Raw genomic sequence first — 72,089 nt, forward strand, 5'->3', positions numbered from 1 at the left:
CTTGCTGTCACACTCCCAAGTTTACTTAAGTACTGTGATTTGCTGAGTAGGTGCTAGTCATGTAAGGGAAAACCCAGCGGGACACGTTTTATATACCTGTTTCTTTCCTTAACGTCACATATTTTGTTAACTTTTTTTGTCCGTATTTTCTCTCCTTCATCAAAGAAAAGTCTCCACAAGACTTACGGCAAATACAGAAAAATGATGGCAGATAATGTGAACAATATGAAATTTAACACTGTGATTTTGTTTTAGTGAGAAGAAAAACACAAGTTTATGGCTACCCTAAAATTTTTAGCTGAACCTTAGTGTCATGCACAGCAATTAAAAAACAAAATCTATTTAGTATTTCTTATTTCTTGAGTTAAGCTGTTTCTTTCTCCAGTTAATAATAGGTTGTGGGATTAAATCTTAGCTTTTGATATTTACTGAGAAACGTAGTGTAGCGATTTATGAGTCAAAATGTACTTTGAATAAATTATCATTGCAAATTACAGTTTATGAAAGTTGTGACTATAACTATAATTATACCACCAGCTGTGCACAATTTGAGATCTTGCCTGCTGAATAAATTTATTTTCTTTCATATTGCATTCCCAACATTTTTAGAAAAGAGTAAATTGAGCCTAACTGACCAAATTTCCTACAGAGGAAAAGGTCACCTTTATTTGCTAAACTTACCTAAAATATAAACATTTATTGAATTAATGAGATGCTATTTTAGTTTGTTATGTGAGTTTCATATTCAAGTTTATTAACTGTAGACTCATTGAATCTTTTGCCTTATGCCATGACTTTAGTTATATGTCCTAAAATTGTTGAAGTTAAAATTAATTGTTTGGATATTCTGGAAGCTGTCTGGAAAAAGACAGTCGACAGCCAAGTTGTTAGGTTTATTATTGTAAATTGGTGATGGTGGCGGGGAGCTTAAAGCTTTGTCTGGCAACAGAAGGGTTAAGGACTTTTTTGCTATACCCGTTTCAAATTACAATGAGAAGCCTCTTCTTTCCCAGCAGGGTTGTGCTTACATTAGTCTTTAGATCTCTCTTGAAGAGAGCTGTTATATTTGTGCCTGCTAGAGTTGGAAATAACAGTTAAGGAGCTGCAAAAGGGTTGAATGGATTTACAGAAGGTTTTTTATTTTTTCAAGTTAATTCATGGCAACACATTAATTTGATTAGTACATGCTTTAGAATTACTTTACACTAAAGGGATTCAAAAGATGTTAAAGTTATCACCAGGCTGCTGGACAAATTTATGTTGCACCACCAAGGTACAGATCAAGACAAATCTGTGACTCAGGATTTTATCTTGGAAAGAGCGCAAGGTGTACGAAGAACTCAGAATAACAAGGGAAGATAACTCTGGGAACTACAATGTGTCAGAAGAACAGCTCTTGCTAATACTGCTCCCCACCAAAGACCTGGTTATCTAAGGTTGATATAGGAATGTCTAGGTCAGCTGACAAAATACTGGTCTTCTGCTGCATAAATGCAGAAAAAACGATAACAACAGTGGAAAATTGGAAGTCTGAATTTCAGCTTTCTTAGAAATAACTGCAACCTGACACATTCCATAATATTTTAACAGGGTGGGGGGAAGCGAAATCACCAAAGATGTTATGTTTAGAGATGACATTGACATGAAGAATAGGTAAATTTTGTTTTTCAGCCACTGGGAAAGCAGACCTCATAGGAACTCAGAACAAGTAGGAGAACGATTTTTTGTTGTTGTTGTTGTTGTTGCTCTTTTTCCTTCTCAGAGATGAACCTAACTGCGCTCAAAGCTTTCGTGGGCTTGCTGTGGAATTGCTGGGCTCTGGCGGGTCACGCACAGGGAGGGTTAGGAGACAATCATGTCCATTCGAGTTTTATTTACAGGAGGCTGCGGAACCATGAGCGAAGGGAGATTCAGAGAGAGATTCTCTCTATCCTGGGTCTACCTCACAGACCCAGACCATTTTCACCAGGAAAGCAGGCTTCTTCTGCACCCCTCTTCATGCTGGACCTGTATAATGCCATGACAAATGAAGAGGAGACTGAGGAGCTGGAGTATTCACTAAAGGGATCAATGGCAGGGGAGAGCAGAGGGATACGGAAAGGATACCCTGCCTCTCCGAATGGATATTCGCGGAGAATACAGTTGTCTCGCATGACCCCCCTGAGCACGCAGAATCCTCCCTTAGCCAGCCTGCACGACACCAACTTTCTGAATGATGCTGACATGGTCATGAGCTTTGTCAATTTAGGTATGTCTAAACTTTTTCGTTTCTGCTCTGTCTGACAAACTGTTAGCCTGATCTTGAAGTCCTTACAGAGGCAAATCTCTCAGCTGGAGCCCAGCCTGCTCCAAGCCAGCAGGATTGGGCCCTGGTAGCTGTGCCACTGCTAAAAGAAACGTTGTACTAATAGAAAAGTAGCTACGTTGTAGGTGGCCAAGGAAAAAGATTTTTCTCACTGTTTATATAAAGTCAGTTTCTATAACTCCCCTCTGCTGGCTTCTGTTTTCTTTCTTTCATTGATGTAATGAAAGTTCTAGCCTTAGGCCAACTAACTCCTTATTTTTTTAAATCTCAAAAAATCAAACATTTATGCCTATTGCTAGGTTAATTCATGCACTGTTCCGTTTAAAGCCTAGACATGAACAAATATCACTTGTTAATATTTTAAAGACTAGAATGTTATGAAAAGGGAAAAGTTAAGCCATTTCTGAAAAAAGAGGATTTCTTAGGTCATTTAGTCTTTTTCTTTTCCTCTTGGTAAGTCAAATTTTTATTATCTTTTCAGCTGAATGGCTGGATTTTAAATAATCTGTTGCTGTTTCTTTGTTATTTCTATTTAATAACCACAGACTGCTTTATTAAATTGCCGGGGTGCCTAGAGTCTGTGTTGATTCTAATTTTCTATGTCATAAATAAATTAAATAACAAATAGAATATTAAACATCAGAAACATGCAGGCAAAGAATGCTTTTGAAAATGATATCAATTCAGATACGAAAAGCTGATAAAACTACATTATATTAGCTTCTGAGTGTTAACATGCTTACCAGTTAGATTGTGGTTGAAAAAGCAGTTATTGATTTCTTTAATGAAAGGTAACTTATGTCTCATTAAGAACGTTGCAAATATTTCATTAAATGTATTTATGATTTTTATAAGTATTTCAAATGCTGAAAAGCTCAAAGGATTATCTAAAAAATGTCTTTTCTTCATCTGTATAGCAAGAGTTTGAGTTGAAAATGTGAAGTTTCTCAGTAAGCTTGTACAAAATGTGATAAAGTCTTGCTTTCCGGGATAATACGTTCTGTATAAACTTTTTAAACAATGGCACATGTTCTGAAATGCCTTCAGATTATCATACGCATTTTATGCCTTTAAAGTCTACCAGGTCTGTAATCCCTGCAGCAGGATTAAAAATGTTTCCAATCACTAAACTCCTCAGCAAATAGAATTTGTAGGAAAATGACACTCTAGAGTTTAGCTGTCATAATAATAAAATTACCTTGCATTAATTATTTGGCAGATTAAAAGGTGTTCAATTCTGAAGTCTTTTTCTGTAGGAGTAACATCTGTCCATGACTCTAAATGCATTTGTTTATTGCTCTTACTCCTGAAACAGAAGAGTTGAAGAAAATGAAATCCCTATTTTTTAAAAATGTGTTCCTCATCCTTAAAAAAAAATGTTAGGTATTACCTGTGTGTTACTTTAAAGTTATCAGCTGCATGGCTCGTTTCACCCAGAGTATCTGGAGTCAGCTGAACTTAAAATGGCAATGTTATAAAGGAAACTAGGAAATGCTCTGATCCTGAGCATTAGCCAAGGCCCCGATCCCACAAAGATTTTCCCCATGTATCCCCAGGCAAACCCTCAGTACATATGTTGCAGACCAGTTCATCAGTGGCACTGACGACTCTGTGCGTGGGACCTCGCCTTTAATTTCTAGAAATGTCTTTGATTTCAAGAGACCTTTTTACAGTGCTTGTGTATAAGTCCTTGAAGGATCAGTGTCACATATGTGCTAGCCTGATCCTGCTGCGCTTTCCCAGGCAAAACTCCTCTCGGGAAGAAAGCAAGTTCCGACTGAGTGTCTTACCTTGACCAGGAAGTATTAAATATTTGTCTCATTTTGTTGGGAAGTCTATATTCCTTTAACAAAGTATTTTTAGGAAGTCAGAGCGCATCTTTCACCTTACATTTCTAAATGTAAACTGAGGATCAGATATTTTATTTTTCTAGTGATTACAATTTAATAGAAATAATTAACTTACAAAAAATATCACGTAAATATCAGGTTTTGTTTATCCTCTATAAATTTAAAATGCGTCTTAGCACTAAGTGAGACTAAACTCTAAATCACTTTAAATCCTCCTCCATACATATTGGTTATTGTGGTTTCTCACACATTCTGCCATGTAACGTTTATAACAAATATTGATGACTAATATAGATTAGCTTCAACATTTTTATTAAACAATCCTATGTTTCAGTATAATTAACATCATTATGAAATAAATCATGGAAACAGGTAACCCTTTTATATGATTTATACAATATAAGATCATGACAGATGAGGGCAAGCTCTTTTAATATGCAAGGGGGAAAAATATGCTGTGATAAGTGAATGCTAACACCATACCCTAAAATCAATAAATGCTGATGCAGCACAGTAATAACTCAACTCGTTTTAGAACTGAAGCATCCGTCAACTTGCATCAAATTAATCTGCTCTGAAAATAGTATTCACCATGTTCAAACTTGCACACCATTAGTTACATAAGGTGCAATTATAAAGCTTTATTAATCATCATGATATTTTAAATTGAATCTTCTGTATATAGTTGTAGCCAGTTATAATAATTTAAGACTTATATATTAAAACAAGATGTGTATCATCCGAGATATTTGACAAGAATTATTAAGCATGACCCTCAGAAAATAAAACTGAATAAACTGAAAATTATAGTAAAAAATAAGCAAGGACAAATATTTTTTATTAAATAATGAAAATTGAAACTTATATGTTAATTTCAATAGAAATCAGGCTCTCAGTGTTGAAAATACCTCGCTTTCAAAAACAAATTTAACAAATGCCATCAAGGGAATTGTAATTATAAGTCTGTCAAGCAACCAGGGAGAAAAACAAGACTGCATTTATTTCTCATGAAGTTAAAATTGTAAACACCTGCTCTTTATACTGGAACTTATGCCACAATTTCCAGCTCTTTCTTTCTTGAATGATACAACAAGACAGAGGCTATGCCGTGTCCTCTATTTTGTATGAGACTCTGCGCATTGGCCGCTCTCCATAAACACTGATGATTGTAACAGAAGAGTTAACTGGGGTTGGTCCAGCAGTCAAAGAATAAATCCTCCATTAAATACACTGGGGTTTTCAAAGATTTGATTATATCACCTACAAGTTCAGGACTCTGTTTTCTTCACCGGGTGTTTTTTTCTCCTGTTGTTGTATTTAAACCAATATAAACCCTGTTCCTCAGAGAGCAGACACATAGCACTCATGCAGTCCTATTCACTTTCTTGCTCACTCGGAAGATAGCTGGGGAAGGACTTTGTGGACATAAATGTTAGCATTTCCACTCTTCACCTCTCACCAGAAGAGTGGGATTTAATAAAAAAAAAATATATGACCAAAACTCAGAGGAACAGTGAGACTTTGCATTTAAACATTTCTAGGAATGAATTTTCCATGTACCATCAAAGCGATCATTAGCTTACTGTATTTAAGAATTCCTTCACATGCAGTTCAAATGTTCGGTACTTTCATTTGTTTACAACACATATGTAATTTTTTCTCTAAATAGATTCCTGCATTTTCTAAGTGACAGTTTTCTTTTTCCTTATTTTCCTATGAATTGACCTGACCTCTTCATATGATAGAGGTGAAAAAATATGAAAGTTTTGTGTTCTTCTTTCTTAACATATAAACTTAATTTTAAAAACATCAGAGTTGCTGTAAAATTTATGTCTTTGACCTGCACATGCTAATTTGAAGAAGGATATGTTATTATGAAGATTTTTTAAATGCACCATGAAAAGTCACCTTTTGTTATTTAGGGCTTTTTGGGATAGTTTCTGCAACGTTAATTGAAATAATTATCAAACCACACCCACTCTGATCTGTTATTAAGACCTTGAAATCAAAGGAAATTTTGCCTGTTTGAGGAAGACAGTTCATATTTCTCCAGCTTCTCCAGCCCAAGTTTGTACACTGTCTTGAAGACTGTTTTTCTTTAAAACACAAGTCACTAACAAAGTATGCAACTGTATAATGTTTACAGCCCACTGCCTTCATCTGAGAATGCTCATGTGGTAGAGAACAACTTTTGCAGAACTCTTTCAAGCTACCTATTGTGTGTCAATCCATACACAAATATATGCACAAATAGATTTTTATTGCATAAGAAAGATAAAGGATTCCTAACTACCTTTAGGTCCTGAGCATATATGGTAGCTAGTTTCTTAAACTAAACTAATTCAGTTTCTACTGCCTTCCTCTCACAGCCAACGTATCACCAGCAAGGGATATGGAGTGCTAAGCTATAAAATGTCAGGAATTGTGCAAGTGGAGCTGGTTTTGAAGTATACAGGCAAAAAGGCCTCAGAATCATTAACTTCTCCATTCTTTTAAAACTTTGAAATGACAACACTTTTTTTCTCTCTTTTTTTCTTTCTTTATTTTCCACTCAGTTTTAGATGTTGATGTCTTAATTTTAACCTTAAATAAGTGAATTTCTTTGGCTATGGTGAAGTTTTAGCCCATAAAAGGCTGACTTCTAATGAAAATATTGACACAGTCTTAATTGAAGTGGTGGAAATAGTGCTATTATCTTGTGTTAGACAGAGGGATTCTATTAGAGAGATAAAACTTGTTAAATAACAAATAGATTGCATGTCTTTATTTGTGGAGTTAGATCAATACTGAGAAAAAATGAAAAAAAACACTATGAAGATTTGGCAACTCAAAGTCAATACAATGGTATTTCTTACTCTTTTGTTTAATGTTTAAAATAAGTTAGATCAAGTGTACCTTCATCCATTGTACACCTTAGTGGCATCTTAAGATGCTAAGATTTTTTTCGCTTTATAATATTTTAATTACTTAGTCAGTGAGCAGAAACATTTTGTTGTGACTTAGGTACGCTAGGTACTCAATCAGGTATTAGAAATACCTAGTAATAATGAAATCATTTTCTATGAGCAAATTAAATGGTAAGACAGCTTTTTGCAAAATAGGTTATTTATTTCCAGAACAGAAGAGCTTGACTCATGGGCTAATGTTTCCAAAAAGTCCTCACCTAATCTTAATAATTCATTAGACATTTTTAACCATTCTTGTGCAATGACAGAGCAGGTTGTTAGGAACTGTTTTTGATTTCAAGTATGAAATTTTCTGCATATTCCTTTTTGGAATTACATTACATTTCTTGTTTCATAGCAAAAGATTTTATGTTTCCTTTGAAATCTCTCATATTACATGAATTTTATGAACTATATAGCCCTACCTCTAAATAGATTTGTGTGTGTTCCATAAATATCATCTAACAAAATAATGTTTTTATAACTGTCATTTTTTTTGCCAAAGTTAACACTTTACTTCCAAGTAAATTATTGTATCAACTCAGCCAAAAAAATGTCAAGCTCTCCATTAACTAGGATATAAAACTGTCTGACTTTCTTTGCCGATAGATTTGAAAGCAACTGTAGATAGCTAAAGAAAAACTGATTTAGCAGATGGTTGGATGTGCATGGTGAAAAGCTATATATATGTGTGTGTGTGTGTGTGTGTGTGTGTGTATGTATATATATATAAAAATATGTATTATTATTATTATTTTTCCCATTGGGAAGAATAACTGACCCAGTTCCGCTTCTTTTTAGCATGTGTTGCTTTCCAGACTAAACACAGACTTTGGGTGGGGTTGTGGGGATTGTATGTATTGTACAGTACATATTTTCCCAGGAAAACACAATCTCACAGTGACTCTGGCTAGCTATGAAAGGGAAAGAGAAGGGTTTGTGCAGCCTCACTCTGTGCGGAGGATATTAGGGAGGAATAAGCCCAGCATAGACCACATGGAGATTCGACCAGTTCTGCTCCTAAGCCACAGTTTATTTTTTTCAGATAACAGGACAACTTTGGCACGTATGGGATCACCCACATTTATTGCTTCTATTATTATTTTTTCTGAATGCTAAATTATGTAAAGAATTTTGCCATGGCTACCTGCCTACTGGCTGCTTGAGTCATGGAGGTAATTGCGGCGTGGGCAGGTCCTTTTTCTTCCCCTTTCAGCCATGGCAGATCCTTTGAGCTTGCTCTCCCGGGCCCACAGGCCAGCAGCGTTTCGCAGAAAATTGATTGATTATAGTCCGATCATTCCAGGTGTCGTCTGGTGTTTCCACGTAGCTGAGGATGAACAGTTTATGAAGTGGCAATTGCAGCCTCCAGCTAAAGAAAGGCTCCCCGGGGCTTCGGGAGCGCTCTGGCTGCTACCAGACTTTGTAATTATTTCCCACACTTTTCTCCATCCTCTCCCGCTCGTCCTTCCCCTTGTCTCCAGCCCCCTCAGCCCAGGCAGGGTCACTGAACTTTAATTTTGTGTCCGTGTCAGTTGGCTGCAGACGGGATTAGAGGAAGAAAAGCGGCGAGGACAGGAACGAACGCAGGAGACGGCCAGAGAGGGAATTAGAAAAGGGGCGAGAGGAAAGCGGCAGAGCGCGGGGTGCCCCGTCTCCGCGGGCCCGGCGAGAGCGGGGCCGGGCCGGCACGGAGGCGCGCCGGCGCGGGGCTCGGCCTGCTCCTCTGGGCCCGACGCGGAGCGCGGTGTTGCAGCCCAGAGAGCGTTTCGCAGCTCGACAAAGTCACAAAAGCGAGGGGAGCGCAAGAGCGAGCTCAGGATGGCAGCGGGGAGAAGGTGTATGCAGGCAGAAAGAGGGAGCGCGAGACAAAGTGGGAGAGAACAAGATAAAGTTGAAAGAGAAGTGTGGAACGAGCCGGGGTTTGGGGTCCGTTCCCTCGTAAGCCGTGCGGGTGAAGGGAGCAGTTCTCCCCACAGCCTCTCATGGCAGAGCAACTGCTTCGGCCTCCCTAACCACTCGGCTCCCTGGGCAAACCTTCTCACCGCTGCAAAACGAAACGGAGCCCCCCGCCACCCACTGAACGTGCGTGCCGGGTGCACGCAGGCCGGCTGCTGACGCTCACGGCCATAAATAACGCAGAAGTTAGCTTTTAAAAACCACAGGTTAAAGGATGAGGGCTGCCATGACGCACACGGAGGGGCTGAGATCAGAGGAGCAGCTAAGAGGGGTTGGAAGAAACAATGAATCCCCTTGTTCGGAGTCGTATTTATGAGTGCTCCGTTGCACCTAAAGTTCATGTTTTACTGGCTAGGCCATGGGGTTTCCCCATTTGCTCATCTCTTAAAATAACACCCCTGGTTAAAATTTCCTATAAAACATAGAAGCATGGCAGCAGGCAGAAGCTGTCAGCCCTGACAACTAGATTATTTAAGTTTGCGGGTGGGGTCCGCAGGAGCTGGTTTGTGTTTTGTACTGAATTATAGATTTGTTTCTACACAAAAAAAAGACTATAAACCCAGCAGAAAAAGAGACGTGTTACAGTTCAGTTCTCTACTCAAAAACTTCCTAGGGGCCACTACTACTGAGAGATCCTCCAAAAGGTGAATCTACGTCTAGTTTTCAGCTCTTCTTGGGCAGCTCTCCCAGTGCAACAGATTGAGAACTTGACTTTATCAGCCACTATTGCAATTCGGTGGCATGTGCGGTGCCTTACCAGAGCGTGGCAATTATCAATGGGTCAGAGCCGAGAAAGCCAGCCGGGAGAGCTGGCGACAGTAAATGCCGTATATCCATAGCGGACAACCAGCGGCTTTGCACAAGGAAAATTCCACCCGACCACTCTTTTCGGAGGCTGAGGAAGGCCTTAGGAGAAAGACTGATAGGAATTCGATGTGGTGAAATTTCTAATAAGTAGGTTTATCTTCTAAACATTTAGTAATATTATCCATTTAAACACCATGAGAACATGGTCTCTAAAATTCCTGTGTAAATTGCATCTATCAAATGAAATTTTTGTTGTCCTAATTCTCATATATTTAACTGTACTCATACTAATGAAGTTGTATTCATATTGTCTGGAAAAGCTGTAACCACGATCTAGTACAGTTATTAGAAACTGATAATAATTTTTCTGTGTGTGTTAATTTAAAATATCCTCTTTTTAAAAAGTAATGAGGGAAAATAGATGGGACATTCAATTACAAGGTACTGCCAAATGATTGCAGAAAGACATTGTGTTGGACTTTGATGAAACTGAAGAGTGATTTATTACTAGCATCAATTTTGGAAGTAAATGTACTAATTTTTGTGCTAATAAAAGGAGATGAATGAGCAGAGACACTAAATGATTTATGAATTTGGTTTTGGAGCACCAAAGTAGGTGCCTGAGTAGAAGGCACCTAATTGCACCTGCTGCCTAGAGCCATGGCATGTTCCTGGTATATTTTGCAAAAAAAAAGCTGGCTAAGAGAATAAAAAAGTGAATGAATAGTGGGGTGAATGATAAAACCACAAATGCACCACGACAGTTGTAGCCTTTTTGGCAATTATGAAAGTCAAAATACAGCAGGAAGGTTATGCTGCTGTCCTATCCTGTTCTTTGGGAACATTGTCCCCAAGGTTACTTCTGCCGGGGTATCTGTCAATGATTACTATCTAGTAATCCCAAAATTTAATCTGCTGCTTCGAAGCAAGTAACTTTGCTGTACTGTGCGTGAAATGCTGTGCAAAGGTCTTGCAGTGCGTCTGTCACAGCTCCAGCGTAGCTATACCTGAAAGTCAGTGAATGAAATGTCTGAGGTACTAAAAAGGAAAAACCTAAAGAGACTTGGATAAAAGTGAAACCAATGTGCCTCAGCTTCTCAGTCCATAAAACGAGGAAGGGCGAATACCTGTGTGTTCATTTCACCTCCTGTGCTCTCCTTCTTTAGGGAGGTGTCTTTTTAGTTTGTACTTGCAGAGTACTAGAATGACTTTCTTCCCTTGAGGCCTCTTCTTCTTCTGTCAGTGTGCTGTAAAAGATCTAGCTCCTGAGAACCTTGTAGGACCTTGCATTTCCTCCTGGTGATCTCAAGTATTATTTTAAAAAGGCTTCTATAAACTCTTGGCAATAAGTTTATTTGTTGTTCTTGAGACAGACAGTTGTGCATATTTAAAAAGAAAAAGAAGTACTGGAATTCAAGCACCAAAATTCAAATTTGAGTCTTATTGCAATGAAGAGATACTATGTGATTGGTTTAGCCCGTGTTCTTAAAATACAGAACTGTGTGTCTCTGGAGCGTGTGTGCAAGCATATCAGCATGTGAGCATGTCTTTGTCTATGTAATATAGAAAGCATGTAAATCTCTTCAGTTTTAGTCATTTGGATTTTTTCCCTCTTAAATCATGATATTCTTTCCCATCAATACTATGTGGCTTGAGCAGCCTCGACCTTTCCAAGCTGCCTGTTTGGACCAGTGTTTATCAGATGACCGTTTGACCTCCTTGTTAATTGTACTTAATTGCATCCTGTTGTAACATTTTGAAATAAGGAGGAGAGTTTATGGATCTGTTCCAACGAGCTGAACACTAAGAGAGCAACAGAATTCAGCGGTATGAGGTGCTGAGTAATCTCCTAGTTAGCTCAAAGAGTTGTTCTTTGCTTAGTTAACTGCAGAATTAGTTCTTTAAACTCCTCCTCTTCCATTCATGTTCCTTGGTATTTCTGAAAATAAAACCATACCATTTTCTTTGTTCTGTCAAGGGCATCTTCTCTCTAAAAAAAAGCACGGAGCTTTCTCTAAAGACATCAAGGAAGGAGTGAGAGGCCTATCAACAGCACTGCAAGGGCTGAAGTTCGCATATGATGACATAAGAGATGAGCCTCTGTCACCACAAGTGATCTCTCTGTGGTTTTCTGAAACTTCAGAGTTCCTTATGTTTCTTCCCTAAAATTGCTGGTTCCCATGAGCTTACTGAGAGTTGCATAATATTTGTTATGAGATTTTCTAGGAATTGATGATTTATGGGAACATCTGAGCTTTCATTAAAGAGCAGCGGTTATCCCCTGCAGTTGCAGCAAAATAAAAATGAAAACAAATCAATATCCACAAACAAATGTAGTTCTTCAAAACAGGCATCCTAAATGCTCAGAAAGCAACTTCAAACACTTCATATTTTATAATATTTTTCATGTAGTTGGCGGCTATGTTGAAGGACATCGGATTGCCCATATTGCTTCTCTTCTTGCTGAAGATTACATATATGCTTCCTCTGTTATTGTTGTTCCACAGCTCACTTGGCAATAAGTTTGCAATAAGTTCAATTAAACTTGATTTCCTAACATGAAAGAACAAAAAAGAAGGAATAGAAGCAATAAATTAAAAAGGGAGTGGGTTATATAGCATCACTTCCCTTTTTATTTTGTATATAAACATATATATATATATATATATATATATAAAATTTCCTTTTCTTACGTAAATAATGCAGCTCTACTGATGTCAGTAGAGCAGTGCTGATGAATACCAGGTGACGATCTAGTCCCAGGACTGGAATTGCAGGACAAATGAAAACATCTTTAATTTCATTTTGTCAAAACACAGATAATGAGGCTTATTGGAGAATGAAGTGAAATGGGAATTAAATAGGTCTGTGATAGTAAAACACCCATAGCTATGAAGGTACTGTAAAAGGTTTGTCATCCAGTTTTAGTCATATTCTAGATAGAAAGGAAAAAGTGCTGGCAAACTCGAGTCTGATATGGTACTGCTCATGAATGGCACTGTGAAGTGAACAGTATTATTGCAAAAGTTTGAAATTTGTACTGAGTCTTTGAGGTAGCAAAGGCCAAACCTATGGTTTAGTGACATACAATTGCATTTACATATTGATTTAGGTTATAAGCAATATATTTCCACTATTTTCGTTTCCCCATAATTGTGTTCCACTATGGCATGCATGCATTTGAAATGGGTGACTATAAAGGCTATGCTCACTTGGATGTGCTTGGAGGTGATGTGTACAGGGGGGACCTAAGATAAAAGAGGTCCATCAGCTGAATCAAAGGAACAAAACGGACACATGCATGGCCTGAAAACTTGGCTCCATGACATAGAATAAGTTACGAGAAAAAGTCCAGGCCTGTTCATCCTGCGTGTAGACTGCCATCTGCTGCAATACAAGATGGAAGCTTCTTCTATTTACACTTTAATAACGCATCACTTTGGGGCAGTAGATGTGCCGTGACCTCCATTAAACCTTGCTGCTCCAGCTTGCCTGTAGGCTTGCCTGAAGTGTGCCCTGGAGCGTGCTCTGGTCAAAATAGGAATGAAAGAAAGTCCCTAAAAGAAGAGACTGTGATGCTTTCTGTTTTGGGAATGGGCAACACGTGGTTCTAAGTTACTTTGTAAAGAAAACCAGGCCTGTCACCCAAGAACAGGGCAATAGTCACTTCTAGCCCTAGTAGAAACAAAGGTTTAGTGCAAACAGCTGCAAAGGCTGATGCAAAATAAATGACAAATATTCTTAATAATATTGTATTTTAATAGTTGCATGTGAACTAAAAGCACAGTGTTAGTGGCCACTGTCCCACTCCCTGCTCGTCTTTACCCCCTGCTCAAAAAGACTTTCAAATTTTGTCTGAGGTGCTTCAGCTCAGTTATTAGTAGTGGAGCATCAGGAAGTCATCTTCACTGTTTCAGAGATTTGTTATATTGATAGATAGATGCATGGATATTATGTGGGTAGGTAATTTATCCAGGAACTAAAGTGTTATTCCTATGAAATATTATATCTATGTGCCCATGAGAAATGCAGTTCCCAGTGGAACAACAGTGCAAACACAGGACTGGTGCAAGCATCACAGAGAAGGGAGCTTTCACTCTTGCCATAGTCAAGATGTACATTTCTGTGCCAAGTATCATGTTTCTTCTTTCTCCTTTGGAAATTATTTTCATCCTCTTTAAGTCATTTTAACATTCCTGTGCCTCTCTCCCCCAGCCTGTCCAAAGTAACAGGAATTTGCCTATTGTGAGGGGTCACCACGCATTTTTGTGTTACTGAGAGCTAATCTGAGATCTTCCATGGCACAAATATTTTTTTGAGGAGACTGCTTTGTTTTTCCTCGGGTGGCGGATGGATAATGCTGAGTGGCCAACACAGAGGACTTTTAACTTGCTATCAGTTAGTGAGTTTCTGCGCTGAAAGATGGTTCAAGCATTCTTTAAACTGAGTAAGCTTTAATTTAAGTTCCTTTCAGGGGAAAAAAAAAAAAAAAAAAAAAAAAAAAGCTAGGTGTTTGTTGCTTCCCAGTGAGGAGAGTCATTCCGTATGGGATACTATATGGGTGAAATATCTTCTCCTTGTGATGAATAAATTGTGATCAGAGTCCAGACTACCAGAGCTGCAGAGGAGAAGGTTCGACTTGACTCAGTATAACAAGCTGTTAAAATCACAGCCAACTCCCAGACTGACTGTTAAAACCTGCCTTCTGGAAGTGCCCCTCCTCACCACGACTGCCCGCTGCCCTGGGCCCCCTTCCTCGTGCTCCCATTTGCACCCAGACCCGAGGTCCGGGAGAGCCCAGCGCTCCTGCCCCTCTCCCGCCTCTGCCCCCAACTCTGCTCCCCTTCCCCACTGATCAAGGTCATCCAAGCAGGTGGTATGTTGTTGGCCAACAGCAAGTATGCATAGCACACACCTTTAAAATAAGGGCTAAAAATAAGAGAGGATTAAATTCCAATTTCTCTATATTTTTAATTTTTAAAGTGTTGATTTGGTTAGTATAATGATTAGCCCAGTGTACACTTGTGCACGCAAAGTATACATTTGAGAAACTCCTAATTAAGGGGAACCATACTGCCATATCAGCAAAGAATATGGCCTTAGAACAGTTGTTTTTGAAAATGTGCTTATTTAATATCCTATATAAAATATAGTGCATCAAAATAACTTTTAAATTATTGTATATCATAAGAATTTTTCTGTTCTCTGAATGAGATGTTCTTGAGGGTTTTCTTCTACATCGTTGTTACAGCTTGACTGATTTTGCTGAATGTTTGGTCGGAGTTAAACGTTTAGAAAAGAAAATGTAGCAGGGTAGTGGTAACTGCCTACTCAGTCTCAGGTCTCTGAAAGATATGTTGTTGCATATATTTTGGAACAGCTTCCATACTTCAGTCAAATACAGTTTATTGTAATGTGTCATACGCTTGTAAATCTGAAGTGAGTGTAGTACGGGTAATGCTAAAATACTCCAATATGAGTACATGTTGAATAGAAAATAGTGCATACCCAGCCATATCCGGTTAGGTGAGTAGAAACAACTTCTATGGAAGCTTTTAAGATAAATTGCACTGTGGGAAACGGATGGAGATTATTAGACAATGTGTGCAAATGGTAAATGGTAGAGTAACTTGCCACCATTTGGTGGGAGTGAGTAGAGGGTTAACATGAGAATGAGCTAAGAAGATGTGGGAAGACAGAATGTGCCTTAATGTTTAGCTTTTACTCCCCTGTCAGTTGCCCTATGATGATATATACCCTTTCACCCTTCTCAGAAGTTATGTTCCATCTGTATACTTTTACAGTGTCAAAACAGTTATAACTTACACCTATTTTCTGACCGTTGGGTCCCAGAGGTATAAGTTTTGTTCCTATTCAGTTGCAGCTGAACCCAAGAGGGATTTTTTTTTCTGTCATTTGTTAACCTTGAGGTTGTGTTGATCTGACATCCTGACTTTCACACACAGTCAGAAACCTGGAAATAATTGTTAGTTTTCTTTGTGACAATTTGTGATTAGAGAAAAACAAAATGAAATATCAGAAAAAATGGAAGACTATTGACAGACAGCATCAAAACGTACTGGCTGTGTCAAAGCTACAGCAAAGCAAATATCAGTAAAAATGCAAATTAATAGCTTCAGTCATGAGGTGAAAAGATTGGCTCATTTATCTATTCATTAGCCCAGAACTACCTAATATAGTAATCTTTGTTCTAATCTAGTCTATTTATTCAAGTAAAGATATATTTTTTATTGATGAAACTGAATATGACCAAAACTCTAGTGGACAGGCATTTTCAACAAAGGTATTTGTGATTGTGCCTCTGCAACACAATGTAACTTAAAACAATGAAGAAATCACAGAGTCCTGACTTGTTTCTTTCAAAATAATAAACTCCAAGCAATCTCTTCATCATGGGCCTCCACAACGTTGGTTATGATACTTCCTTCCTATGGCACATATTATGACGCTCACAGCACAAATTAAGTGTGAAGTTCCTTTGTTACTGCTAGAAGCAGTGGTTAGCTGATTTTTAAACTGTTTTAATTTAAGGAAGAGGATTCAACTGAGATTCATCCTGCTACTCTAAGTAGAATTCAAAAATACCATATATGCAGTATATCTTTTGTTGTGCTTTGTGCTACAGCTGTATATCTGAAGTGAAAGTCTTGCATTCGAGAGGTTGAAGCTCATTATACCGTACAAGCTGGAAAAAAAATTAGACTTTGAGGAAAGACTTTGTCAACCGCCTTTGATATTAGGACTGTGGTAATACTCAGACACACAATCACATAGTTCATTTCCAAAACCCTACTACAGCAGGAATCAGCCAATCATTTTATTCTGGCTACTCATTCCCACTGTTGCACTGGCCGGGATCAAACTAACATAAGAAAGACCGGGTGCTGCTTTTCCATTCCTTCAGTCCCACCGACCGAAGCTTTCCAGCATTTAATTATTATTGGAGCAGCTGCAGTATAGCACTTGTTTTGACTTGTCGAGCAATTGCATTTGACTTGGAAGACACAGAGAGGAGTAATTTGAATGAATAATAAGTTTACCAATGAACTTTTCAATAAAACCATTCACATATGAATCATGTGACCAGCAATTTCATTAAAACACACATGATACTTTAAACAGTGTAAGGTAACAGGAAGGCATGATAAGTAGTCTCATTAAGAGCAGAACATCTGGCAGGTTATGCCTGAGAAGGCAGTGCTCAGTCAAGCCGCTTTGGTCTCGACATTTCCTTAGGTCTGTGCTTATAAAAGCTGTTGGTAGACACAATCATACTGTTCCTCCTAAGGGTGTCTGATGAACAATTTTAACTACTAACTGAGCTTTGATTCTTAAAATAAATCAAGGGGAAGGGAAATTTATCCCTTTATACATTTTTTCTTCTATTTTACCATGTCTTTGTAATTTCTACCATTATTTGCGTGGTTGGTCCCTACCGTTTACTAAAGTTGAATGTATTGTGTGAATGTTTTGAGGAGATATGAAAGTAGAAATCATACCATTTCAAAACCCACCTGATGGATAATTTAATGTTTCAAACTAATTATAGTTTTCAAATGTATATTTTGTTAACTGGTAAGAATCTAGCAAATCTTATTAACAACAACAAAAATATTAAAAACTTACAATTTTAATAATAGAGCAGTACTTTCCTTATCATTCCCAAACAATGTAATAATAAAGTGCTTAGGTAAGATCCTTGATTATTCTAACTTAATTTTGTTATAAAGAATGGGATATTGAAGTACCTTTCCTCTATGGAAGATAAAGAATGAAAATTCATGCGTATTCAAAAAAAGTCCAGATGGTATGTTTTTATTTTTTAAAATTTGCAGTTTTCCTTTTCATTCTTGCTCTAGAACCTGTTCAGTCACTGAATTTTTTTCATTGACTTTGTCTTGCCTCAAACAACTTTGCAATACAAACATTTCAGTAATTCTATGTAGTTATGGAGGGGATATTCTATTAAATTGGTATTCAGTAAATAAGAGATGATTTTTCATGTAATGAAACTGACAGTAACTACAGAGTATTTCACCAATTTTAAAGCTATCCCTAACTTAGCTGAACAAAATAGCTGAATATTGCTTGTGATGTCAGTAACCGACTGAAAATAAAGACTTTAGTGAAATAATTCTACACTTGACAGCAGTGACTTGTTTCAAAATGTGAGCCACAAAGTTTTCTGCTTTGTGATTTCATAAAAAAAAAAGTAAAAGCTATTTACATCGCTCTTTCAGAACTACATTGTAAATCTATAATTAAATATAACCATTCTAATATTAGTAAGTACAGAGTAACTCAAATATACAGTACTGTAATACTGCAGTTTTTAAGAAACAGAAGTGTTGCAATGATAAAAGTAAAGTTTCTAGAAACTCCCCCTCCTTAATCAAGCTCTCATTGATTTCAGAAATAGTTTTGCCTCTGTTGAAGGGAGTCAGAATTTGGAGTAAGATTCTGACAATGATTTTGATGTTTGAGATGAGACAATCTTGTTGAATGGGACAAAATTTGTTAAGACAGATTATTGTGAGGCCAGCAATTTCAACCATTGACAACTTTTTTGACCTAACGGCTCCTAATATGCCTGAACTTGAGTCTTGAATATGTGCTGATCCATTTTGATCAGAGATAAGTTCCCAAAAGACCTCGGTTCAGAAGGTAAATTCTGAATATACCTAAGACATCACAGAGTCCTACACAACATATTTTCCTGTAGAAACCAGGTGGTAATGATGCCATCTCCATGAACACCTTTCATGATCTAATTCCTCACTGACAAAGGGGGGGATGTGACTTCTCAGCCCAGGGAGGGAGGAGGGAAGGTAAAGGAGAGGGGTATGAAGTCTGTATCATCCACTTTCCCTTACAACTGGCTACAGAATATTGGGGGTGGGGGGTGGGAAGGGAGTCCACCAGCCCTCCCCACTCTGCTGTTGAAAATTGGCCTCAGTGCTGAAAGATATGCAAAAGGATTGGTACCAGAAGGAGAATGGGGCTGGCATATGACTCTGAAGCTTTTTAGTGTAGAATGGACACTCAGCTGAATAATGATTATTCAATAGATGCTTATTCTCAGATGAATAAAAAGTAGATGTGGGAACAGAAACTTGTTTTATCCTCATTTTGACCCCCAGCTCTTCATTGCTTCTGTGGAGTGGCCCAGGTTGTCCCCCTACCAGGCTACTCACTATCCTGGCGCTTGGTATATGATCATAGAAATTAGGTGATACAGACTGAAATGCCCTTTGGCTGAGAGAAGTCTGTCTCCTATTTCTGGCATCTGGAACACCAGCAGACTAAAGAGGAAAAGCAGATATATTCTTCTGTTCTGACTCGAGACAGTCGACCCTTAGCAAACAGAAGTGTCTCTCTATTGACTGTATCAGGCAGATGTCTCTGGTGTCCAAATCATTCCTCTGAGGACAGGTGACTATTGTTATGAATTTCCATGTCCAACTTGAAATAGATTTTCAGAGTCCCAATCAGGGCTCTTTCAATTCCATAAAACAAATTAAATCTTGTAATAGTAAAACTCTTACGCCAGTGTTTACATTCTATGATAATTTTTTGTAATAATTGCTTTTACAAAATATTTTTTACAATAGTTGTACTTAAAAAAGTCCTTTCAACTTACTTAAAACCTCTTTTAGAAGAACTGTAGTCCCTATTCAAATGCCATCAGCTGAAAGAAAACATTGTCATTTATTTCAATGGTCATTTAATCAGATCTTGTAGTTTTTAGGGCTTCTAAAGTACAGAAATGAAAGATGCACTTGTTGGACTAAGCTTAATTTAAATTTCTAAAGTTAAAACAGGTTCGTTTTCTGCTGTGTAAAAGCCTTTACAAAATTACAAAGCTTTAAAACTACATTTTTTGAAATCTGTTATGTGGTCTCCCTAAATTTTCACTCTGCAGAATGGGAATGACGTTCAGCCTTATGTGCTTCTTAAGGTCCCTCAGATGCATTTCATTAAGATATTTATATCTAGTAAAATTTTTTTAAGCTGTCACTCAGCTTTAGGATCACATCTACCTTACCTACTCAGCATGTTGCTGTATGTTGTTCAGTGTGTCACCCCTTTAAACGGTGTACTCAGGGAGGAGAGAATGGGTTTCTAGAATTTGAATTTTGGAGAGGAGAGCAAGAGTAAATAGCTATTTGATGTCTGTCTTTTCACAGTAGCACAACAGCTAATTCCTAGGGCCTCTGACCTTTTAGTGTCCTGTAAGAGAGTACTTGCATTAATCTGTTGCTTATCTGTCACCTACCACATTTGATATTTCCAGCCTCTGCTTTCAATTATCAGTCATTAGAGGCAGCACTGAGTAATTTCAGGAGAAAACGCCTGGAACCTTTGACCTGTTTTTGTCAGATAACCACAAGTGTTCACTGTAGATAAACTATCATTTCATTATATTCAAGATGTAAACGAGTGTCGTTTGTAGTGTATCAGCTTACTGTAGCCTTTATCACCTTCAAGTGATTAAAATTGCCTGGTTTACTTAGTGCTTATGCAAAGAATTTAGAGTCAAACAGTGAAATTCAGTGAGATTAGCGTAAATGGCCCCTGACAGTCACAGGGTCTGTAAGACTCTTAGTTTTGCCTTGGCATGTATATTTAGTAGTTAAACAGTGACATTAGGCTGGTCAGTGAAGCTTCACTATGTGTGCGTCCAGCCGGGATCTCAGGATCTCACGCTGCAGAAGCGACTTATTGCAACACAGCTTTGATGTGATCCTCAGCTTGATAAAGCAGCTTTCCCTTTCCAGCCGGGTCACAACGCACCAGCCTCTTCGGGAAAGGCAGAGCACTTGGCAGCAGGAAAGCAGTCGCCACCGAAAGAGCATGCACAGTAGTCCCTCTATGCATGAAGTTGTCGCTAGCACTTCTTGCATTGTACTTTTTAAGCTCTATCGACGGTTAGACATTTAAAGCTGAATCTGTAATATGCTGATTGTTTACTACACTGAGCATTTGTGTGGATGCTTTCTATTTTTTCCAGAAGACCATACTTTTTGTTAATGAAAATTTGTGCAGTTCTCAGATCCATTTATACAAATATTTTCTCTTGATATCAGTGATGACCCTTTTTCTAAAGTGTCTCTATGGTGCAAATTTGTCTTCTCTCTTCTTGTAGATGTGCTTTGTGTAAATGTATGAATATTTCATCAGTGAGCAACATGGATGTAAAAATTACTCTTTGTCATCTTGCACAAGCAAGTATTTGTGATGTTACCTTAAGCTATGATTTGCCTGATGTAACCATAGTGCTGAATTTATTAGCTTTGGGTGGTATTTTTAAGTTGATGCTTGGAATCCTGGTTAATGAGAGCAAATGAACTTTCATGTAATCATCACTGATACTCTATTGGCTCTGATATTCTAACTATTTTTTTAATTAGAAAAATTATATTCCTCCAATAGTTAAAATAGTACTTGCTCATTTTCTAGTCAACTATTTTATAGATTCTGTGGTCAAACCCAGAAATAGATGCACTTTGGTAGATGAAACGGGTAATGTTGGGATGACATGAGAATAATATGGAAAAATTAAAAAATATATTAAATTAAAAATTACTGTAATTAAAAGTCTTAATCTGTATTTTACAGGCTATCACTATTGCAAAGCTCTTGCATGTGAAATAAAGATATTTGAGACATAGCACCCACAAAAATTTTTGCCATTTCAGCAGAACAAAGGACCTGAGACATAACCTGACTAAACAGGCAGTGTCTCCCCTGACAAGGCTGTTATTCGTCCCTGGCTAATGTAGAAGTGATCTAGACTTGTTTATTATCCTCAGTATTAAAATACTTAATTTCATTAAATAATGTTTCTCTTTGAATTCATGACTTAAACCTGTCATTCCAGTCATTAGACAATATTACGACATCACAGCAATTGCTTTTTTTGCAGACTGCTATGTAATGCAAAACTTGTCTAGACTTTCTGGCTTCATTGTGGTCAGTGGGACTGCCTTAGACTCAGGGTTTTTCACAGTTTGGACTGATTGTTTTATTCCACTTTTCATTTGTATAGTCTGTCATTACTCTGAAATCATAATTTACCTGCAAACTCTGTCCTGGCAAGTCTAGGCCTAAGGAAATTTTGAAACAGTGGATGATTGCTTCCTTTTCAGATGGCAGTGCTGGGTTTACATGGGAACATAGATAAGTAATATCTGTATTAGCTGTATTAATTAATTTTGCACTCAACAGGAAATTGCTATCAGTATTCTTTCAGTAGTTGTGAGTGGTCCTGAGAGAATACTATCAATGTTATCATAGCGTCTTGCAGATTTTTGTGTCCAAACTGTAACATATATGGAGAGAACTGTTGTTTCCAAACTGGTGTTGTTGATTTGAATGTTCTTGTAAGAAACTAGGCTAAAAAAACCCTCAAACCCAAATAATAACAGAACAACACAGGAGCACTGGCATTTAAAACCTTCGTTTAGAGTGTAATTCTCTAAGTTTACTCATACTGTGTAGTGTTTAATTACCCCTAAATGATGGTAAGTAGTTGCTGAATAAATATTAATCAAAGAGTATCAGAAATGATTGATGCTTTAATTCTTTTAATATATTTTACATTTGAAGATTATTGTTGTAGCCTTTCCACTATAGTTTAGAAATTCTGTTGTAATATTAGAAACTTGCAGTTAGACCTTTATTCTGCAAAAATCCTCATCAATTCACTGCATTTGCATATGCTAATCCTTGCCAGGTTCTCTCAGAAATGAAAGGCTTTACATGTTCTTTTAAAAACAAAACAAATAAACCCCAAACCTCAAGTCTGATCTCTGTATATATCTCCCAATTTAAAACCTAGCAATGGAGCTGCTAAATAGATGGTATCCTGTTTCTCTTCAGTAGCAGCCCATTTGTCTTCAGATACAGAACAGCCAATTTACATGCTTTTGCCTCTTTTCTTCTTTAATTTTTCTACACAGTGTAAGATGGCAAACCCATGTAAGCTAGATATGCATCTTAGCCAAGTAAACCTCACAGTTAGCAGACAATTTTCCTTTTTGTCAACCAAAAGAACGTTCATTTTCACTGAAGTAAAGACAATGTTATATAGTGTATATATTTTATTTTCTGTTGTTCTTACAGAGAAACAGATTTGTACATTTTAAAGAATTATGCTAATGAAAACAATGATGGTTTGTATTTTTGAAAGCATGAAAAGGAAGTGTACTCTAGAGGACTAGATATAAGGCCACTGGTGTCTTAAATATATCTCCGAAAATAATGTAAATACTTCTGCATCAATAGCTCTCACTTGCATATGTCCCTAACCATCCCTTTGATGGTCCTCCCAAAACACAGTTGTTTCTTTTAACATATTCCTATTTCTAAATCCTACATACATAATAATGCACACACACATGCATGATACACAAATATTTTATATCTGTTTAAAATACATGTGATAAACATATATGCATGTGCATATAAGTATAAATATATGTGCATTGTAATAATATTTTTTTATTCATGGAATTCATCTACGTAACATTTTGTAATCTAGACGTGTGCTTTTTCACTACTAACGCTGTTCCTCTCCTAGATCTGAGGAATATCAGTACTAAAGCTGAGTAAATGAGTGGGGCTTATTTGGGGGAGTGTTTGGTGGAGCTGGGTGCAGCCGTAAGTGTTCAGCTACTTTTCTCAACTGAATCCCAGGTATGAATGTTTTAGGCTTTGCCCATCCTCAGTGAACCAAAACACCTGTATCACGAGGAAGATGGAAGAGCTTCTGAACTGCCGCAGGGCACAGACTCTACCTTGTTCAGAGGTCAAAAATATGTTGTGCTCTGTGGGAATAAAAACTGCAGATCATTTTCCTTTCTATATCTGTAAAATCTGAAATATTAATCCCAGAAGTTGGTCATCAGTCCGTATCATGGCATGTGGGTTTACTTGCCACATTAAAACACTCACTCTGTTAAGAAGGTCATTAAGAAAGTGGATTCGAACTGCAGCTGATAGCTGAATTATCCCCAAAGCAGCTGTAAATTCAAATCAACTAAAAGTCCGTCTCCTCCTCTTTAAAATCCTGTGCAACCCTGAATAAGCAAGGAGGTCACTGGCTTTTCTTTTGGAAACCGTGGCGGTGTCAGAAACGCTGGAAGCTGCTGCTGCAGCCCCGCCGCGTCTCCGGGCGGGCTGAGGAGCGCTGCGTCCTCCGCAGCCCTCCGTCACCCTTCGCTTCCTCTCGCTGCTGGCGGGACGACCCTTGTGCCAGTACACCGCAACGTGCTAATTTATAGGCGGTAACTGCTTCTTAAATGTGTAGTAGCTGTACCGCACTCTAGCACTACTTCAGAATTTATTACGTTAAGTGTAAGTGATCAGCTTTCCTCCCGTCTGCCCGGCTATTACCTGCAGCAGTGTTTTCCAAAGTTGTCTGTGTCTCTGACATTATTGCTGCTGCATTTATGATTAAACTCAGGTCCTAAATCCTTTCACAGGTTTTAGTTTGCCCATATTTCTAGCTACTTTAACAACATACCCTCTTTCAGCTTTTTTTGATATTCTTTCCACTCTGGCTTCTGGAATTCGTATAAAAGCCACAGAGGGTTTTTCCTTTTGAACTGAAGACACTCGGCTTGTGGAATTTCCTTTAACTGGAAGTATGTCTGGGCTTGTGGTTTTATGATTTGCACAATTTTCTATTCTGTTTGTTTACTTCTAAGCACAGGGAATGCTCCAATAATCATAGGAAATGTGTATTCATTCCACCTCAAAACCTGTCTTCTAAATTCAACCTTTTCCTAACAGTTGAAAGGGACAAGGACTTTTCCCATCAGCGAAGGCACTATAAGGAATTTCGTTTTGACCTTACTCAAATCCCACATGGAGAAGCAGTGACAGCAGCTGAATTCCGGATTTATAAAGATCGAAGCAACAGCCGATTTGGGAATGAAACAATTCAGATTAGCATATATCAGATCATCAAAGAATATCCAAACAGGTACCTTGTTTGCGTGCATGTGTTATGTTTGGAGTAATGTCTTACGTTTCTATCTTAATTGGAGAGACGATAACTTATCATAAATGTACCCTCTGCAAGGTATTATTGCTGTAGCTTGTGTGGTACTAATTCTCAGGCAACAACAAATAGTGAGAATAAAACTTATCTTCAGTGTAATTTATTCTGGTGTTATGGAGAGTTATGTATCAAATCTCACCAAATAATCTGCCCATACAGCTCTCTGCTGCTGGGTGCAAAGAGGGGTGAGGATTAGCTTCTCAAAGCGTAAATGGTGGAATCACATGCACAGTATATATCTGGATTGAGAAAGACACCATTTGCTGACACAGAAGTAGTGCCAACCAAGATTTGTTTAGCTCCTTAAAGGCAGATAAACTAGTCAACTTTGTTTACTTTTGAAGGCACATTGCTTTTGTGCCTATGTTTTAATATTCTACAGAATTTATTTAAACAGATCAAGTCATGCACTAACTGTAAGATGATATGTGTGCACTTAACATATGCTGCTTACCAAAACTGAATATTAAAATAAGTATGACATTACAGATGAACAAATCTCTGATTTGTTTGCAGAACAATCTGTGTGTCTTATTTCCAAGATTGTGCAAAACCTAAGTGACCAGATTAGACCAGACAAAGTAGCTCAATACCTGAAATTCCCACTAAAAAACTGTTAACAGTTCCAAGGCCCTTCTGAAAAAAGCTATATACTTTCAAAATTTTTGGTTTTGTGGCTGGATTGTTGAGCATTTTGAAACAAAAATTTTGGATGTCTTTTCCCAGCAAAGGTAAAAAAAATAGTTTTATTTTGAGACGAATGAAAACTCTCCCTCATCCTGGAACAGATAACATATTTCCATTCTGGGCATGTTTAACCAAACCAAAGAAAATAGTAGCCTAAATTTGCAGAGCATTCTGGAGGCCCCATCACTGAGGCTAACATTTGAGTTAGCTCAAAGTCCAGGCCAGAGTTTGAATCCCGTTTTTGCTCACATAGTCTTGAGCTTTTGCCTTCCAGATGAGAACCTTGAGCATATAAACATATAAAATTGTCATGTTTTTTTTCTTTTTGACCCAGCAAGCACTGGGGTATTTTATATCAAGTGGAGCAGAACCAGCAAGAGAGAATGAACTCATCCTTCCAGAATACCCTCTGCTTTCTTAGGTTCACAGTGCAGAAATTGCTTTCCTCTGTGTTTGGCTTACAAAAGTTACTGCTGACAGAGTCTTAAAAGAAACTTCTTGGAAGAACGAAGAAAATAGGAAGGAAGAGAATGTCTCTATTTAAAGGGCACAAGTCAAGGTTAGGGTGATGTAAATTCTGTAAACTCAAAAGCTTTTTTTAGGAATTAGTGGGTAAGGTTAGTTTTCTAGTCTGGTTTGTGCTTCTTTTTGTTTTTATTTTTTTTCCCAGTAAGTAGTTTCTGCCTTTTTTTTTTTTTTTTTTTTTTTTAAGGAAGACAAAAGGATCAAAATTTAGTAGTATCTAGCTTGTTAAAATGACAATTTTCTCTACACAATCTGTGATAGTGAACCAACGAAGAATTCTACTGATTTCTTTCAGTGTCCATCTGCAAATTTCTAGGATAGTAAACAGCACTAATTTCTAACAACCTACAAGCCCCGTGTCCTGTAACTGAACCATGATGATGGAAAGTGGCATATCCAAGTATTGCTTTTTGCCATTAGGTCTAAGGAAACTTCAGACTTAGACTAATGGTCATGCATTTACTTGCTATTGGTGATCTTGCCAGTCTCTCCTTACATGCGGAGTATGTAGAGACAAATGCCTCAGAGGGGTGAGATGAGAGAGGACTGCAAGCTCTGTACAGTTCATATTTAAAACAAGGAACGTTTTGCTGGTTTCCCAGCTGTTTCTTGATGCCTCCAAACAGATGAGTTCCCAAGAATATTTTATCATTGGTGTTTGCAATAATATTACAGCTTTTGCTCTGGGGCTCAGGCCTCATTAGCGTTGTTCTTGACTTGTTGCCTCAGGTTTGTCCTACATATAAATATAGCAGATTTTAGGTGAAATTTCTCAGAAGCTGCTGGCGTGGTACCACAGCAAAACCACTCGGCTCACCCCTGCTGTCAGATCCTAGACAGATGCTAGAGTTCTGCAATCTGGAATGCACTTCTGGTACACTTTTAGACCAGTAGTGATCAGGGCTGATGAATTTTGAGTTGCAGACTAAAGATGATTTTGTAATCTCAGACATTTTTCTGTCTCTATGACAGTATGGCCACTTAAGTGTATACATTGAATTTGCTTGGAGTTTGCTGAAATGGCAGTGTTTCAGATTTAAGTTTTCTATTTATCCTATGGAAGTATGTAAAGCACAGCCAATAGCAAGGCGAATCTTCTCACATAGCCCTGCCAATGTACTCCTACCCTGATCTTTTCTCATGACGAAAGTAATGTACTCCAACTGGCCAAACCCTAGTTCAAGATCTGGTGGCAGCTAGCCACTAATTTGTCTAAACCCCAAGGATTCTTTCTGCATTAGGGAATCCTCAAGTGGTATTAAGATGCTAAAGCAGCTTTCTGGAATGAGGCAAGAGGTGAAGCAGCACTATGGGGATGGCCTATTACATAGTAATCACAATTTGATGTGTTCTAAAACTTTGCTAGGTTTCAAGGAAAGTATACGTGGTTTATTCCATCTTTACTTTCTTAAATGACCCAGGAGATCTGGGGCTTCTTAGACATTCTGCTGATAGTGTCTTTGCTGAAATTTTTGACTGTGGTAGCATTTCTGTGGTAGACAACTGACCCTTTGGGACCAGCCTGAGATCAGTAAGCTAAAAAAGCCTCCATAAAGGTAAAGCCAATCAGCTGTATTCTGCCTGAATATGTTAACTGTTGTATTTCAGGCTATTTACGACATAATGCTTTTCTTTTTATTATGTGTTGTGGGCTATTTTTGAAATAGAAATATTTTTAAAAATTAGAGCCAAAAAGTGCAGCTGTTTTTCATTTTAAGTGTGATAGTTTCTGCTTTTCACAAAATAAAGGAGAATTTTGAAATTAAAAATGTCACAAAATACATTGACAAATTTCAGTGAATAACACTGGCTAATGGTGGAATACTGATCCCACAGCAATCACTTACTTGTGAGACGTCAAGTTTCCATTCTATGTTTATAATGAATTGTGAAAAAAAATAGCTTTTTTGACAGATATTTTCAATTTATATAGTATATTACATGGGCTAAATAATTTCATTCATCTAGATAATTCATTTTGTGTTCCTCCGCCTGTTCTTGAGAATTAGTTCCAGTTTTCTGTTTATTAATTAATATTCGTGAGACCAATCTACCTGTTTGAGTCTACTAATGTGGAAAAGATGACTGATATATCAATGTCAAAAATAGTTTGGTGCATTCTGCTGCAGTACAGAATAATAAAGTCACACGGAGGAAAGATTCTGAGGAGAAATGCATGCTTTATAAGGATTTCAGGAATGTACTCATTAGCAGTGCCCTATTCTAGTTTGGCATAACAGGCATAGTTCTTTTGGGAGTATTTTATTCACTCAAAGCTAAGTGTAGAGCTGAATGAATCTGTATAGGAAAATAATGTATTCTCACAGAAAAGACAAATGTGAAGTTATAGCATTGTAATATTGTAAAAATTTATGTTCCAAACAATTTTATAGTTTTCTATTAAAGTTCCTGAACGATACAAGAAATATTTACAGAGAGTCATCTTAAAAAATGTCCCATTCAGAATGAAACCCTTCAGTTTTAAAGTTCTGATAAAACTGCTTATTGGAGAAAAAAACGGCATTTAAGACTCCAGAGAGTACCATTTATGAGCTTGTGGTACGTTGTTAATTTGTTCAGTGCTAGCATAGCGGGTCAGGCTTGTTAGAATTGTAGGACTGTTTTCATGTTGGCTCCAGAGGGAGAAGGTATGTTTTCTCCTTGTGTGGTCATTAACCCAGGTCTGCTAGAATAGCAGTGATAAGATCCCAGCTGAAGATTATAGTTCAACAAAAGAAAAAAAAAGAAAATTGAAATAACTTTTGTTAAAAAACTTTTGTTTTTCATAGAAAAATGAAAAAAAATCCATAAAATACAATCTCTTCATCATTGCTGTGCTCTTTAACCTGAAGCTTCAGATACTTCTCGCATATAAGATACATGTATGCTTCTGTCAGTTCTTTTGGTCTTATTTTTTGAGTGTTAAACAATCAGTTTCAAGAGGTACATGAGTTTTTTTTCAGTTTTTTAGGTGCATTTAAAATAGTAAGTAATTACCTGTTACCTCATTGCAACAAAGCAGCATTGGACTGCAATGATAAGATCACCATAAAAACTTCATTTGTTATACAGAAAGCCTATTATCTCTGTCTGTCTTACCTCCTTAAGTATATATTCATGGTGTCTGTAAGGTAACAGAGCCATTCCAAAGTTTGGATAAGCCAAGACTATCTTTATCTTGGACAATCAAAATGTAGAATAAATTATTTCTTCTGGTTAACAAGTGCTTTGGTTACAACAGAAAAGAAACAAGCTTCTGTAGCTATAGATTTCAGTTAAAAGGCTAAATGGTGAAAACAATTTTTAATAATGCATGCTGCTTTGTAGGAAGAGGGTAAAATGATGATGAGAGTTAAATATCTTGGTTCTAGTATGATTATTCAAGGACATTATTTGCCATATAAATATGGTTCTGAAACTAATTGTGTCAGAAGATACATGAAAACAGATCAAAGAAATGATCCATGCAAACATTTAGTAACACAGTTATGCTAACTCCCCTAAATAGACCTTCTGAATTACTGGACAGTTACATGGGAACAAATTTCAGAATATAACAGAAAACTAAGGGTTAAAATGTAAGTACATTACTGAACAGGTATATACTTTGCTATATGGACTTATTTTCTAAACATACATACTAATATGAAACTAAACTGTCATATATTCATGTTTTGTCATATGATACAGCTGCTGCCGTGTGTTATTAATAACAGATTTTTTAGTGATGCTTTGCCTTTCAATTTCAGTTGAAATTGGAATGTGATTTTGACTTTTTTGTCTTTTTCACTGTACAGTTTATAAAAGTTAATCATCCTGAGACATTCTAGTGCAGAAAGATGAGTCTTTTATGAGCAATTTTGCTTATTCATATTGTGTATGCATGTCAGGAAACTAGAATTTTCAGATTTCTCAGAACTGCAGTTTTCATGTGCTGAGACCCATTTCAGAAAGTCCTGTGAGGAGGAATACCTGTATTATACTTAACAGTTATGTTAGGTACAGCATATGCTGTATTGTGTCATGAGGAGGATACGTCCAAAAATTATTCATTTGGACTTGAGGAAGTTAGTGTCAGCAAGAAAGTTAGGGACAAAAAATTGATAATATTTGAATGCCCTAACTCTCTATTTTCCTTAACTCAGGGACGCAGACTTGTTCCTGTTGGACACAAGAAAGGCTCAGGCTTCTGATGTGGGCTGGTTTGTATTTGACATTACTGTGACCAGCAATCACTGGGTGATTAATCCGCAGAACAATCTGGGCTTGCAACTCTGCGCTGAAACTGAGGACGGTAAGATAACCATAGATCATAATCCTGCATATGCTCCTGTGGTCTGTTTCTGTGAATGTTTTCTGGACAGAGTGTTTTTTTTAACTCTGATGGGTGACAATTCACTGAGAGTTTAGAAGAGAAGAACAAAGTCTTATCCTGCTGCAGCTGTGCTTTTTAATGTTCTCAGTTCTGTAGAATATGGCAATTATAAAACTCAATTGAATCAAGTTAAATTAAATGAAGTTTGGGGTAAAAGCTCTTTTATAAAAAATAAAGTTTCATATTAAGGCTCTTCCAGCGATGATTAAATGCATACATCCAGGAAACTCAAGTAGATTTGTGGAATTTTCGTTTTATAAAGTTTCTAAAGATGTTTCTGGGCTGGACCATGGAGAAAAGCATAAAGAAACCTCATGACTGTTCGGAATTTATCTTGTAATCACTGGTACGGATGTTGGAGAAAGGTTAATGTGGAAATTGTTTTCTATCTTTTGAAAAAAAATAATTTCAAAGCTTTTTTATCTTGCAGTGTGTCAAAAATTTGAAATCTTGAAAATTTTCATTAGCTGAAAATTGGAAAGAATACTATCAAATTAATCAGATTCATAGTTGTTTTTTTAGTTTAAAATGACTAGAGTGTTACAGTATTCACCATTGTCCTGTTCATTAAAAAGCAAAAATACCTCTTGATGCAAAATAATATTTTTAGAAGAATTGTCCGTAACGTAGATTTCTTTAGAAACTAATAAAAAGAGAATTACAGACTGTTTTTTCTGGGAAGGTTCACTTAATCCATGCTACTTTACAAGCAAACTTTTAAATTTATCTTTTTCTTGTCAAAAAGCTTTTTATGTCAAAGGCCAGGGGATCTATGATGCCCGTTAATCTAAACCTTAGCTGACATCATGATAATGAGTAGCAGGAGCAATGCTGATGTAAGGATTAATATATATATTTTTTCTTCTTGCTTTGTACTGGCTATGTTATCTCATTGTTTCCGATCTGAACTCCCCTTGGGCTCCAGGGGGCTGTGAACAAAGCTGCTCATACTTTTTCGGCAAGTGCTGGGGAGTTATGCAAAAAGTGCCGTGGCCTCCGTGGCCTCTGAGCAGCATCGTGCTGAGAAGAGGACAACTTCAGCCGGGGGGGGGGCAATTTCACCTCGTATTGCCCACGCAGGCCCAGTAGAGTCAGTGCAAAGGGAAGACGCCGGCGTGGTGTAGACCACCTTCTTGCTCTATCCGGATGGTCATCAGAGGCCCCTGTGCTGAGCACAGGCCGCAGAGGAAGCGGCTCCATTCGGTGGACCGCTGCGTTGGGCGCTCTTCAAGCCTCCCGATTCTGGGGAGGTGACACCTCCGTCAGGCATCCAAATTAGGTGGGCTGGCATTCATCCAGGTTTCTGGCTCCAGCATAAACTCCATCCCTGCCTTTTTTTCCAGGAGGTTCAAATACAAGAATTCTCAAAAATTAAATAGCCATGAAAGGCATTCATTAAGAAACCCTGGAACCAGAAATAGTTGGAGCAATTTGTTGGTTCTAGCCTTGAAATTATATTGGTTCAGTAAACATCAGGAAAGTTTAACTGGGTAGAAGGAAGCCTTCAGATTAATACACTGAAGAAATTGTAAAAGAGCTGTTTTATGTAAATATTTCCCCTGTCTTATTCACAAGATCAGGAAGGTGATAGATAATTTTCTTCCATAAATTCCAAAGCCACAGACAGCTTTACCTTCTGCACCTTGCTTATTTGAATTTCTCAGGGTAGTTGCTCTAGTGAGGAGGGAATTCCCCTCTTTTTTTTCGATTTCTATTCCCTTTTCAGTTTATTCCTAAATGAAGAGTGCCATTTTAGGGGCTACAGTTTTCAAAACTATAGTGAAGAGCTGTGCCTGCCGTTTCAGCTTAGCATAAGAAAAATTATCCTTTCAGGCTCTTACAATTTTAGTCTTAAGGCTTTGATTATTTTTATTGGGTTGCTGTTACTTCTGGAAGCTATTAGAAACACCATCAGTTGAATGACATGTTTGTGTACAGATGGAACACGAATTTTTATATATGACTCAGTGTGTAGTGGATCCTGTTTATAACCCAGAGAATCCCACCCACCTTTCCTCCAATCATTTTTCTATGAAAGTTCAGAGATTAATTCAAATCAGTTGAAAAATCTTCCATTGGCTTAAGAGATCTTGAGGCCATGTATTCTGCAGGACATTTCTTGATGCCTTCAGCTGGCCATTGAGTTAGGGGGAGTACAGGACTGGTTCTGCCCTGGGAACCAGTGGGACTTCTGCAATGAGACATGATCCATTCAACTCTATTGCAACAAAATAGGATTCTGTTAAGTTGGAGGGTTCATATTTGAGGTATTCAGATGCTGCACCGGGCCCCTGGAAAATAAAGTCTATAGATGCATAGTAGTTTTTTTAAATTTATTCATGCAGCATCTTTAAAACGAGGCACCTATAATTATTGAGACTCTGGGGTGCCACTATATTGTTACCATTAGCATTAATAGTAATCTTTCTTGTACTTATCCTTCAGTGACTTTTTTTAGGGATTTACTTGTGCAGATATATTTCTTTAGTGAAGAAATTTTATTTCCCTGAGGATGAGAATTCTATTTTCCCTAAAGATGCCACATAAATAATAATGATGTCTATATGAGGAATAAAAAAATTTGTAACTATTTAATATAACAGTTTGATAAAAACAACTTTAGAAGAATCTCTGGTTGTTATAATTCATATTTTTCCCCTTTTGTAAATGCTGAAAAGTATAAAAGGCCACATGACATTGGAATGTGTTTTTTTTTTTTTTTCTTACAGACAGTATTTGGTATCATACACATCATTTTAGCATGAAATGTAGACTTTTTCTCTTAATGGGACATTTTATTTTGAACAGGAAGAATAAAGGTTTGTATGACACATATGGAAGCTGTCAACATATAATGCACTGTTTCCCTGGGGCTGTGGTAAATTAAGAATCAGGTTTTTTTGATTCTCTTTTTTTAATAGCTCCTCAACATTCTGCTGCATCCCCTTTGGCTGATTCCCTTCTTTTGACACCAAAACTCTCTATGGTGTTTAAAATGAGAGGTGATCATTTTCACATTGATGGAAGTAAGGGTGTTAGATGGACTGCAGCATAAAATCGATGCAGATGCAGAAACAATTTGAAAAGCTCCGTGTGACACTTTTCCTGTATGTATACCATATGTCTCGTAAGACTTAAAACATGTTGCAGTGAATCAGCACCTTTGTATTAACACTCAACATTTTTATAATTGGAAGTTAGCAACAGTTTGCACATCATTTTAACTGGAGGCGTATAGAAAGCTGCAAGAGTATTCCTTTGGCCGTTCGTGTCGTTCATGCTGAAGAAAACCTGGTGTTGTCTTCTCAAAATGGGAGAGAGAGAAGATATTTAACTCCGATGGTCCACAGAATATGACAGATCCCAAACACAGAGCTCTCAATATGACATCCTGGGTAGCCTCCATGTCTCTTCCTAGATCACTATGTCTCTTAGTTATTTGCCTTCTGTCTAGGCATCACAGGGGAAGAAACTGATGGTAACTTTTGTCACTGTAGTCCTGAGGCTTTTTTTTTTTTTTTTTTTTTTTTTTTTTTTGAGTTTTCTTGCTGTTTGAGGTGCACAGGCAACAAGAATCCTCTGCCACCTAACTCTGACTCTTCTACTACTGAAGGTGGCTGACTTGCTTTCAACCCATCATATCCTGTAGGAGCACCTTGATTTTTTCAGGTAGTTGGTAGTGATGCTCTAACCTTCCTTCGCAGCCTTGGCCTCACCTTCACAGCACTAAATGATATCAGTTTCTTCCTGAGCTTACCCCCAGTCAGCCTTTGCATCTAACTTACAAGAACAAGGTAGCTGTCAGGTACATTGAGTTCTATCACTTAAGTCTCTTGGTGGATTTTGTATTTACAAAACAAAGTATCAGGAGTGATTTTACCTTGATTAATGTCTTTGCAGTAGGGGAATTTAGGATATACACACATATATATGTATGCATGCATGCATGCATGTATTTTATATACATATATGGACTTTGGCAGGCTACCTCTACCTAAGTTCTGCACCATCTGGAAGCCATATAGCCATGTTAGCACAGCACTGAACCCGAGCTAATATATCCTGCCCCTCAGCAGGTTTTATTAGCTTGGGCTCAGGCATTGCTGAAGTACAGCTACATGACTTCTGGTTCAGAGCTGACTTTGGCCAAAGTTATACTAGTAAATTAAGCATGCTCAGGAATACGGTGGGACACTAGCCTCTACTGGTACGAAACAAGCTAGAAAGCTGGCACTCTCAGTCTCCAAAACAGGGTAACTGTATGCAAGCTGCTCGCTGGGAGAGGTCCCTGCAGCACGGGGTATGGAAATGTGCCTGGGAGCTGCAGGAGAAGGGTAACTGGCTGGGACCAAAGGCATGCGGAGAACCTCCTCCTTCTCTGACAGCACTGATGATCCAGATCCAGTGCCTGGGAGCACTCCTGGGCACGCTTTCATTTACCCAACTACCTGTAGCACTTGTTTCCAGCTAGGTCAAAACAAAGTCTGCGTTTTCCTGTGTCTGCTTGTTGAAGGTGATGTGAACACACCCTTTGTTAGTAAAGACACCCTTACGTTAACAGGAGTGAGAGAGGTGAGATGGGCTCATCCATCTCCTCCAGGCACCAGCCTGCTGGTCCATACTGCTTCTGGCTGTATGGCTGGGCAGCTCTCACTCCCTGCCCTGCTCTCCAGATGAAGGACACATCTGCTGCTAAGCACCAGTATTTTAGTGACAATAATTGGCATATGTATTTAGTTTCATTTGGAAGGCTTTTATCCATTTTATTCTTCAGTGAGTGGCCAGTTAGTATAGTGTCTTATTGTCTTACTGAACACATTTTAACTGTGTGGAAGAGGCCTAGGACTCCCACAAACTATTCACTAAGTACATTAAACCCAAAGGGTAAATCAAGTAATTAACAAGCTGTGTTTGTTTATGATTACATCTTACTTTTTATTTACGTATACATGGTACTGCCCAGTTATACAGCTTATTATGATTTCTAACATTTTCACAAATAATACCACTTGCTTCCTTCAAGACCTTTATAAATATCAAAATCAGCACAAAAAACTATGCAAAATTCATTTATCTGAACTCAGTGAAAACAACAGAAGAAATGATTAAAAAAACAAAATGTTTTTTAGTTTTGACTGAAGCTGTGAAACCTAGGAAACATAGAATAGACTGTCCAAGACCACCCATTTTTTCAGAATTCCTTTAAGCCTCCTGGGAGCAGAAGAGTTAACAAAATACATGAAGCTTATTTAAAAAGCTATATATTACATCCATTTAGATAGATGTGATCAGCAGAGGAAGATTTTTCAATAGAGACAGGAGAAAATATCTTGGAGTGTTGTTGTTGCCTTATTGGATTCATCATATTTGTGTCACTAATTTTTCTTTTTTTGTTAAATAAATCTTAATTTAGTCTTTGGTAGGCAAGTTCTACCTGAATTCTTTTGTTTCTGTGAAGTCCCATCGCTCTCAAGAGCCCTGTTCAGGTATAAGAAATCACAGAAGTTTCGCTCTAATTCTGAAGTTACCTTGTGAACTTTCAGAGATTCAGAAGTTTTGCTCAAGGATTAAATATTATTGGACCCTGCACACTCAGGATCTTTCTCCAAGATGCCTTTCCCAATCTTCATTTTGGATATTATTCCACACAAGAAGGAAGTGACACCAGAATGTTTTTCTCAGCAAACCAAAGATAAATTCTCAGCATCACTAGAGTTTTCAATTCTACAAATATATAAAATTATTACCACAATAACTACTGTGACCCAAAAGTACTAGTTAATCTGTAAAATGTGTTTTGTGGCTTGTTGAACACTTTTGAAAGTAAATAAGTGCTTGTTTTTCATAACAAAATGAGTGGTTTGCTGCAGTTCAATGACTCAGGACAAAATAATGGATTTTGGAATCATTCATTGTCCTGTGTTGCCAGTGTACATCTGGCCAAGACGCATAGTGGCTGAAAGCTCTTGCAAAATTACTGTCTGCTCAGTGCTTTACATAAAATATATACTGCCTGGGGAGAAAAATCCAAGTCACAAATCTTGCCATTGTCATTGGTATTCATGCTGGCAATCTCAGAAAAAGTCATGATTCTGAATGTCATGAAAAATGAGGTGATCTCTCCAGGTCAGGATTGTGAGACACGTTATACAAAGCTTGAAGTGCTCTTGCATTTCCAGTTGGAGCAGCTGGGGGAAAAATGAATTTTTAAGATGGAACTTGATCGGTTCATGAAAGTGATTGTATGATGCAGCTGCAAGTGACAGCAGAAAACTGCGTGTAGTGACCCAGAAACTAGCTTCAGAGTTACATTCCTGAGTGCTAATCCTACTCTGTGAGTATAAAAAGAGAATGAAATCTTCGGGACTTTGGGGATAGTACCTTTTTATAAGCTGAACTGCACAGTCATTTTCAAAGCAGTCATTCCTTAATTATAAGGGGACAGAAGGTAAAAGGACAGATAGCGTCCACTGAGTTCAGTTAGTCAAACTAGCACTTTGATACAACCTTTAGTACAAACTGCTAAGGGCATTTTACTATCAAACGTAATAAAAGCCAAAAATAAGTTTAAATGCCAAGTCAAACAAATACATCTTGCCAAAGACTCAAAATTATATGAAGAGTAAAGAGTTCAGCAGATTTGGAACACAATGCCTTATACAGGCTTTAGTCTCCAAATATACCTGTCAATATGGAGAAGAGATAATAAATTATCGAGTGGGATTGAGAAGTGCATACCAGCATTCAAGGAATACAAAGGCTCTGGATCCTTCCTGTACAGAGTAAATCCATCTGTTATGCTTATTTATTTTTGTTAGGTGTGGGGGTGATTACAGTGGCTGGGTTCAGCAAAGAGGGTGCTGGCTGTCTACTGGTTGCTTGCACCATACTTTAGTGCCGAGAGCAATGTATTGATACTCAGTGTGTTTACAGTCTGAAGAAAAGTCTTTGAAATCCTCAGGATTAAAGATGTGATAGAAATATAAAAACAAACAAATTATTCCCAGTGCTTGACCACATTCAGCTCTTGTCCAGAAATGCAGAGGAGTGGCAGGGAGCTACACGTTGCTGTTTTGTTTTTACCCGTTTCACGTGGGCAAAGCGCTGAAGGGATGGTGTGGTCAAGCGGGTCAGTCAGAGTCACTCAGCTGCTTTTAGCAAATATTGCCCTAACACCACGGTATGGAACAAATGCGTGCTGGAGAGACTGGAATTTTCACTTGTCACTGAAGCCAAGAGAAAGGTTTTTGAAATGTTTACTGAAAATGTTAGACTTTGGCCCATGGTCCCTCCTTGCTACAGAGGCCAGTCCAGGTCAGGTTGAGGTTTCACTTACTTTGGGCAGTCTGAAGTTTGTAATGCGGGAGAACTGTGGGCTCCCTGCCTTGGCCATGGTCCATAACATGTGGACAGAGCTGCAGCCAGGGCAAAAGGTGTGGAGCCTTCCTGAGGCTGGACACCACAATACCTCCTGCTCAGCATGGACAAACCTTGGAGTTCTTCATATGAAGGAAATCTCTGCCTCCCCCCCTTTTTAGTAAAGAACAATAGAAGTTCTGTAAAGGCAAACTTTCTTTTGCACAGAAGCAACCTAAAATGTAGACAACATATGTGGTTTGAATTTCCAAACCAAACAGTTCAGAGATCGTCCTCAGAAGAAATATAGTGTCTCAAGGGCAGTGTATATTTTGATTGCTTCATCTTCTGAAAGTTACAGTTAATCTAAGGTATATGATAAACTGAGAGGAAGAAAAGTTTAATGATGAACCCACTGAAGTCAATAAAAATTTTCCTGTTGACTTCACTGCAAGCAGATTTCAGTGCTGTTCAGAAATTGAAAAAAAAAAAAAGAAGAAGAAGAAGAAGATTCCTCATGTTGGCAGCTTAAAAGATCAAGCAAATAAAGGAATAAAGTCACATAAACTGATTCTGTGTATAAAGAGACTGTGGGTTACAGGCTTAATTTTTTTATGGTATATCTCTATACCTTGGATAACTAAGTAAGCCTTAACTTGTGGAATCTTAATAGTCATCTCATTGCTGAAGTCTAAAGGAAACCCAGAGGAAACTTAATAATAGTAAAAGTTATTTTAAAGGGAGTTCACATTGGTTTGAAGGATATTTTGCTTCACATACAATATGTACCATTGTAAATTCAGAGAACCTAGATTTAAATTCAGAGAACCTGCACATGTCTTTATAGTCTCAGTATATAAATCTAATAGTATTCTTAAAATGTCCACCAGTAAGGTATTAATCTTTTACAGATAAAATTAAAATTCTGAGAGTCATTGGAAGAAAAAATAAAGAAAAATAATAAAAATATTCCCTCTAGAAATGAGGGGAAACTTGGAATTTTGTGGTAAGAGGTTAGTCTGTCCATGTTGCAATGAATAGAGAATAGTCTGTAGTTTTTCATATCTGACTTGCTACAGAAATTTGAACATATAGAAATTAATGTTACTGAATTATTTAATAGAAACTTAAATAAATATATGAAAAGAATTAAAGAAACAGAAGATTAAAAAGCCATTTAAAATGAAATCAGAAGCTTCAGCAAATATATTTTTCCCTTGCAGTCAAAAAAGTAATTATCAAAATTGTTCAGAATATGTTGCCAATTACTTTGCTCCATAACTGCTAACTTTCTCAGTTCTTCTCTTGCCTTTGCTGGGCTCTCTGTCACTGGAAACATCTTAAACCAATTTAAAGTGCTACACCTGAATAAACATGTTGTAAAAGTGTTTATGTATTGAAGTGGGTCAGTTCAAGGTATGGTATTTGGCTGGAACTTCTAATTTCTCTTTTTACTGCAAAAGGGCTGCCAGAAGGAGGAAGTCTGAGCTGAATTAATACATTTGTTACAGTGGAAGTAGAATGGAAACTACTTTAACCACAAATCAAACTGCCTCTTTCATTTACGCCAGTGATAGAGTTTTTCTAAGAAATATAGACTCTGGCATTCAGCCACTGTAGGTTTGGGTTTGAAAAGGAAACCCGTACACTCGTTTCTGTACGGTTTACTCCTGTGATTATTTGCAAGCCCTTTTTTAGGAGGACTGGGTTAATGTTGTTACACATTTGTGGGGCAGACGCTCCTTTGCTGTCCGTATAGCCAGCTTCTCCAGCCCGGTTCGGAGACTGCCCGAGCGCCCCGATGCTGCGCGGCGCCCGCGGGGCACACGCGGTGTCTCTGCCCATACCTCCCCGGCTAAAGGACCTCTGTGTCCCCCACCCAGCACAGCTGCACAGCTTCACATGACACTGTCTCATTTTCTGACGGTTGAAGGGCTCTGCATAATACACGTACGCACAAAAGTGTTTATGCTGCCAAAATAAATTCTGTTAAGAGCAAGGGTTTATTTGCTAAAATGTCACTGATGCCATTTCAGTGACTTGCTTTGCTTTCTTTTCTTTTAGCGAGGTTTAGATCCTATAATATAGTGAGGTTACCACACAGGCCTGACTGAACAAATATTTTAAAGAAATATGCACATCCCTTGGGAACAGAACCAGAGTCAATAATGTACATTTTTCAAACTCTGTTATAGATTTCTCTCAAACGACTGAGTGCCTTCATACCTTTACTAGTGAATGAACACGAGCTTGAGTAACATTGTGCAGTATTTATTTTTTAAAGCAGGAGTATGTTTAATATATATATTTCTCTGCTACCGATTTGCTTTGGGGATATAAGGTTCCACATCTGACACTCTTGTGATGCAAAGATTAGATGACCATATTGCGTTATCCTTTTGATAGCCTATCAGCTTTAATGAGGGTCATTTATTTTTCAGTTCTCAAAATGTGTACATGAGACTGAATTAAAATATCTGTGTGTCAAGTAAGATATGTAGCATACAGAGGCACAATTTTATGCAATGGCGGACTGCCTGTAAGGCTGTTGAAACTTTTGTAAATTGCTGAATTTTCTGTCGTCTAAATTCTATTCAACAAAATTAGGTTAAGATTCCTAATAATGTAAATTCAGGATTACGGGCAAAATCCTTGCCAGGCTTCAATCAGTGGCAGAATTCCCACTGTGGTTTCAGGAGGACCAGAAGTTCCCCTCATGAATCCAACTTACAGTTTTCATTACCTTGCAGGTCGGAGCATCAGTGTTAAATCTGCTGGCCTGGTTGGAAGACACGGGCCTCAGTCAAAGCAACCGTTCATGGTTGCGTTCTTCAAGGCAAGTGAAGTGCTTTTCCGTTCTGTCCGGGCAGCCAACAATAAAAGGAAAAATCAGAGCCGCAACAAATCCAGTAGTCATCAGGAGCCTTCTAGGATGCCAAGTGTTGGGGGTAAGATGATTCTGTGATTTACTAGCTTCTGTTTATAGGAGTTACACGCAGTTGCTCGATTGCAGCGGAGTCACAGCTGCTTGCCAACACACTGCTCGTCAGCTGAACTGTCGGAGACTGCGGTCCTCCTGGTAGCCTGCCCCATTTGTGCCAGCTCCCTTAGCTTAGACCTCATTCACTCTATTTGGAGCCAGTTTGCTTACGTCTGGGCTTGCGTTGTGAGCTCCTGGACAGTGAAGCACCCGTGTAGTTCTGGAAAAAAAACTGTATGTGAGTTTGAAGTGAGTCCTCTGGAGTAGGCAATGGCATGAGGTCTGCGCTGTGCGTGACAAGGAGGTAGACAGAAGAGTTGCATGCCAACTACTTGTCTAGAAACCCTCAGCAAGGGACAATGTTTGGACTCTGTTTAACAGTTTCCAGCTAAAAAAGCTGAGACATAAGGCAGAAATCTGAATACTGAAAATGAGGCAGCTTAACCAGTCTGTGAAAGTGTAAACAGTTCATGAGTACAGACCAGATGTCACCTATTGGTACTAATGCAAACTGTATCCCTGAATGGGAGTGAATTTGATCTCTTTTTGACCAGAAAGGTACTTATAATAATACATGTGGAAATGTTAGTTCCATTAGGAACCTGGAATAAGTTTTGCTCAAATTCTTTCCTGAAATGTTCCTTTCAGCTGGAGGGATACCGTCACTTTCTAGATACTCTCACTTTTGAAACTTTTCTACTATCTGGGGACAGGATGCAATGATCTGAAAATACACTTTTCTAAAAGCATGGCAGATTTAGTATCAGAGTATCAAAAACTCAGTGTAGACATCATTGTTGAGCTCAGTGAATGTTTTTAAGCAAGCAGATTAGTATCTTGTTGTGGAAAGAATTTGGTCTCAGAGTGGAACTCATCTATTTGTGGAGAAACATTATGAGCATTATGCATTACTTAAATCCAACTCAAAACCTCAAAAATGGCAGATTAGAGACCCCTCTAATGTAATACATAAGCCTTTCCCTGATCCTCTCTACAAGGATGAATTTTAGCCATAACAGGCACAAACTGCTCTGGAGTTGCTAAAGAAATCATAGAAATTGGTTGAATCTATCTTTCTAAATTTATTTAGAATTTGCTTGATGATCTACTAGAACAAAATACTTTCAAGTTAAAATGAATATTAAAATATTAACAGAAAGAAAAAGATTTTTAATCCACAGCAATGATTATTATCACTTCAGTACTGGGTTCAATTTTATGTATACACAACATATAGGCAGAAAAATACTGTGCTCTTTGGAGAATACCATTCATCTTTTCCTAGTTTCTGCTGAGGACCTGGAACGCAGTTATTTCTGAGGCAGATGACTTGGAGAGATGCATGTGTTCCCTCTGAGGACCCCAGCTTTTGAAAAGCCCCTGAAATTTGTTGAGGCACTGGGGTTCTTTATTTACAACTGTTCCTTTGTGTTTTCTGGGTAAAGTTTTCTGATACTCTGTATGACTATACCATAAACACCTCATCTGCATAATTAACTTTTAACCCCTCATAAATCAATATTGCAGATAAGCAATTATAAATAAATAATAAAAGATGACCAAAACTGCAAAATGTAAACTTTTATTAGTAAAATAAAAAAAAAAAAAAAAAATCATGGTCTAGAGCAGGAAGTTTTTTTTGGGGGGATTCATTATCTATAAAGTGATATTGACTAAGCATTCTCTCTTCATTAAGCATATAAACTTTTTCAGATTTTATGAAACAATACAAGTTAAAAATTGACTGAGCATTTTGCAATTCATATCTTAATATCTCTTAAGTTTTCTAGCTTACTTTTACTTTAAATTCATTGATTTCTATAAGGAATTGCGTATGCTGTTTGTGCAATTCCAATATGATCAGCTTTGGTTCTGCAGAAATTATTTCTTCTATTTTACTGCAACCATAAGATACACTTCCCTATTCTTATAAAAGTGCTTTGGACTTGATGACACAATGAGATGGTTTTCTTTTGATTTTTTTTATTTTTCTTAAAATCTAGTCAGACATACCCTATGCAGCTGCCTTAATTCCAAAAAACAATCTCTTACTTCCAGGGTAAGTAATATTCTCTCTGTACAAAAAAACCTAAAAACACTTTCAATATTTTCCAGAAAATGTCTACTAATTTTGAGAATTACATAGCTGAAATTAAAAAAAATAATCTAAGTATAGAAATGGCTATATATTTTATTACTGTGTACACTTTTTAAGAAGGACATTTTAAAATTAAAAAATGCTGTTTACATCCATAACAGAATTCCAAAATTTTATTAATGTTTTTGTCAATAATTCATGGTCTCCTTCATCAAATTATTTCAATATCCACTATTTGCTTGTTGTTTTGGTTTCTTTATGAAAGCTAATCTAAAAGTTGATAAAGTACCTTGTGTCTTGATGACAGGAGCAGCACTATGGTTTTTAAATCTACTAATTAAGTCTTTACTTTGTCAATGATCTTAATGGTCACAGTAAGAGGGGATTTTCTGTTTGAATCACACACAAAGTGAAAATAAGATTTTTGTTCATTAATGATATCATTTCACCTTCAGAAAGTATTGTGATTTTAAAAGTTTAATTCAAAAATGTTTCACCCAGTTGCATTTCAATGTCCACTGTGAGCCACTATCTAGGCACCCTCTTCCTTTACATAAAGCACGTTAAAGGCATTTAGGAAAGCAAATTGTATGCCACATTGAGAACAAACCAAGAGACAGAAGTACGTGTCAGGCAATTAGACAGGCTTTAGGCTGAGGTGAAGACCTAAATTAAAATAGGTACGTACTGATGTCTACCTGTGTAGGCAGCCGGTGAAGATCTAAGGTTTAATTAAGAGGATCCCACACAGATGTCTAGTTTCACTTGAGATGCTCTAGTGTCATTTCAGAAAGGTCTACGAAAGGTTAGACCACCCAAAGGTCAGAAAGGTTCCTGTGTCATATCTACTAACCACATATCATTTTCTAATATCCTAGAGTTTCTGAAGTGGTGATAGATGTGTATTCCCTGTTAACTGAATCCTGCATCTTGTCAAACACGTCAACAAAGTCTAGGGATCAGTTCAGCTAATCAGGGTGAGCTGAATTGCTATCCAATCTCCTTTGACTTCATTGCCTTGATTTTCATCAAATTTACTGGGAGCTTAGACTTATCTGTAGGCACTTATATGCAAATATCTAAATTTAAATATCTCAATTTTAAACTGAATCCCATTTTTCTAGTCTATAAGGAAATGAGAGTTGAACAAATTAGCTAAACCTGCTTGATTATGGCAGGAAGCTGTACATAAGCTCCCTGCTGCTTTAACCTTGGAAAAACCCAACCTTCACTTTCTTGGTGGCAGGTGTGAACTGCATATGCTAGCAAGTTGCATTAGCATGGGAATTACCTAGGCAAGAGTTGTCTTTTTATCTCAAAATACTAGTCAACCTCATTTATATATCTAGCGTTGCTTCAGAGTTGTTGTAAACCAGAACATCTCCAGTGAAAAGTGCTTTATAAAACCAAATTTCTTCCTGACTTCTTCAGGCAAATAGCTGAGCACTAAAGAATAAATGTTTGATGATGTTCTGTCTTGAAAGTTAAAATGGGGATAATTTATGTTGCTATTACAAACTATGTTAATGTCTTTTACCATCTAAAGTACTATTCTATTTTTAATTCACTTCCATTTAAATTTTAAATGCTCTGTCTTTGGGAGTCCATGAAAGAACTCCTACTTGCTTCCATTTATTAATTGCATTTATCTAACCTTTAGGTATTCAGAGGGAACCATGTAGTGGAAAGCATTCGATTTTGATACCTAGGACTGAGTTTGACATGCCACTTAAGACTAGGAAAGAGAAAGAGGGAGTTGTTGTGGGGTAGGAGGCACTATGTGAGGTAAGGAAGCAATCTTACTCCACTCTTTTCCACAACTGCCTCCAAGAGGTAATGGTTGCCCTCGATCTGCATAATTGTAGAGGTTGATTATGCCAGATATCTGTCAGCAAAGATCTTGATATAGGAGAACTTTACTGTTGAAACAAAACTAGGTTAAAAAGCAATTGCATGTGCAGTTATGTGGACAGTAGGGACAGTGACCTCTGATGGAGGTGGCAAGGTAGGCAGATTGGACTTGGTATCCATTTCTCATCGCAACGCTTAAGTGTGATAGGTAACTGCAAGCTCTCATAGCAATGTCCCCCATAGCAAAATTGTCTGGAGGAGTAGCTCTTGCACCATTTGGCACCAATTTGGCTTTCATATCATCACCCCAGCAATCCTCATATCACAAATATACAAACTTCTTTTATTTGAGTGCTATTAATGATCAACGATGAGACTTTTCATGATGTAAATGGTTCAAGATGCTTTTATTTTACTAACTATTGCACGAATACTCACTAAAATCTGCAGATGAACACACCGATGACAATGTGCAGATTCTGTCCAAATGCCCTGGTGTGCAAAGAGAGGCAAAGGAGAGGACATTTTCTTATTTCTCAGGTCAAAGTCAGGCAGAACACAGGCACAGTCCTTGCAATCTTCCATGGGGAGAGACCAACAAAGGAGAAAAGCCATGCCCTTTTCTCCCTATTCATGAACTGCCCAAGTACTGTGGATATGCTGCTTCCCTGCAATGCTGTGGAAGAAGGCTGACTCTCCTAGTTCTGCGTGGCTTCCAGTAATAGCCAGTGCTTAAAAAGTAAAATTCATTTCTTAATATTTAAACCGAAGAAAATCACAAAGAATTCTGCCCATCGTCTTCTTCACTTTGATCCGTCAGTAGGCCATATTCTATTCTCATTTACCGCCAGGTGCAGGACACTGTCCAAGTAAACGACACTGCAATAGGCAAAAGTCATGTGATGTAGCTCCTTGTTCCATAGCTTTATATCTATGGCATCTAAGTCAAGCACTGACAATGAAAAATCTCATCTACATAGCTAGAGATAATTTTCTCCTAGGTCTGTTGCCACTTAATGGTTCACAGAGTGTGGTTACACTTCTCTTGCAGGCTAATCCCACCTTTACTCCGACCATTCCTTCTTTCTCTTTTATTGTTTTTGTTTCTTGTTTCTTTTTCTTTTGGACCTCAAAGATAAACTTGTTGCATTCTCAGCAAATCAAAAAGGACAGTTAGTTCTTCCTTTCCTTCTTTCCAGCATATTATCACTGAAAAACATGTTTTTGAATTATTCATGAGGAATAATAACACAAACAAACACAACATGTAGAAAATAAAATCTATATGTGTCAGTTATTATAACAGCTGGGCAAATGTTGACAGATCTGGGGTCAGCATCCCTGTGCTGCCAAGAACTTCAAGAGAATGTGACCTCAGTGCAATGCAAAAACACAGAAAACTAAACTTAGCATTCAGACTCCACCTGCCTGCTATGCACAGAGGATTGAAGTGTTTATTACTTATCCAGTTCTGTTTTGGTCAAGCTGTAGATAAAAGGAAAAATAACTAGAAGAAATCAAAACAAGACAGCTTGTTCCCCAAAGTACACCACATAACTCTTCCTTAGAAAAAAATTTGGCTTTTTTTTTTTTTTTTTAATTTTTGAACTTTATCTTTTGGATAGAATTGCAAAGTAATTGGGCACTAAAGGATATCCACATTTAAATATCAAATAGTGATTTATACCATGAAACTCAAAAATAAAGCTACATATATTTTGGTCATATGTTTTGATCACAATACTTTAGTATGTTTGAAGATGTCCATATGTCTTTACTCTCCTTCCCCCAAAAAACTCCTATGAAATTTTCTTATATTTTCTTGCTCTCTTTCCATAGCTCTGTTATATAAAAGTTTGGATCCTTATTGCAGTTCCCGAATAGCTTAGGAATATGTACTTAGTCACAAAATACTATGATTTTGATTCTTGACAGAATAAGCACGTGGGCCTTGGAGTTGCAGTTTGTGAAATTGGATCCTTAGCACCAGATATTAGTATAAATGTCACACAATACTTATATGTAATGTTACATTATGCACAACATATGTCCTATATGAAAGATAGAATTCAAGCAAGGAATATGGATTTGTGTGAATTTAACCTTTTTCATAGGTAGGTATGTGGGTTAAATGGTTCACAGATACATATCTTCTCATAAAACACAGACCATTATATTATACACTCCACTATCCTGGAGTGACTACTTATCCACCCTAGGTTAAACTACATTCAGATAATTCAGAGTATCAAGATAATGAATGAATCTGAAGTGATGACTTATGTAGTTATTATTCATACATATTTATTATTTCTCCTTTAGCTGTAGGAACTATGGTGCTAAAACTTCTGAAAATACCGTAACTGAGGGGAAACTTTCTTGAAAAAGAACAATCTTCAGCTTTCAGTTGTTTTTCTGCTTGAGTGCTATCTAAAACCAGACTGCGACTTCCTCGTATGCAGATCTTCCCCACATTTTTCAGTCACATTTTGCAAGACATTTACAAAATGATGTGCATTCTGTGTGACTAGATTTAAAATTCCCATTAACAGCTGAAACAGAAAACCTCTGTATTTAACCTCCTACGAGCACTTGTCTTAGTCAAATTCAGTATACACATGCTTGTAGAAAGTGACTGATACAACAGTTGACATTTTTTAGCTTCAAGACCTTTACTCTCCTCTACCTTCTTCTTACTACTGTATTTGTGGAACATATTAGATTATTATGGACAATTCAGAACAATGAGTTCTTAATTATACATATATATATATATAATTATATTAAAGATATACAGATTTTTGAAAAATATGTGATTTAGGTATCCCTAGGATATCTTAACTTGCTTCCAGTGACTACTCCAAAAAGACACAGGACTTGCATAGAGTTTGGCTATATCTTTTGGCCTTACATGCCCTGAGGTAACTGAGGGTATCTGAAATGGCAGCAGGTAAGTGCATGGAGTTCATGGAGAACTGAACCAAGCCCTGAATGACTGTCATTGAGAGCCATCTCATTAAGGACTGGGAAAATACTATAGCAAAGGAAGTAGCGTTCATTTTTTAAAAAGAATGAGAATTAGGGGTATTATAGCTTAGTAAGCTTAACTTCAGTACTAATGGCGATACCAGGACAAATTATTTAGTACTTCAAATGATTAGCTAAGCTCACAGTGGAGGCATGCATATAGTATATCTTGATTTGTGTACAGCTTTTTATGCAGTCTCAAGACATATTTTGTGATGCAGGTGCATTTGTTAGAAAGTGGATATATAGCTGGTTAAAAAAGTCATATTTGAAGAATATTTTGCCAATAATTTTAAAATTCAGCCAGATATTTGGAATGATATCTCACTGAATCTCTTCTGGATCTGATTAAATCCAACATTTTATTAGTAATTTGGGTGATTGATCACTTCCCCTAGATGTGGCATCCTCTGTGAACTTACTGAGGGTGTACCCTGTTTCACTGTCCAGGTTTTTAACAAAGACATTAAACTGTATTGGCGCCAGTATTGATTCCTGAGGGACATCACTAGTAACTAGCTGCCAGTTGGACTTAGTACCATTGATCACAACCCTCTGAGACCAAGAGTCCAGCCAATTTTCCATACATTGTATTGTATGTATATCCAAATCGTATCTCACCAATTTGATTCTAAGAATACCAGGGGAAACCATGTCAAAAGCCTTCCTAAAAGCAAAATGAACAACATCTACTGCTCTCCCCAAATCCACAGAGCTAGTGATCTCAATACAGAAAACACTCAGATTGGTTAGGTACAATTACCCCTTGATAAATCCAAGTTGACTGCTCCCAAACACCTCTTTGTTCTTCATGCAAATTGATAAGGCTTCCAGGAGTATTTGCTCCATAGTCTTCCCAGAAACTGAGGTTAGGCTCCCATCTTCAGATGGGTGTGATGTTTTCCATTTTTGAGTCATCAGAAACATCCTCTAGACACCACATACATTTAGAAATAGTTGAGAGTGACCTTGCAGTCATCTTGGTGAGCTCATTACCCACCCTCAGTTGCACTCCTTCTGCTCTCATGGGCTCGTGTATCTTCAGTTTGCTTGAGTGGCTCCTAACTCAATTTTCTTTTCTGGGGACTTGGGAGTCCTCCATATCTTGCCAGTAAAAAACAAGATAAAGAAGGCACTGAGTAGCTCAACCTTTTCTGAGTCTTTTGTTTATGAGGTCCCAAGCCCTGCTGCGCAGTGAACCCACATTTTCTTACTTTTCCTTTTGCTGCCAATGTACCTATAGAACCTGTCTTATTGCCCTTCTCATCCTTTATCAGTTTCAGTTCCAGCTAAACTTTGGCTTTTTGCATTTCATTCCTGCATGCTCAGGCAAGGCCTGTATATTTCTTCTGTGTAGCTCATCCCACTGCCAGGTTAGACCCACTTCTGAAATTTGAGCTCAGCCAGGAGTTTTCTATAAAGTTATGCTGGCTTTGTGCCACACCTGCTCAACACGTGGGACATCAGAACGGACTAACTCATCTTGTACTTTGAGGAGGTTCTCCTGGAAGATCAGCCAGCTCTCCTGGCCTCCTTTACCCTGGGGGTCAGCTTCTCATAAAATCCTATCAAAAAAAAAAAAAAATCTCTGAATAAGCTGAAATCTGTTCTCCTGAAGTCTGGGGCTGTAATTCTGCAGTTGGTCTTGCACACATCTCTCAGAATCTTTAATTCCACCAGCTTATGGTTGCTGCAGCCAAAGCTTTCATTAACCTTCACACCCCCAACCAGTTATTTATTCGTGGATATGTATAAATAAATCATAATGCTAAGATAGCTAATTGCACCTCAAAAAATGATCTGAAGTTTTTACTAGATCATTTGACAATGTGGTTTTGCTGAAAAATTCCCATTCTGGGCTATATTGCTTAACTATAAGAAATAATTATTTTACTTTATTTGGTACTCTGTTCAATCTTGGCCATCACAACTTTGACAGGATGTCAACAAACTGAAAAGAATCCAGGGAAGCAGGGGAATCTGTGCATGGTATCACAGATCAGGACACTGAAAAAAATGGAGCTTACTTAGTTTAGAAAAGTTGTAAGAGTGGCAGAAGAACAGGAGGCTGGGGAATCGTGAGAAATTGTAACAATATTTTAAAGATGTAAAGTAATTCTTTAGGAAGAGAATAAGGATCAATTATCCTGCTGAAAGTAGGACAAGAAATTATTGGTTAATCTGTGGAAAAAAATCATTTAGGCTAGCTATTTGGAAGAGCTTTGTGCAGAGATAGAGAAGCAGTAGAACAGCTTATCTCAGACACTGTAAAACTTCCTTCCTTGGAGGCTGTTAAATATACATTAGAAAAATAACTCTCAGCAATGGCCTACATATACCAATTCCATCTTACAGCAGAAAGATGAAATAAATTAGCATTGAAAGCTTTTGCAACCTTCCATTTCTATGATTTAATTGTACTTAAATGTGAACTTTAATTAATGGGACTATTAGTATTTCTAAACATATATGTAAATATTTAATTGAACCAAGATCTAAGGAACCTTGCAGGATAAAGGCAGAAGTTCTGGAAGAACCTTATGTTCTGGAGCTATGTTGTGGAGTTATTCCTGTCAACAGAAATCTTTTCCTTCTTATTCTAGGATATTTTGGAAAACGCCTATTTTTTCATTTTATGCAAAAAAGGCCCCTCTCCTAATATTCCAAGAAATTTTAAAGACGTCTCCCTCCCAGCCTCCAGTCTTTTAGTGTTAAAAACACTTCCAAAAAAAGCTTCTATTCCTGAAAATGAAAATTTGATTTCTTTTTCAGTATCTTTCTTGTATGTCTTTGTTGTTGTTGTTGTTGCGAATTTCAGCTTTTATTTATTTATTTTTTTTTTCCAGAAAGGGTATTTTAGTCCCCCGAAAAGGCACATTAATCGTTCTTAAAATAGGATCAGAGGAGGCAGACTGTCCTCCCAGCACCATCACATGCTTTACTGACAGCATCATTAGAACTGGCATCCTGGACTAACTCCAGTGGTGCTAATGCAATGAAAATATTATCCCATCCATTTCCATTTCTATTACTCTGGGGCAGGTTGCAGTAAGGAATGAGCACTGCACTTTCTCAAGGATTAGGCTTGTCCTGGACTGGCATGTATAGAAGGTCCTGTGTGTCCTATCCTGGGAAATCTCTCACAGTGCAAAAACATTTGGGCTTTTAAAAAACATTTGTTATTCTACTTGTTTGCACTAATGCTAACAATTAAAACCATTAGCTGGTGAATATTTCTGGAAAATATAAAAAATGAAGGAAAATATGGTGAAAGTAAAAATGTACCGATGTTTAAATAACAAATTTTGTAAATTTTGTTGTATCAAGACAATTTTGTTTTTGTTAATTTATCTTTTGTGCTGGGCTGCTATTTTCTCTTTACCTGGTAATTAAATCTGATCCAAGAAACAGAAGACCTTGGGATGGGGTCTCAGTGTCCTCCTTTGGTTCTCTCTGCCATGTTATCAAAGTTGTTAGCTAGCCAGGAAATAGATATCATGCAAACTTATTTCTCCTAATAGTAAAGGCATCATTTCCACTCTGTACATGAATGATGTCATGCTGACACCACTCATTCTGAATTTCCAAGTTTACACTGTATTTAAGACCTACCCTATGTGTATGAATTACAGCTCTAGGAATACAAATGACAGTAAGCTTGTTCCTTTCCATTGTGCTGTTTGGTTAGGAGCTCAAAAACAAGCTAAATATTGTCAGTTGTAGCAATGTTTCTAAACAATTTCTATTATTTTCTTCCTGTAGATTACAATACAAGCGAGCAAAAGCAAGCATGTAAGAAACATGAGCTTTATGTGAGTTTCCGAGACTTAGGATGGCAGGTATGGTTATAAATGCTGTTTCCTATCAATTCTAATCAGGAAAATGTATTTTACAGTCTCCCATTAATTATAGTTGGACATTTCCTCATAGTACATGGTATTTCAATGATGAGAGAAAAATTCTTAAAGTGTGTTTTGCAACGACGTGCTGAACTCTGCAATCCTTTAGGACGAATTATAGAGCTACTCACCTTTCCAGGCTGCATGTCTCAGGATAACAATATCTATTTAATTTTTTTGGCTACTACTCTCTCAAACGTTTCCCAGACATTAATGGGTTTCTGATCTGGATTCATTCACCTCAAGATAAATCCAAACCTTCAGTCAAAATCTGAATAGACCCAAAGTAAATGAGACCAAAATCCTCCTATTTAGCAATACGATTTTTGAAATTTGCTCTTGAATTTTCCCTGGTTCACCACTAGCTACTGGAGGTCAGAAAGATTTCATTGGGTTACAGTCTGCAGGGAACTAGCTCTTGGATTACTGCTCAGTGGTCTTGATAAAACATAGCTAAACTCTCCTAATTCCTAGCATCAGTCTGTTGTAGGAAAAAAACTCATCCTGCTGCACAATAACAAAAAAGAAGATATATGTGGTAAGAGGTCAGAAAGACAGAGGTAGTGCATGATAAAGAAAAGAAAAAGGAGATTCTTTCTTTTTGCCAGAAAGTAAGAACTTGTCATATAATAAAAGTAATAAAAATAAATAGAAGTATAATAAAAAGTTCATAAGTAATAAAAGTAACAAAAAGAAGGCCATCAGCAACCAAAAATCTATGTCAGTAAGAACTTGGAGATGCAAGGCACTCAAATCTTTGGTAGCTGAAGGTGGTAATAGAGAAAATATAGATTTTTTCCCACAAAAATATTAGAAGAATTCAAAGTTCTGGTTGGAGAAAAAAAGGTATTTGGTACAATATTTGATCAGTGAAACTTGGGATGAAGTGAGATTAAAAAAACTAAAACTATGTACCTGGTTCTTTTCCCCTCTTCCCACCACAGTTCCATTAGCTTTGTCTGACAAAGAAGAAATTCAACAAACTAAACTTAGAGCCTTCAATAAAATTTTAAAATATTTTCCTTCATGTGATCTTTTCCCTGTGCTGCCTATATTGCTAGAAGGAATCAAAATACATCTTTCAGTGGCAATTCCAATGTGTAATCACTTGTAACCTTTTGTCTCATGCAATAATAGGAATAATGATATTGAATATGCTGAGGAAAGAGGATGCATTTTAACTACTTTGGTTGTGTCAAAAAGTGCTCAGGAATTTCAGTCAGGGAAGAGAAGTATGTTTGGGCATTTAATTCCCCTTACAGATTCACTCAGCACAGATTTGTAAGTTTAACTAATTTTCATCTGAGTTTTGCAGGAACAAATCAAATATTATTTTGGCAAAGAAAGTAACTTTACATGTCACATTACGGAGTTCATTTTGTCCTTGGACAAGCCTTAGTTAGTTTGATACAGTTTTAAGTTCTTTGAACTAGAAGGAAAAAAATGAGTATGTTCACTTGTTTTTCTGTTTTAGGACTGGATTATTGCACCGGAGGGCTATGCTGCATTTTATTGTGATGGAGAGTGTTCTTTCCCCCTCAATGCCCACATGAATGCAACGAACCACGCGATCGTTCAGACGCTGGTACGTCTCTGCCTAGGTTATCACCGTCTATTTTGTACTTGCAAGCGTCTGTCTATCTCTTTCTCTCTGTTTGCTACAATGAGATTTGGATTATATTTGTGTAAACGATAACATGTTTCAAAGACATATTTGGATGATTACACTGAACAGTGGATGAACTGTCCAGAGTGGTCTGTGTGATGGGTTTACTTTCCATTTCAAATGCAGTAATACATGAAAAGACTGTGTCATACCACTGAAGAATTTTGTAGGCACAAACTGAAGCAGAGGGACCAGCCCCAATTCCAAGATTTTTTCACAGCTCCATGTTAACATCTAAATGCTATACCTTCCAGAAATGTTGACACTTGGCCACTCTGTGGACCTCTGCTGTCAACTGTTGGCAGAGAAGCTCAAAATGTAACGTAATGTGAAGCCTTGCAAGCAGATGCGTTAGCATGTGAGACACTGTGTTCAGTCATGCCTGGCTAACAAACGCAATTTATAAACAAGTGTGTTTGGATTTGTTCCTCTGCCTGGTACACGTAAAAGGAGATTTGCGGCCAGCTTCTTGCCTCTGCCCATTCTTAGGCTAGTTTTAGGCTATCAGCTGGAGTAGCCAAAAGGGTGAGCTTGTACTAGCTGGCAAGCTAATTGTGAGTTATATTAGCTGGCAAGGCCTCCTCTACCCCCAAAACATTCAGTTACGGTTCCAAAAGCACCACACTTCCAGAAACTAAGACCCATAGAACATACCTAAATGTAATGTTTTGAGTCTGATATCTAGTTATTATTTTCTACCTATGCCAACTGAAGAACTGTCTCTGGACATCATTAATATTGACAGATTAAGAAACAGAGGAATGAGAGTGGGAGTATGAAATCAGAACAGGAAATGGTTGCCAGTCCCAGTTAGTTTCTTGAAAGGTCAAAGCACTCAACTGCAACTGGAGAAAAATAAATTTAAAGCTTCCCTTGATTTAAACTAGTGATCAGGAAAGTATCTTGAACACCAGACTGTGCTGATGAGTCTGTCTCTGGATGATGAACTTTTTCTTTTCCTTTCCATTCAGCTTCTCATTTATGCACCTTCTGCAAATCCTGCCACTGATGCAACATTTTATTCCTCTAGCCCAGAATTCAAGTCAGCAAGATTCACAAAAAGAAGGGAAAAAGTCAGAGGGTGGGAATAAACAGAAGAGTTGTGGTAAGGGGCTCAGGTACAGGGAAAAGCAAATGCTAGTTAGCAAGGAATACAGTAATGTGTCCATGAGATGATGAAAAACAGCTCATACACAGCCATGGAATGAAAAGAAATAGGTCAGCAAAGCAATAGCTTAGCATTATGTAAACATTGCCCAGAAAAACTGCCAATACCAGTGAGATCCCTGGGTTAGAGTTCCCTCCTACAGTTATGGACTGTGAAATAAAAAGTGGCCCACTGCTATTTTCACTTGTGCATCTGCCCTTTCCAAAAATCGTTAATTTCTCATGGTTAACAAATTTCTGTAGACTGTCTAAAAAAAAAAAAAAATGGATACTTAAATCTTCCCTCCTTTTTATGGCCTTTTTGGAATTGTGTGTCTCCCTCTGCATGTACTGTACATGCATTCAGTTATGCAGCCAAAAATCGTGAGGCTAATTAAATTTTAACTGCACATAAATTAGATGAGATAACAGTAGTTGAATGCTTTCTGGTTTAAATTATATAAAATTCAGATTTACACAAGGTGTGCACATGGGGAAGGCTTGGGAAACAATTATTCATACACCCCACCCTAATCCAAATGTAATCATCTCCCAGCCATACTGATTACACCATTCTAAAAAAGCCCACTCTTTGGGTTGGGAAGTGATTGTTCCTTGGTACCCCTCCAAATTTTACTGACTCATTTTTTTTCTTTTGTAACAAGAAGAGGAGAAATGTTGGGCCAGTACCTCTCGCTCTCCTTTTTTTTTCTTCAGAAGAAATGAGACTAAACTTAGATAGAACACATAGATGCATATAAATGCAAGATAGGTCATATTTAAATGAGTTAATATCCTTTTCTTCTCTTCTCTTGCATCCTGTGAGCCTCTGAAAAAATATTGGAGTGGAATTGACCAAATGGTCATTGCAATCAGTGGATTACCAGCCAGTATCATGCTGACTTCCAGGCTTTTGAAATCCTCATCTTAGTAAAGACACTATTTAAAAGCATGGCCTGCCCGTCAGTATTGCCATTGTTAGGGCAAAGTCTTCTTTTCTTCCGAAACAGATGTCGTGGTCATTGTGCAGTGCAGTCGCTGGAGACGCTGCTGCCCCTCACCTGATCCTCACCAGCTCTGCCTTCTCACCATCGCTCCCTCTGCTGAGGCTTTTTAACCAGTTATGTGAATGCTCCTTTCAGAGCACCCTCTGGCTTGAGTCGCCCAGCACTGACAGGGACTAGAAATACAATTAATGAAAGAAATTTAATGCCGATGTCTCAACACTGATGGTTAGCACTGTGATGTAGCACCTCCTGCCCAGTCCCACGAGGGTAGGTGCCCAGGCTGAGCACCCCAGCAGGAGGGTCCTTACTGCCCACGCACAGTGCAGTGCTGCTTCCCATGGCTCCTCGTGGCCACCTTGGGCTGTGCAGGCCAGCACAGCCTGACCCTGGCTCAGCTACCTCTTTGGAAGGCTCTTGCCCCTCTGACCCTCCAAAAATAGCAAGCTCTCAAACATGGACTTCAGCATAGCTCACTGAAGGAAAGGCAGCTCAGAGAGAGAGAAAACCATAGCAACCCGTTTCAAATGCTTGTGGCTGACCAGGATTTTCCAGGCTATCTGTATGGTGAAGAAGGCCAGCAAGTCTAACACCAGAGATGCCTGCGCATTCGCAGAGCATGGAGCTCGTAGCTGGAAAGGCAGAGGCTGGTGGGATCAGAAGTTATGGCAGGGCAAACATCTGTTCAGGCAAGCCACAATCATTCTTCAGTGTTTTGCTTTTCATTTGTTAAACTGTTTTTAAATGTGTGTCTAAACCCTTACTAAACTGCTACTTCAGAATTTATTATTGCTCATTTCAAAAGACCTTCTCATGGTAACAGTTATGTAAAAATCGTTTCCTGATAGACTGTTCTCTGTTGTCTGGCAAAGACTCTGAGTTTATATCACTGCAAGACAGATGGCTATAACAGACTTACAAAGACTTAACATACAAATGAAAGCTATTACTGCTGAAGTCTTCATCCATGCCTTAATAATCTCTTGCCCTCTCTATTACAACTCCCTCCTTTCTGGCCTCCCCAGTTTCCAAGTCTTCAGCATGTGTAGAATATTACATCCAACTTTAAAGTACAAAGAACTTATATTTCCCCCATTTTCAGATATTTCCACTAGATCTTGTTCAGTCTGGAATGCTGTTCAAAACTGTTTTCCTTCTCTTTAACCTTCCATTGATATATTCCAGCCTCATGTACAGAAAACCTTCTCTGTCTCAACCCCTTCCTCAAACCTTCTGTCCAGCTGGCACCCACCTTATGGATTGATTCTGACTTTGGTAGAGAATTGGATCCACAGATCCCTAGATAAGACCTTAAAAATACACTGATGTTGTCTTCAAACCCGTATCTGACTATTTCACAGGCTGAAACTAGTGTTTCAGAATGAGCCTTTGCTGTCCGTAGCAAACTTCGTGTGTTGCTCCATGCTGAGAAGGCTCTTGCGCAGGAAAGCATTTCAGTACACGCTGGAGTCTCATTGAGTCCAGGGACGTGAGCATGGGCTTCATGTTAAACATGGTTTTGAACAGAGATGGTACTAATGATATGTTTAAGTGATTTTTTTAAAGAGTAACCTTGGATGCTTTTCTAAATTTCATCTGAAACCCAGTTTTCTATCTTGGCTGCTCCTCCTAATTTATCTCTCCATCTGCTCTTGTGTAAGTCTGCCCATAGAACTGAAATCAGTGGAAAGTTCTGGAGGTAAGGTGGGTTTCCAAAGTTCCTAACGAAAGAAAATCTGTAACCACGGGACTCTCTGAATTGTATAGCTGTGCTTTCCACTGACCTGATCCTTGTACTTCTCTGTTTGATATATGAGCAATGTATTTATCTGTCTTTCAGGTTCATTTGATGTTCCCTGATCATGTACCAAAGCCATGCTGTGCACCGACAAAACTCAATGCAATCTCCGTGCTCTACTTTGATGACAGTTCCAATGTTATTCTAAAAAAATACAGGAATATGGTGGTGCGTTCATGTGGCTGCCACTAGAACAAAAAAATAATAATCTAAAGCAGAGGGTTTTATTCAGAATTGTAATAAAGTCATGAGCCTTGCTGACGAAAAGGCAACCCTAAATTTATTCCATTTCATGTCATCTCTCATTTAAATGTACAGTATAATGTATATAGTAGCTTTTATTTATTTAAAAGTATATAGTTTCTTTTGTATGAGCAAAATTTCAAAACCATTTATTTTATGGGTCACCTTACTATGCAGTAGAACTTAAAAAAAAAAAGATTTTTCAGTTGAACATACTGGAACTTACTTCATTCCATTTCAATATTTTAAAGTAAAACCTTTGTATAGATTTTTTTAAAGTGAGAATCTCCATAACTTCTGTAACTGCTTTATATTGTTAAAGGAACTAAAATATGTTTGGTCATATTGTGCCAATGAAAACTGTGGTGGGGTATTTATTTAGATAAAGGCACGGAAAAAGAAAAACTAAACAAAACTGCTTGGCTAAACATATTTTTTCTTTTAGAAGTTCTGCTCCATTAGAAAAAGTGAAATGTTGAACAGTGTTTAAGTAAATAAATAGTAAATAGAAAATAGAAGTTAAAAGGTTGCACATAATTGTTTTAACTGTTTTCTTTAACAAGATCAGTGTATTTGGAAGAGTAGGTTATTTCTTGGCTTGTGGATTGTAGATTTTGCAAAAAGCTCAGTTTCAGGAATTCTGTGGAGACAGACTCCAGCCTCTATCTATAACTTTCCATGTTAACACTAAAAATTGAACTACAACATTCTTACCTCAAATCAGGTCAGTTTATTATCTATGGCACTGCTGCAACAAATATTTTTTAATAACAGCACAAAGTAAAATTAAACAAACACACAAGCCCTCGCATTATACAGGCGAGTGACCAGGCATCCAAATCGTGCAGAAGACCAGTGTTTGGAAGGGCTTAGCTCCTGCTTCCTGTGGTGTTTTCTGACTGTGCAAGGAGAAGGATGTAGCGGCTGCTGCACAGAGATGGCCCTATGGCCAGTCTACCCCAAGATCTCGTCTCTGGTGGTGCCTGTCCTCAGAGGAAAGCGATAAACACCTTTCACAAGGAGCTGTTGAGTAATTATTTGTAGCCTGTTTTAGGCCCCCTATTCTTTTCTGTTGGTTAGAGATTGGCCAAAATCACGAGACGTAAGATTTAATATCTTTTCTTCTCTTAGCATTAACTCTTGTCACTTTGAAAATTATCAAATCCATATAAATAGTAATTTTTAAATGTCCCTAAATTCTTGGCCCCCAATAAACTCCTGTGGTTATGAATTGCACAGTTTAATTCCAGATAGTAATCGTTCTCACCACCACAACCCATATGGTTATTTTGAATTTATCACATTTAATATCTTTGGACATCCCTTTGTTTTAGTATTATGAAAATGGGAAAATAGAAACTCTGTTTTCTCTTTATTACATGGTTAATTATTGTATATGCTTTTATCATGAGTTGCATTGATTTAACATTGAAACAGTTCTCAGAGTGTCATTAAAAAATGAATAGACCACATCAGTTCCTCCTATCTGAGAGAATCTATTCATTTAAACTCTGACATTGGTGATTATTTAAACTATATTTCAGAAAAGCTCAGATTATTACAGACTGATAACATCAATGTAAGTGTGTGTGTGTGTGTGTGTGTACATGTGTGTATGCAGATGTCTGTTTTTTTGCAGAAGCTAATTTATTTTATCTTACTATTGGAGTACTACCATAAATCTTTTCTAAGCATACATTCGGTTCTTTGAAGAAATAACAGATTAACAGACTCTGGAGCTCTTTCCCATTAATATTACAGTTCCTTTTTATATTTCATTTCTACTTACTTTCCCTACATACCTATGTCTAGTTGCAGTTCAAATACAATGGTGTGTTTCAAAATATAATGTCTCCCATTGAATTATCATTTCAAAACACTTAATGACACTAGATGAAAGTTAAATGTCATAGGGTTGTCTTCAAAAAGTATACTGATTTGTGTATAAATCGGGTAGATGGATATGCTTTTCAAACTCGATTTATTCTAAATAGAATTTGATGAAAACTAAATTTTGGGTACATTAAGTAATATATTTTTGAATAATGGTGTACCATTTTAAGAATAAGAAACTGAAGATTATTGTTATATTATTCTTTAAAATATGCTGTTGAAATATATTTCTATATTTTAAGACATAATAAACCTGTAATACTATTTTGCTCTGCTGTGTTTTTGATTCTGAGTCACATGATAAAAAAAATACCAGCTTCATATATTCTTTTAAAGGTAGAAGCAAGAGATTACCAATAATTATGGATAGATTTTTTGCAGTTTATTAACAGAGATATTTTGCAAAATGACTTTTATTTTTTTTACTTAAGCTGCAGCTGGTTGTACCATGTATTAATGAAATTCATACCACAGTCTCCAAACTACTAACACTCCAGTCAAAACACACTAAAAAATAGAACCAGTTAAAGAAAATCTCCATAAATGACTAACTGGTCATTCCTGTGTTTGAAAGGAAGGATGTTGACATCACACCCTCTACATGCTCCAGAAGAGTAAATATATTTTCCTTTGTGTTTTGATGTAAACTTCTTCAGGTATCCCTTTCTTCAAAAAACATATATATACATATATAAAAATATATATGAATAGATTAAGCAAATATATAATTACAGAATATTAAATTCTATGAAATTTACTATATATTTTTATATATAATTACTAGGACTATTCCACTACATTACAATTTAGGACACACAACAGAACTTTGTTCTTTTTAAAGTTATTTCAGCTTCCTGCATCTTAAACAACTGGAAAGTGGGCTGACATTGGTAAGTCTAAATAGCCAAAAAACAGACAAAAAAAAAAAAAAGCTCCATACAGAATTAGAGTTACATTATGTGTCAGAGCCTCTTAGTCTTTAACTTACTCATAATGTTAACATCATTGCTATACGATCTCAGCCAAAATCCAATGATTACAGTATGCTACTAGTGGCCGCTTATATGGCTTTGGACTGCTCACCCAGTAGAAGTCAGACTTCAACAGTGAATAGTATTCCAGCAGCAATTATTTTGTCTTCCTTTAAAAGGACATAGTTCTCGGAGTGTAATTACGATATTTAAGAGAAGGTGATCTCTGACAGAAACTTGACGAGTTTACAAGTTCTCTGATGTGATAAACTGTGAACCCACTTAGCAGCCTTTCCTTCACTTTGGTTACTTGATGTGCATCTCTCCTCTGTCTGGATACCCATTTCCACACAGTTTTACAGCCATCTCTGACAAGTTTTTCTGAATTTGCCCAAAGTTTAAAAGTCATTAATTAGGGAATAAGGGTGGGAGAAGCTCACTGATAGTCAAAACCTGCTTGTTATGATTGCATTAGCCCTTTTTAAAATCCAAGATCAAGGTGAAAATCAAAGTCTCATAAAACTGCCTGACAGCTGACAACATAGCAGTACATCTGATCACTACAGAACTCAGCTAGAGGTATCTCTGACAAACATTAGCATAGATGACAAATAGGATGATCGCCATGTTCTGTTCATATATAACTTAAAGATTATCCCACACAATACGTCCTTTCCAACTTCATCATTCTTCCTTTTGCAGTGGTGTGTTTAGGTTTTTAGGTAAATTTGCATTTATGTTGAATTTTTTTGATTTTTTTCTTTTTCTTTCTTTCTTTTTTTTTTTTTTTTTTTTTTTTTTTTTTGACGGGACTCAAGTGTCAGACAATTTGTGGCTTCATTTTACTATGTACTGTGTACATGGGTGCTATGAATTACACCTCTGCTGTAGACATCTGAACTTAGACTTCCTTTAGGGTCAATAGAGAACTACTGCACTTTTGAATTGCAATTCACCCATTTCTCTCCAAATATTACGAAGAGAGTTCCAGACAACATCTGTGCTATAGACCTTTGTGTCTGAGCACATGTAGTAAATGACAGTCACTGGTAACTTTAGAATATTTAGAATAATGTGTTGTTGTAAAAGTTCTATTTGTTATCTTGATGTTAGACATTTCCATTTTGGTATATAATTTTCTCTACCATATTTTTGGAAGAAGTTGCCTGGATTGATGACTGGGTATTTCTTCTGTTCCATTTTTTGTCACCTCCTCTTTTGAAACAGCTTGATGGTAAATTGACTTTGACTCAATATGCTATTAAGATGGTTAAGAAAAAAAAATCAAGGCTTGTATTCATAAGATTCTGATTTGTTTTTGCAAAAACTAAAGGATTCTAATAGCCAAGACTAAAATTATGTTCTTTACAATCTGTACTTTTTCTACTCACACATTCAGCTGTGCATAGGGACAATTTGACATGTGGTACTTTAATGATGAATAAGCCATATGGGAATTATATAGCATTATCTTTTACTATTTCATCTGCAGTCAAAGGACTTGCAAACTGTGATTTACAATATATTTACTGAATTCTTACTCACATGGCTTGAGCAAGAACTTGATTAAAAACAAAAGAAACCTACACTAAAAACTCCAAGAAAAGAACAGCAAGAGGAGATTTTTTTTTGCTATTTTAATTCCAATAAATCAGCGCCAAACGTGGTACACAAGGAATCATGAATCTCACGAGACTTAAGTGAGCCTTTTGCATTCTGTTTTCCGTATTTACGACACATGGCACAGATACTTCTTACGACTGCTGTATTTCCAGTTAAATACTCTGTGCTCTGCTCTTGTACTTCTTTGCTCCCAGATGAGTACCATCAATTATTATTGTTAATATGAATGAAGATATTATTGTTATTACAAATGAATATATTTTCATTGCTTTAGTGGAGGTTAACGGTTTATGAAAAAGATAAATGTTATTATTATTATTGCTACTTTACAGGTACAGAAAGGTGAAGAGGCTTGCCTAAGATAACATCAGAAGAGAGGCAGTGAAGGGGAGACAACCAGACCCCCTGTGCCCCAGTGCTCTACTACCCCCCAGCACTTGCAGAGTGAAATATACACTTCACGTTCCTGCCACTCTTGGTTTTTAATGATTATAGGCACTCTTGGGATTTAGCTGGATCTACACCTTGCATTTATCAAGTAGTTTTCCAGTTTTGTGATTGCTGAAATCCGAGCAGTGGTTGACAAAATTGGGAGATGTCCAGGGTGCAGAATACACCTTTGCTATGTGGTGGCGGTTATATTTTAAGTTACTCCTACAGAACCAACTGAGATCTCCTTGAAGCAGATCTCAGAGCACTTTTACAACAGTCTGTGCCAGTAGTATTGAAATCAGTGATACATCCCTTTTTCTCCTCATGTTTTCTTTCTGCTAAGTGGAAAGTTTAGGAATGAGTTAAGACTTAATATTTTTGTAGCAGGAGATCTCAGGGCAGATGTTGGCTGGAGATATGACGGCAACATATTTCCTAGGGAACAACTCTGTTGGAGAATAAAATTGAAGCAGAGATATGGGAGCAGGATATCTGTATAACTTGTCCTGGTCTTCTCTGGGTCTTCAACAGATTTGTGAGCAGAAACATTTGAAAAAAATGGGAAAGACCTTCAACGACATTTTGAGGAGAAAACTTTAAGGGGGCTTTTTCTGGCATCTCTATCTCTCAGAAGTCCTTCCACAAAGGCGAAATCCAGGCTCAGACCTGGAGCTACTCAACTGCATAAGGACTAAAAGTCAGACAAGACGTGGTGAAGAAACATGGCACGTATATCAAACTCCCTAAATTGTTCTAATTGAAAAACAAAGCTTTTCATGCCTGATTATCTTCTTCGTTGCTGAGACATCATGTATTAACTTACCACAAGAAAGTGTGTTCCCTTTTATTTGGGCCAAATATATTTCCACCACCGGGATTCATTTTCAAAATTAGTGTTTCTCCCTTAACCTCTGAAACAGCTCTTTTCAGCCTTCTCAGCATGTTATCTGTTTTATTATTCAAGACTAACAACTCCCACAGGGAATGTGCTTTCCTAGACTGTGCGGCAGGGATGGAACAAAGACAAGACCTGCCAAGTCAGTTACTTCTTTAATTGGGATGTTAAGCTAAGAGAAATCTTTTTTCCTTGCTTTTTATTTCATTGTCACACGTATTTGGAAAGTTTCTTGGTTTTTTATCATGATATAAAATCTTTTGGACAAAGATATGTAGATAAGTGCATAGCATTCTGTGCAACCTTCCTGTGAGTTGTATTTGTTTCATTCAGCAAGAAACAAAACAAATCACGTTTAGTTTCCTCTCTAATAATAACATAGATGTAGCTGGTAGAAAACATTGATGTCCATTAAGGAGACAATTTTTAGCAAAATACTGAGCTGGCTTACATTTGTTTTGAAATCTATTAATTTAGCCAAAATTAATGAGTTATTAATTAGCAGGATCTACATTGTTTGCCTCAGGATTTATATGCCAATACCAGTTATTTACTGTCTGATACACTAATGTCAATACAAAATTCATCATAATTAACAGTGGCCTTGAAATATTCATGAATATATTTCTGATTCTTTCTGTTTATCAGTATTGGACAGTGAGGTAATCGGAGCATTATTTATGCCAAAAAAATCGTTAACTGTTTAATCTTCAGATTTATCCTCCTCATAACAAAAATCCTCTACTTTTAGTCTTTCCTCTCACCTATCCACAATGAGAATCTACTGAAAGTCAGGGCTTAAAAATCTTCAAATTCTGCAAGAAAAGTTTGTATTTCAAAATGGAATTGAAAGCAGAAATTCTAAAACTTCCATTAAAAAGTTTAAAAAAGAAATAAAACATTACTAATCCACAGAGCCCAAATGAGGGCTGGGGAGGCATTTGCCTTGGGCAGGGAAGCGAGGCTGCTTCCATGCCTTGCAAGAAGGCTGGCAGCCTGGCAGGAGCTGTGCCTGCGGGCTGCCTCCACACCCTGATGAGGAGCCAGGACTCCCAGGGACTGCAAGTTCCCAGATTCATGGAAAGGAGCCTGGAAGCTGCAGGGTTCCTTGCTCTGACACAGTCCAGACATCAGGGCTGTCTGGGAACCGTGCATCGTAGTGCATCCACGGCTGACAAACAGAAGTTTCTAATAGAGTAGTGCATGGTAGATTCTGCTGAAAATGCCTGTATTTCATTAGAAAAGTGTTTAAAGATATGTCTCTGTTTCAATAAATTGACAATTTTTTGACATTATGAAGTTCCCATGCTATTGTTGGCTAAAATTTCTACTGATAATTTTGAGTGAAGTCTTACTGACGTTTTCACAGAGGCTTGCTCATTTTTAGCAGGAAAGAAGTTGACCCCTATCTTCATTCGCGTTACACCTCATTTTCACTGACCATTTCTCAGACTTTTACAATCCTCTTAATTTTTCCCGTAGTGTAAATACAAGCTCCATTAGAAGTAACAATGTTTGTCCTGCTTTACTCTAGAATAAATGATTAGTATTGCAAAATGCTTTCTGGTTCCTGCCAGACCTTTACTTCTCTGAGTCTTTGCCCTTAACTGACCTCTGCTATTGAAAAAAACTATAAGAAATGAATCAAACAATAATGGTCAAGGCAAGAATCAGACTGGATCCATGTATTAAATTTATATATATGCTGTAATACTCATCTATTACCTTTTGATTTTTAGTCACATGGCAAGATGAACAGCTTTGTATAAGTTTGCAGCTCTTTGCAGATGTGTACGTGCACTGAAAGCCTTGGGCGTGACTGTGTCTAATGCAGTGAAGGTATAGCTGAGATCAGGACAAATGTCCTCTTCTCGTATGCAGCAATGGCAGTGCAAAAGGCTTCTGTCCTGGCTCTACTCCAAGCACTATAGCAGATCAACGCTTTCAGTCTTTAAGCAGAACAGTTCATTTGACTGCTTCAAGCAACAGCAGGCTAATTAAGCTGCATAATCAAGCCAGTCTTTGCATTTGGTGATTACTAAATACGGTAACTTCATCTGGGAGAATGTGGAAACACAAATAGGAGTGGTAACCTCCTCCATTACGTTATCTGGATCATGAAGAAGACATCTGTCTTGATTTTTGTTGGATGAATATGATCTTTATTTTCTAAATATTAAAAATGGTACTATGCTTTGGAATGTTCTCTGCTCATTGGCTCTGCCTTTTTGTCTAGTTTCCATGATTGCCCAAAGCTTGAAGAAAACATCTCACTCATCATACCAATTACTACAATTAACTTTTCTGTGAACTACTCCAGTTTCTTGCATTTCTTATCAGTCTTTTGATATCTAGGTAATTAACATACTCATTTATATGCACCCAGATGTTTTGGTAATTACATTCTTGTTTGCTCATTTTTCCACCAATTCACAGTCATGATATTATCTTTTTACACTGCAAAAAATTTGGTATTCTGTTTGTGGAAAGTTGGGCAACCTGCATTTTGTCCCTTACAAAGAGACAAGAAAATGTTTTTAAGGCTATTCTATGTGACGTAATCAAGTTCTGTGTAGATACTTGAGCTAGTACTGCTAGTACTAGGCAATGCAATTGTGTTACTGCCTATTTCCAAGTTGTTTGAAATACCAGCAGCATTTCATTCAAAACCTATATTTTGACATGGCAGTACACTAAATGGTGTAAAATGCATTAACGTGTTGCTTCTTGTTCATCTATGGGTCTCTGAGGTGAGCTGATAAGGTCCAAATGAGTTTGCAAAGGTCTGTGAATGGCTATGTTGTTAAGTTCATGTTTTTCTGTGTCTCCTCTTTGCTGTGAATATTGCGAGCAAGCCAAGGCATAAAATCAAAGAATCTTTCGTTTCAGTGAGTCCATTTCTGTTAGCTGTGGTCAACTGGATGCTGAGAATCAATTCTCACTGAAATCAAATTTTCATTAGCACTTGGGTTTTCCTTTCTCTTGTATCTGTCTGGTATGCTTTGGTATATGTAGGGTCTCTGTTGCCTTAGAAGCTCTGTTATAATAGCACCATCTTCTGACTAACTTCCTGTCAAGAGTACTTTTGACTGTTTTTATCTTTACTTCATTGCATCTCTGAGGATCCTAGTTTTGCAAAAAGGTGACTACTTCACTGCTTCACGCGTTACTTCAAAGATGTGATGAAGTGGTTAATTGAATCAGATACTAAATAGCACAGTCATTTGTGCAGAACTAAGAATTCCTTAATTTTGGCAGCCTAATATTGAAATGTACATATATTTCCAATGAAAACTCTGAGAGAATTAAATGAAAATAGAAAATATTCCACTGATATTTTTGATGCTGGCTAAGTTGTGTATGAATAGAAGCCACTGACAGCACTTGTATTTTCAGCCTCTCTCAAGGTCAAGATTTTCTATAGATATTTTCTGTTTTCAAGAGTCTATATGTGTATAAACACAGTCCAGTTAGTACAGTTTTACTATAATACCAATTGGCCTTATTTCACCTTTGCTTTGTATGCACAAAGACTTAAACCTTAAATCAATAAAAGCTGTTTTCCCAAAGCAGCCTGTTCATCTGTACAATTTTCAAATTATGCATACTTTATCTTGGCTATGCTCTAATATATGTGATTGCTTCCTTCCCATTTTTGTCTGAATTGTAAAGAAAAAAATAGTACTGACTGACTGCTGACTCTCAAAATTATTTACTCAATTAATTTCAGAAAGTGTATGGACTGTGGTTTGAAGTCAAATATCCAGTTCATTTTATATAAGTTACTGTTACAACTTAAGTATAGTTTCAAGGGCATATAAATGGAATATTGTGCTTCACTTCTACAAGAGAGAGAGAGAGAAGGGCTTGGAAGTTCTGGGTTGTCTCTTTGCTTCTGTCACTGATTCAGTATGAAACTTTGGAAAACAAATTCCATGTCTACATGCATATATAAACCAGAAGTCAAAATATGCACTCTGAAATAAATTAATATTTGTGACACATTTAGAGACTCAAATCTGTAAGGCAGAGCAGAAACAGTGCTTTTGGGGGCATTAAATATTGTCAGTTTGTTTCCTAATTCTGCTCTACTATAAATTTCCTTTTGTGAAAGATAAAAGTTTTGAAAGATATATTTGGTTTAGTAGGACTTAGGTACCTTACTCAGTTATCATCTGTAATACAGCAATAACAGCATTTCTCAGCATCACAGGAGAATTGTGAGGATAATTGCATTAATGATAATGAAGGACTCAGATATATCAGTAGTCATTTAAGTGCATATCTATTCTTTATAAACACACACCGTCTGATACATTTCATCCTTAAATAACAATGAAACTTGTTACTCATCTTGGCCCTTTTCCAATTTTCCTTCTAATGTGCTTACTTGGATTAATTTAATAGTTTACTCCTTCTTAAAGAACTCCTTTGCCATCACCAGAAAGAGATTATTTGCTCAGACTCTCCATTTTTTATTGTATTTATTCTTCATAAATGACTTTTGCCAGCCTATGAAAGGCTAATTTTCTTGTTTTCTAAATTATCCACATATTGTGAAAAAAATCAGAGAAACATAATGAGCAGAACTATATAAAATACCCCAGATGATGGCTCATGGGAACTGAGAGGAGTTTTCTCAAGTTAGTGACAAAATGGGGTGATTCGTTGCATCACACAAATCTTTACAGAGGTGTAACTGCTGGTGCAAGACACAGGGTACTAGAGAACTGAAATCAATGCCTAAGTAGAAACTACAGCCACACTGATCTTTATTTTCCTGATGGTGTTGATCTGCATGTGAATAAAGCAGAGAGAAGTACAGCTGGTCATGGTAATGTTCTTTACAGCATATCTCCATTAGGAAATTTGTTCAGTGTTGCTAGAAGCAAATGCTTCAATTTTAGCACACTCCATACCATCTACAATTTTTTACTTCAGAAACAGATCCCCAAAATTATTGTGAGCTTGCTGGATAGAAAAACTCATTGTTACCAATTGTTTATTTTCAGATTAAAAAAAAAAAAGTAGATGGAATTGTAGATCACAAAGGTCAGGAGAAAGAAGAGAACTGTCTTAAAATAGCTTGGAGCAAGAAGACTATGTATTCAATTAAAATACTGGTGAGGTGATATCCCCAGGTGGGTTTATTCCTTGTTTTGATTTCTGGCTATACATACTTGTTTCATCTCCTGCATAGACACTGGCATACTCAGAACATCCCGAGGGACCAAATGCCCTTAAGGAAGAACATAGACACCCACTGAAACATTGTCTTCTTAACTTTCTCCTTAACTTTCCACTCTCTAGCCCTGTTTACACTGGTGAACTGTAAGTATATTCAATATATCTACATTAGTGATTCTATCATGCTTATCCTCTTGATATCTAAACACTCCCCACACAAAATCTGCCCCAGCTGCTTCTCTGTCTTACACTAGCATCAGGTTATTTCCTTGTTGACTTGATGATCAAAAATGGTCACCTTCCACGCTAAAGCCTGTTGGAACATTCCTTTCTTTGGCCAGTCTCTTCATATTCATTTCCACATCTCTCTTCATGTTACCCGTTATGATGGCAAACTGCAGGCAACCTTGCCTGTCTGCCTGCTTTTCATATTAACGTCCCTGTACCTTTTCTAATCACTGTCCTCCATGATTTGACACATAAATTCTCCTTCCATTTCCTTCAAATTGCTCTTCAGCTCAGCCTTGTAATAAAAACTTAAGGTGTTCTTTGGGCAGTACACGGTTCAAGAGAGTAGGATGCTGAGGAAACACAACATTAGCTCTTATTATATGCAAAGTGGCAATGCAAAGTTCCATTTCTTTGTCATAGCATCTGTTCTTTTAGATCAGTGTGTCATAAAATACGACAGAATCTTTATGAAAATTTACTTCTATATTTGTATTGCTTTAAGCCATGATATGCTACAAGTTCTGAATCATAATAATTCTCCCTTTGTTAATTTTACCTTTCTCAGCCTCACTACTTGCTCTGCCACCTCTCATTCTCCTCTCCACGTACTATTGTTGAAAAATGGTTTTAGATATCCATTTGTTAATATACACAATTTTCTGAGTATTTGCAAATTTGTGTGCCTTTCAGTGTGATGTTTATTGTTCATGTACTTTATTTGTATGTATATATACAGAACCTCTGTTGGGGTACAGACCCAAGGCATTTCTTTGAAATGCCTTTTAGCCTTTTTTTCACCCAATCTATTTCAAATAAGCAATGTACTGTTGAGTGCAATGAATTGGTAAGAATCCCATTAGAAAGGCCAGAGCACAAAACTCTAGATTTAGAATTTATCTTTCAGAATTTCCTGGAAGATAGGTAAAAAATCACTTGTAAAAAGATAGGTCTCGCTGGACTATGAATCTGTACTTGCTTGATTTGTGGCTTCTTACAGATATTATATGCAGCTCACTGTGTTCCAGAGTACAATAAACTTTCTCCCTAAAGGGCTGTACAGAAAGAAGTATGGGGTTTAGGGCTTTCACATCCTCCTTCAGACAAATTTTGCTCTTATTTTGGGTTTGTTGAGCACAGGTGTTCAGTCCACATATATCTGTCACAACACATGTTGAGAGGCTGCGGTGCCTTTGCATGAAAGCAATAGCGCTTAGGCAGTTTCTTTGTTATCATCATATGTTACTCTACTCTGAGGTGTCATGCATACAACTTAAAACTTCTGGTTTTCAACTAGTTCTGCAGCTGGTGCTTTTTAAAGTAGCTTTATTATATTTGATTGACGTCACCTGAAGAGTTGACACTCTCATGTGCAGCAGTGAAAAATTAAGCTTTCCCATCTCACAGAACACAATGACAGTGCTGTGCACACAGAAATGAAACCTGGATATGGAATTTATCCAACAGCCGGCATACATCTCAATGACAAATAATGGAAAAAAGAAAAAAAGCTCAGATTTTAATCCCATGGGTTCTACTAGCAATTGAAAACAGTTTTGAATTTCTATAATTTATAAACTTACTCTTCTTGTTTGATAAAAAGCATTTACAACAATTTTATTACATGATGGAAATGCGATTAGCATCCTAGCATAATCTCTTGTTCCCTCTCTGGCTCCTATGTTTTCTCTGTTTTACTGCTGTTGAAATAGAGTAAGTAAAATCACTCCTTCCATTTTCTTTTCCTTTCTTTTTTTCTCTTTTCTTTCTCTCTCTCTCTCTCTCTCTCTTTTTTTTTTTTTTTACCTGATATTTAGAGTATTTCTCACTTCTCAGGATTCAGAGGTCCACACAAAGATATGGTAGATAAATAAGATAAAGATAAGCTTCTAGCTTTTTCTGTGTTTGTGCTTTAGCTGCTGTCTTATACTTTAAACCTCTTTTTTTCATGAAGGTTTGGAGAAATAGGTAAAAGTATGAAAACGGCAGACTCTGGTGGGACTGCTGAATACTCCTCAGGGCCCCAGGAAGATCTGAGGAAGCAAGGAAATCTACCCAGGATTTGGATGAAAGTGCCTTGTTGGGAATAAAAAATTACAGACTAGGTTTTTATAATTATCTTGTACCATACTGTAGCTGGAGTCAGGAGTCACTTGTAAAACAGTAATTTTATTAAAGCATTTACAGTATATCTTTGCATGGTTTGGAATCATAGTGGCTAAAATTCTCAAAGACATCTAGTAAAATTAGCAACTTTCATCACATTTTCAAAAGCAGCTGAGATGCTCAGACTTAGAAAATTTAACTGATTTAAGAATCCACGCTGTTTAATTCCTACAAAAAGCACCTTTGTGCAAATGTATATCCAAAAAATCTAAACTTAAGCATCATCTAATCCTCAAGTTGCTTAAAGCCTAATTTCTCTCAGTGAAATTCCCTAAAAGTGCTTAAATGCCTGCTCTTGGGAGTTCAAGGACTGGCAAAACTTGCTAAGTTGCTAAACACTTTATATGTAAAGCAAAGCCCAGGCAATCCTACCGGTTTCGTTGGCAGGTTTAAAGGGTTGGTGTGCAAGCATAACCTGATTGAACTGTTGGATGCCAGAGTCCTGACCTCTCTTTTTCAGAGTTTGTTTGGCCTTCTTTGTGATGAGTCATTTCAGCATGCAAATCCAACAGAAAATTAACACGAAAGAAAAAAGTAGTTGTTTTCTTAGCACCATGACTGGGCCCAGAGCAGTGCTAGCCAAATGTTGAAGTCAGTGCAGTGGAAAGGGCGGAACAACAAGGCTGGGAGGAAAGGATGGGCAGGATTGTCACCAGTGGTGAGGCCAGCTCAGGCTGCTGTGGAAATTCATCATCAGAGCACGTTGGATTAGGCCACATACAAAACACAGGTAGAAGGAGGGAAGATATGTTTTCCCCACTGCTCAACAGCCCAGTGGTTGTAAAGATTCAGTTTCTAATCACATTCACGCTGAAAGATTTCCACTTTTTTTTTTTTTTTTTTTTTTTCACTGTGTCCCTGTTTGTTCATGACCAGGTTAAGTTTGGCTCCCATTTGGAGGCCAAATCACTTGACTGTGTCACATGAGCTGTAGCATGTCCATAATCATCACTGTGGCAGCAAGTGACTCAAGAGTTGAAGCTGACACTGCCAGATCTTCCTGAGACCTAGCCTGTTCCATCCCATGGGAACACGGGGAGCCACTGTCATCTTCCACCTATGGACTGTTCCTGCAGCTCTTCCTC

The 72,089-nt window shown here is 37.4% G+C and overlaps 1 protein-coding gene across 2 annotated transcripts; it reads left to right on the forward strand.

Annotated features, from left to right (window-relative positions):
* Positions 1 to 1,051: 1,051 nt before the first annotated feature.
* Positions 1,052 to 59,663, forward strand: BMP5 (bone morphogenetic protein 5). 2 transcript variants are annotated; one of them, XM_062572914.1, is made up of 8 exons: positions 1,052 to 1,273; positions 1,881 to 2,248; positions 24,684 to 24,876; positions 30,312 to 30,460; positions 40,648 to 40,845; positions 51,616 to 51,692; positions 53,227 to 53,337; positions 57,409 to 59,662. In XM_062572914.1, exons 2-8 carry the CDS (start codon positions 1,999 to 2,001, stop codon positions 57,556 to 57,558), a joined length of 1,128 nt encoding a protein of 375 aa, XP_062428898.1. In that variant the 5' UTR covers positions 1,052 to 1,273; positions 1,881 to 1,998; the 3' UTR covers positions 57,559 to 59,662. The 2 variants fall into 2 exon arrangements, with proteins under 2 accessions (XP_062428898.1, XP_062428897.1); XM_062572913.1 differs by having other exon boundaries at positions 1,052 to 2,248; positions 57,409 to 59,663.
* Positions 59,664 to 72,089: the final 12,426 nt, after the last annotated feature.

This window comes from Rhea pennata, chromosome 3, assembly GCF_028389875.1.
Source record: "Rhea pennata isolate bPtePen1 chromosome 3, bPtePen1.pri, whole genome shotgun sequence".
Classification (NCBI taxonomy): Eukaryota; Metazoa; Chordata; class Aves; order Rheiformes; family Rheidae; genus Rhea; species Rhea pennata.

Coding starts and splice junctions, on each gene's coding strand:
- BMP5 (XM_062572913.1), top strand. CDS start 1,765: ATGAACCTAACTGCGCTCAAAGCTTTCGTGGGCTTGCTGTGGAATTGC. Junction 51,693..53,226: donor TCCGAGACTTAGGATGGCAG/GTATGGTTATAA, acceptor TTTCTGTTTTAG/GACTGGATTATTGCACCGGA. Junction 53,338..57,408: donor ACGCGATCGTTCAGACGCTG/GTACGTCTCTGC, acceptor TCTGTCTTTCAG/GTTCATTTGATGTTCCCTGA.